The sequence below is a fragment of the Carica papaya genome, chromosome 2 (genome assembly GCF_054855325.1).
Source record: "Carica papaya isolate Zhongbai chromosome 2, ASM5485532v1, whole genome shotgun sequence".
Classification (NCBI taxonomy): Eukaryota; Viridiplantae; Streptophyta; class Magnoliopsida; order Brassicales; family Caricaceae; genus Carica; species Carica papaya.
In genome coordinates, this window is record NC_142310.1 from 12,811,018 (window position 1) to 12,883,106 (window position 72,089).

The window sequence follows — 72,089 nt, forward strand, 5'->3', positions numbered from 1 at the left end:
AATCTCAAAGCCCACCTATCGAATGAGTTATGTTGAGTTTGCAGAATTAGAAAATTAGCTTTCTGAACTAATTACCCAGAAGTTTATCTGCCCTAATCATTCTCCTTGGTGCACTCCCGTATTGTTCATGAAAAAGAAGGATGGTTCCCTCAGACTCTACATGGATTATCAAGAACTCAACTGAGTAACAGTTAAAAATAAGTATCCCTTACCTCGGATTGACAACCTCTTTAATCAATTGCAAGGAGCCACGATCTTCTATAAGATTGACCTCAGGACGGGATATCACCAGCTAAGAGTCAAAGAAGAAGATTATTTTAAAGACTACTTTCTGGTACAGGTACAATTTGTACAAGTTTAGAGTAATGTCGTTCGGGTTAACCAATGTCCCTGTAGCCTTCATGGACCTCATGAATAGAGTTTTCTGGCACGCACTAGATCAGTACATCATTGTATTTATTGATGACATCTTAGTGTACTACAAGAGCCTGGAGGAACATACAATACACTTGACTGAAGTGTTGGAGACCCTTTGTCGGAACCAACTATATGCTAAGCTTAACAAATGGTCCTTCTGGTTGGATCGAGTTTCCTTCCTTGGTCATATAATTTCGAGTAAAGAAGTTTTTGTGGATCCGTTCAAGGTTGGAACATTAGTCAATTGGAATTTCGAGGTATGTAGTTTTCTTGGCTTGGTAGGTTACTATAGGCGATTTATTGACGAATTTGCTAAGATTACTGCTCCATTAACTCGACTACCCAAAAGGGCATACCATTTTTTATGGAATTATGAATGCAATAAAAGCTTCATGGAATTAAAGTGTCATCTTACCTCTGCTCTTGTGTTGATCCTCCTTGACACTATTGGAAGATTTTAGTCTACTGCGATGCATCTTATATTGGCTTGGGGTGTGTCTTAATGCAGTATGGTAGAGTAGTCGCTTACGGGTACCAACAGTTGAAACCTTATGAACGAAACTATCCTACCCACGATCTAGAGTTGGCGGATATAATATTTACCTTAAAGATATGGCATCATTATCTGTTTGGTTAGACTTTTGAGATTTACACTAACCACATGAGTTTGAAGTATATTTTTTCGTAGAAGGAGTTAAATATGAGACAGAGACGCTGGATGGATTTCCTGAAGGACTATGATTGCAAAATCTTCTATCACCCTAGTAGATAATATGTAGTCACCGATGCACTAAGCCAAAATAATTTCACAGTGTTGGCCCAAACCATGGCCTTCAGTTGAAAATTGATGGATACTATGCAAACACTCTACCTTAGCTACTATGGCAAAGGTACCTATCTCGCTCAGATCCGAGTCCTGCTGGATCTCTTCATAAAAATTTGGGAAGCTCAGTCTATGGACCCAGAACTCACCAAAAATCTAGGTAAGTTCTCTTATGATGAATTTTTTGATTTCAAGATTTCAGATGATGGACTGTTTAGGATTTCAGAACTGAATTTGGGTCCCCATCGCTGTAAGGGCAGATGTTCTCAAGACCGCCCATACTTCTAAGCTATCCATCAATCTCTGGAGTACCAAGATGTATCGGGGCTAGAAGCATCAATACTGGTGGTCGGGTATGAAGGACATAGTCAACTACGTCTCCCAATGCCTTACTTGCCAGAGAATTAAAGCAAAATATTTGAGATCCGATGGTTTACTACAAGGCCTCCCAATTCAAGAATTGAAGTGGGAGCATGTAATTATGGATTTTGTCACAAAATTGCCCATGACCTATTCTGGTTGGAATTCTAGTTGGGTCATTGTTAATAGACTAACCAAGACTACTCATTTCTTGCCCATCAAGACCACTGACTCCACTAGAAAATTAGCCCATCTTTGTGTTGATGAGATTGTTCAACTTCATGATGTTCCCACATCTATTGTGTCCAATTGAGATTTTTAATTTACCTCCCATTTTTGGGATAGCTTTCGGGAAGCTTTGGGGTATGGATTCTATTTTAGCACCGCTTATCAACCCCAATGGTTAGTCAGAACGTACTATCCAAATATTGGAAGACATGTTGCATGATTGCGTCCTTGACTTTAGTGATAATTGCTATGAGTATCTTCCCTTATGTGAATTTACTTATAATAACAGTTATCATTCTAGCATCAGCATGGCTCCATATGAAGCATTGTACGATATGCCTTGTCGTTCTCCCACTTGTTGGAGTGAAGTCAAAAACTAGCATCATTTGGGACCGGACTTCATCCAATGGACTATTGAGAAGGTCGTGACCATTTGCAAGAACTTGGCTACTACCCAGAGCCGTTAGAAGATTTATCTCGATAATTGTAGGTGACTCTTAGAATTCGCCGTTGGAGACTAAGTTTTCCTTAAAGTTTTTTGCTACAAGGGAAAGATGCAGTTTGGGAAAAGAGGGAAGTTAAGCCCTCGTTATGTGGGACCTTTTTTGATCATTGAGTCTATTAGCCCATGGTGTACCACCTTACTCTACCTCGAGAGTTTATAGGTTTACATGATGTGTTCCACGTCTCGATGCTCAAAAGGTACCACCCTAACCCTTCTCATATCATTCCTCATAATGAAGCATAGATACAAGCTGATATGAAGTATGAAGAAATTCTCATGGAGATTATTGGATGGACTGACAAGGTCTTACGCAACAAGATGATTCCCATAGTGAAGGTGCAGTGGCAACATCATACCCCGAAAGAAGCAACGTGGGAATTGGAAAGTGAGATGAGGGAGAAGTATTCGGACCTATTCGAGACAAATTTAGCGATCAAATTTTTCTAAGGTGGGGGGGTGTAACACTCCACCCATTGTTGTGTTTAATTAATTTAGAAAACCCTATTTATTCGGGCCTTTATACCGCACTAAACTCATTTAATTTATTATGTAAATTATTATCGTAATTCAAGAATTTTACTGATTTTCATTTATTTTGGATTTTATTTAATTTTAGTTAATTTTAGTTAATTTTATTTTATTTAGTCTAATTATTAATTTTTTTAAACAAAAGATGAATTTCTAAAAAACAGGAAAATAGGAGAAAATCCCGTGAAAAACTTCGCGAAATAAGGTAACCTGCTCTGGCGTCCGCACACTGTAAGCGCGCACACACGCACAGCAGGCACGGGACGTGCGCACAATACGCACGTCCCATCTACGGGTGTAGTACGCGGTCAACCTTGTGCATGTCTTGTCATGCGCAAGCAGGCCATCTGCACGTCACCTCGCGCGCGGACAGGTGTCGCACACTGTGCGTACGTCGTCCACGCAGCAGGCCTGCACAGATAGGCCTCTATGTGCCAGAATCCTGCGCGCAGCGCGCCAGGCGGGCCACTACCACCTCAAGCGGTGCGCTGCCGCCGCCAGTGTGGGAGACCTTCCCTCCTTCATTTTTTGTGCTGAACATCTTTTCCTCTCTCTTCACCAGATTTTATCACTTAGCATAAATCCAACGGCTCCAAATTTCTATAAATAGGGGTCCTTCCTTCCCATTTTTCCCGCATTTCCATTCTTTCACCTTTCAAGAATTAAAAAGAAAGAGAGAGAGAGATAGTGATCTAGAGAGAGAAGGAAGGGAAAAAAAGCATAACTGTGTAGAAGGAATTATCAAGGTTTCGATAAGGAGTTTAGTATTTCTTTAAATGTCTTAAGGGGTATTTTTAGACAAAAAAAAAGAGATTAAATTGATAATCTGTAATTTTTCCTGTTTTGCATGCTTTTGTGTTTATATGTTTAATAAGTTAAATTGTTCTTGATTTCAAACATGCTATATAATTAAAATAATGTAAAACCAGTAAGGTTACCTAGAAAATAAAAGAAACAAAAAAAAAAGAGAAATGTGGAATAAAACATGAATGGTCCGACTATGTATCTGTTTGACATGCATAATGTATCAAGTTTCTCGTTAGGCTTTTTATCTCTGAGGGGTATCTGTTTTCCCCTCCCCCATCTAGTCTGGAAAGATGTAAGAGGACCGCTCCCTGTGAATGACAGTGTACCCTCTGACGAGAGTGGTGATGTGAATATCTGTTAGAGGTCACATTTGGCTAAGTACTATCGTGACTATAGAATATCTGATAGGACTACTATGGTTGGTACGATCGTGGTCATAGATCATACCATGGTTTGACAAGCCAAAAATGTGCCTGAGCAAATTGTTGTTATCTGTATTTGATCTGGTCATTCCACATGAGTAGTTGAAAATCTTTATCTACCTTTAGAGATGGAAGTTGTAACGACTTTGCGAAGCTTGACATAAAAATCTGAGCATTTCAAGATTTAGTTGATTTTTTCTATTTCGATTATGATGTGTGTTTGTTTTGATTATACTAACGTAACGTTTTTCCTAATAAATAAATTATTTTCATAAGGTAACATAGGTCTATAAAGTAATCAAATGGTAAGTATGTATGTTAGAATAATTCACCTTTTAAACCTTATGATGTTAATTAAATACTGTTTTCCTTACTGAGCATATGGAACTCACCCTTTCCATGCCCCCCCCCAGATGAGAAAAAAAAGGAGGAACTGCTAGCTTACCTACCCATTGAAATTTATGAGGATCCCGTGGATCCACAAAATTTGAGTGCATGATCATTCTCGCACTCTAATGAGTCTAATAGCTTAGTGAAAGAAGTAGCCCTTTTTTGTATTTTGCAGCCATTTCTAGCCTCATTTATATGTATGTAATTGAAAATCATATATTTGTAAGGAATTTGTATTAATTTTCTCCGTTGCATGTAATTTTTATCATGCACTCGTTATTCTGTTTCTTTATCTGACACCCACATGCCTTGGTTAACATTTGGGATGTCACAATATTAGTCGGGTTTTTGAGTTTAATTTGTAGTTTCTAGGTTGTTTTACCCGTAATGATTCAATTTAAATTCAAGTTAGAACCTAAATAAAATAATCTAAACCTAGAAATTAAAGAAATAACCAAAAGGAAAAAGTAAGTAAGGAAGATTAGCATTCTTACTTAAACAGTCTAGATCGACACTGTTATGGTTGCAGAATGTGCTTCGGTTAAAGCTGGAAGGAAGATTTTTATGTTTGGGTGAAAAAGGAATGAGCGAATTAATGCAAGAGAGAGCAAATCTACTTGAAACATAAGGAGATGCTTACCTGAGATGACAAGAGATCGTCTTTTCCTCTGGACAGCACACGTACACACTCACACTCTATTTTCTGCACTCTTCTCTAAATTTTTACTCTTTTTCTCTCACTATATTCCCTCTAAATTTGACTCTCTCTCTCTCTTGTTTTTTTTGCTCAAATGAATGAGGAATTGAAGAATAAAGCATAAAGGAGGCATCATTTTATACCCTAGATTGCAGCATCCTTGACCCTCTAATGACATGTAATGCATCCAAGCCATTAGATGTTATGGGTGGCTGATAGGACTGGAGGGGAAAGCTGGTTAGCTAACACCTGGCGATGGAAGGAAGGAACTCACTTGTAGGACTTTGGGCGCTAGTGTGAGTGGTGTCCCATCAACAGAATAGTCATGACAAGTGACTCACATGCCCGCAGGGATGCCCCCGAATGAAAAATCCTACGAGGTTGGGGAGCTCGCAGCTTGGGGAATTTTGACAAGTATGCCTATGCGAAATCCTTGCTCAAGGGTGAAGAAAAAAAATATCTCGCGGTTATGCCTTGCCGCGGCTTAGGGTAAAGAAAGAATCTGCGTGTATGTGTGAGATGTATTTTGTGATTTCTCTTGAAATTTTAAATTTTAAAACATAAAAAAATTGCAAACTTAAAAGAAAACCATTCCTGAAATACCTTGATGCATTATATAACAAAATTATATATTACAGTAGGTTGAATATTACACATTTTTAGTTTCTATTAGAAACATATATGTATTTTATGTTGTAAAATATGAAGCCAATTTAAAGATATTTTGAATGGTCTTTTAAAATTTATTATTTTAGTAACATTTGTAATATTTTTAGAGTAAGTTAAAAAATTGAAACAATTATGTTTTTTACACTAGTCACTATCAGTTAATAATATACCCAAAAAATGGCAAGCTCTACATCGTTAGTTAAGTTCAAAATTATCAATTTGATTCATCTTTATGTGATTTTGATAATAATCTACCATAAAAATCCTTATTTTGTATACATTTTTACCTTATCGCCATACTTTGTTTAATGTTTTTAAACGTTATGTTATTTTATGATCATTGATTTTTTTGTTAGAAAACTTAGTTTCCTGTTCCTTAATCCAAATAACATCTCATGATCATCTAGGTTTAAAAAGATAGGGATGTGATGCAATTTGTTTCTAGTCCAAGCATTGAAAATCTCATGATCATGAAAAATCTCTCATCAAAATTATATGATGAGAAAATCAATATTTTGGTTTTCTTTCCCTCTAGTTCTTGGACACAATCCACAAAGCCATTGTAGCTTCAAACCTAAAAATGTTCATCCAATCTTTTCTTAAAAGAGCATTGAGTACGTGTTTAACATAGAACTGGTTTAATGTGTAAGTTAATTATAATTTAACATTCCAATTGACTTTCATTTCAATAATGTGAAGTGGACCATTCCCTATTAATTAATTTTAAATGTGAAGTATGACCTACATTCGTTATTTTCTAACATTCTTCAATAAAAGTTTTGTATTTTGGACATAAATTATCCAACCTTACCTAATGGTGTGTTACCCTTCCCACTATATATTATTTATCGAATCCATTTTCTCTAGATTAACAAAGTTAATTTTTGGTGATTAATTATAAATATCATCTTCAACCTTCAAATTTTTTTTTTTCTCATTTCAACTCAAAAGCTCACCCAAATTTTGTTATATTTGTTTCCCTCTTATTTCTTAACTAAATAATTAATAAACTATATATATAAAGTTTACTTATATTCATCTAACATTGTAAATTTACATTTTGGTACCCATAACACAAAAATCCTAGAATATCCAAGGAAACAACACAAAAAAATATTTTAATATTTATTTTTAGCAAGAATCATCAACCTACTGCATCGATATCACTACAATAAAACTAAACATAGCGAAATGTCTTCAATTTTATCTCTTATATATGTTTCTTTGATGAAAGCTTAAGATCTTGTTGCTCTTTCTCTCCCACAACAAAGAACCAAAAATGTCCTAGATCACAATTACGATTATAGATGGAGAAGTTTCTTTATTTATAGCTAAAAGAGCAATATCTTGTTTTCTACATTATCGAACTTAAATATTTTCTTTATGGACAAAATGAGAAACTTTTAATTTTTTTCTTTCTAACACATACATAAAAAATAAAAAGTTAAACCCAATGAACTATATCAAATTAAGGATGGGGTCATTGTCACTAGAATGGATCTATATTTAATTGTAATATTATGTTGCCTTATTTGTTAATATTATTCTTGGAAATAATTAGCTTAATTATAGGCATAGGTTTTACTAAATAGTGGACTTACTAAATTAGCATAATTAGCTTAATTAGAGACATGTATTCAGAAAATCTATTTTTATTTAAGAGAGAAAATAATCCCAAAGAGGGGGATTCAGTGCAAACAACGTAGTTGTCATGGTATCAGAGCCTAAAATTCAAATTAGGTTCATCTTGTCTAGAATTTAGCTTTTTAAATTTTCTGTGGTAGTTGGGTCTTGTCTTATATTAGAAGGTTGATCCTTCTCTTTGAGTTCTTTTTGGCGGTGCTTTTATGTGGTTATTCTCTACATGGGTATTTTTTTTGTTATAATTACTCTTCTCTTTTTGGTAATCTTTTTGGATTCACTGTCTCGTGTAGTATATCTACTGTCAATTCTTCATACATCTTTGGAGTGTGATTTACTGGTAAGGACTATTATGCTTAGGAATTTCAATTTCACCTATTTGTTAAGATTTGTGGGGTCATATTGATGGTAGTTCTCTAGCACCTATAGATGCTAAAGAACTAGCTTAATGGGTTATAAAACATGCATGTGTAATAGCATGGATCTTAAGTTCTATTGATCATATTATTGTGCTTAATTTAAGGCCCTATAAACCTGCCAAAAGAATAGGGAATATTTGAAGAAAGTCTATAATCAAAACAGCACTATACATCATTTCCAATTGGAGTCTGAGATTGCTAGTTATAATCAAGGAAATCAATCTATTCAGGAGTACTTTTTAGGTTTTCAGAATTTATGGGGAGAGCTCTCCAACATGATTTATGCAACCATGCGACCAACATTTCTATCAGTTGTTTAAAAGGTTCATGTGTTGGAAATAAATTGAAGATAAGAGGTTGTTATTGATGCACAAATATAAAATTGAAGATAACTAGAGAGATGTATTTAAAAGAGAAAATATATTATATTCAATATGAATAGAATGTTACAAAGCAATACATAGCCTACATATAGGCAACAAAATCACCTATTAATTTCTCTATATGTAACCGCCTATTTATTTTATTTAATCACTACTAAATTTTTACTATTTAATTTTGTTTTAATATTTTCATAACTACTAATTTATAATTTTTAATAGTAACAGATAATTTATATTTGTAACATCACGAACCACAATGTTAGTGGGTACGGACGTTAGCACAACACTTCTAACTAATAGAACAGAAAAATATTAAATATGCAGCGAAACTATACTTTAATGCACATTCCATATGACAGGATAATTATTTGTTTACAAATAATTAAGACATCTAAATTAATTTATAAATTTAAAATAGAAACTAACAAGGTTTTCTTCGCCATCTTCTATTGATCTTAGACTTGTTTCTCATCTTCCCTCACCTGAATGGGGCTGAATTGGGGTGAGTTTTACGAGCTTAGTAAGAAAATAGATTCTATAACGAAAACTTACGTACATACATTCATGCAATATATAAAATATAATAATTTTTATCATTAAAGAAAATGTCAAACAAGCATCACAATCAAAATATACAACAAAACAAATCATCACACATAACATATTCTAATCCTCACTCTTCTAACCTAATTCTTGTTCTTCTTTCAAATCACACTCATAGATTCACAAATTTCTCAAACCAAAACGGATTTACTCACACACACATATCACTCCATTCGGATTTATAATTTCACATTATTTAGTCTATTAAAGCTTAATTAGGTTATTATTGCACGATTCCTGTTATATCGTTATCGAGAAGAGGTGAAATGGATCTCCCCCATCGCATGGATAACACACACACAAAATCTCACATTAGCCACAACGTCTGGACTAGGTTTCAAACTTTATCCTTGTGCAGGTTCACCATACCTACTGAACTTCAGCCACACACGCACCAGCCCCTCCTCAATTTACGACTAACGAATTAAGTGTCTTATTTATTCTTCAAAGCTTTTGTATGATTGCATTCCTAGTGGCTTATTCAGTCTATTTCTCTAACTAACTTATACTTCTCAATTTATTTGGTGTTTGTTTTCTAGATCTATTTAACTTATTTAGTTTCTTATTTAAAAATCTAAAATCTATATTAATTAAAGGTCCTAACTTTTACACACAATTAAATACAAACATACACACAATATACGATATCATCACGCACATCAAAACTATACATTTCAAAATACTTTCTGAATCATCCTGTACCAAATCACACAGCCAGCACAGGATACTCAGATTTCTCTTGCAACTATACCAGATCACACAGCAGGTACAATGTACCGTACATCTGCACCAGATCACACAGCCAGTGCAGTGTACCCAAATTTCACATGTATACACATTGGTTATATATTTCACATACATAACATATGTACACAAATTTAATACATACACATATATTATAATACAGACATGTATCATCACTACATGTCTCACACACAATATATATTTATATTCACACACACGTACACAATCTCTACTGATATATACACGCATATTCATGCTTAAACACGTATACACACTCACACACAACATACCATATATATATTTATTCACATATTTGTTCTTATCAGTTTTGTTCTTTTCAATTCTGTTCTTATCAATTCGTATCTCATTTATCATATATTTTTATATATATACACACACATGCATAACAACGTATATATATATACACTACATAAATGCAAACAAATATAAATTAGACATACTAATTACATATATTACATTACACATACATTTAAACATTCATACATAATGTACTATATATATACACATTTACATGAACATATAATTTATGTCTCCGTACGGAATACACATAATTCTTACATATGGTGTAATCGGAAAAGCTTTGGGAATTCTTTCTAGCTTAATCTATGGTCCTCTCAGAAATTCGAATACCATTTGGATAATTTTCCTCGTTTATAATAAAAAACACATATATTAAATTATGAATAATTTTAAAAACTATATTATGTGAAATGAGGAACGGATTTTACCTTGGGACACACAGTCTCGGTCGTCAATGTCACCACGTGCCATCATACACATGTCAGCAAAAATACCAGGAGTTGATGATCGAATTAGCACGCGTTGTCGGATGCGGCGCACCAACATCATATTGGTCGCCACACTTCCATTTTTCTTTCTTAATTTAATTATTTTTTTTCTCTTTTTTCTTTTTTTTTTCTTTTCTTTCATCATTTTTTTTCTTTTATTCCTTTTTTTTCTTTTTTTTTCTTTTCTTTTCTTTCTCTTTTCTTTGTTTTCTTTTTTCTTCTTCCTTTTTCCTTCCTTCTTCTTCTTCCTCTTTTCCCATAGCTTCCTTTTTTTTCTTTCTTCTTCCTTTTCTCTTCCATTATTTTGTTTTTATTTTCTTCTTCTCTTATTCTTCTTCTTCTTCTTCTTTCTCTTTCTATTTCTCTCTCTCTCTTTCTCTCTCTTCTTGTCCTTCTTATTCTCTTCCTTTTTTTTTTCTTCTTCTTATTTCTTCTTCTTCTCTCTTTCTCTCTCTCCTTCCCACAATGTCTCCCCTTCCGCCACGTCTCACCTTCGCGACTACCGCTCACTCCTCCTCATCACGCAGCCAAGGCTCCTGCCCTTACTCTGCTCTCTCGGCCCTGATCCTCACTCAGCTCGACCTCCTCTCTCACCCATTCGAACTTAGCTCTTTTCCTCTTTTTCTTTTTTTTTCTGCTCTTTCATTACATATATATTTACATATTTATTTTTGGTTTGTTCTCTTTTTCTCTACATTTTTCCTTTTTTTCTTTATTATTTTTTAAAAAAATTATATATATACATACATATATATGTATTTATATAATTGCCACCTAGTTTCCTTGTGCTCCTAGAGGTGTAAACCTTTGGGCTCTTTTATTTTATTTTGTTTTTCTTTTCTTTATCTTTTTTTTTAATTGATTATATATATATTCTTTTAATTTTTCTTTTCTCTTTTTGTTTGTGCCAACTGGGTACCAGCTGGATATTACAATAATTTTCATAAATTAATTCTAACATAATTTTGAATCATTTATTCAACACTCTCCCTTGATTGAAAATTACATACACTAAGTATCAATCTGAAGTAGACATGTTTCTTATATGAAGTGCTGCTTTATTATCTCCAAACTTGAATGTCTTTACTATCTCCAAACTTGACTAATATTTTTTCTATCTCATCAACCTCATTAAATATTGTCTTCATGTTTTTTTTTCATTAGTTGTCTTTGCATAATTAATTTGTTTCTCCTTATACTAGCAATCTAATTTAACATGTCTGTACTTCTTACGCGGATAATATTGGACTTCTTTTATTGCCTCTTTTGCCTCTCCTTCTACCACGGTTCTTTGCACATCTGTACTGACCTCTTCCTGCAGCTGTCTTATAAAGTTCTATTGAATTTAATGCCTCCCACTTCACTTGAACTGCTTTCTCTATTTGTAGTGCCACTTCTAAAGTATACTTTATTTGCAGAGGAAAATTTTTTAACTTCTCCATGTCAATTTTTACTAGTAAATGATCGTTGTTTCTTCGATAAAAATTTTTCAACCTCCATCTTTGAAATAAACTACATAACCATTTTGTATAAGTTGTCTTATACTCAACAAGTTTTGCTTTAAATTTGACACTAATGGCACATCTCGAATAAATTTATGTCTCATCTTAATTTGTATAACAACACTGCCTTTGCCTTTAGCTTGAACCAACTCACCATTTCCCATGTGTACCTGGGTCTTATATGACAAATTTAGATCTTTGAACATGGGAAAAGAAGAATTCTATGACCAATTGAAGTCCAAAAAGAAGATTAAAGCACATTGGAAAAACAGCCTTCTCCAAGTAATATTTTATTAGATGTAAATTATTATTTTATTGTTAATTTTATCGTTTAAAATATATAATTATTATTTTAGGATTAAATTAAGATAAGGCTAGATTTTCGGTAGAGTTTTAATTAAATTCTAGCATTTGTATTTAATTAGAACTACTCCAATGAAAGTCTATATAAAGGCCTCATCGTTAGACTGTAAACAATTCAATTTAGTTGATCAATAAAATTTAAGTTTTGCTTATATTTTAGTTTTGCTAATTTTGAGTGAGAGTTCTTCAAGGAAGGTTGAAGCAACCATCTTGTTGAGTTGAAAAATCTTGAATCGACTTATCGGGTAAGATGTGGTATCTTTTCAATTCTTTTTTATTTTTCTAATAACCTTGATAGCATTCACTTTATTGATTGTGATTCAAGTAAGGAAGGTTTAATTTAGGGAATTAAATTTCTATATTTTAAGCAAAGTGGGTTCACGATCAATATGTTTTTTTACCCTGGAGTTCCCTGCATCACGCTGACTTTTATTTCATGCATGTAAAGTGGACCTATCCTTATGAATTTGTTTTAAATAGGAAGTATGACCTATATTCATCATTTTCTAGCATTTTTTATTTTAAACAAAGATAATATTTTTTTAAGTCAACTGTTTCGAATATAAATTATCTTACACTATATAATGGTGCACTGTCTTTTCGACTGTATGTTATTTTACCCATTTTCTCTAGATTACCATATCCATTTTCTCTAGATTAACAACACTATATACATCATCTTCAACCTTCATATTTTTCTCATTTTCGACTTAAAAGCTCACCCAAATTTTGTTATATTTGTTTCCCTCTTGTTTCCTAACTAAATAATTAAGAAAAACTATATATTTAAAGTTTACGTTTATTCATCTAACTTTTACAATTTTATATGGATAAAACATAAAACTCCTAGAATATCCATGAAAGCGGCACAAAAAAATATTGTAATATTCATTTTTAACAAGAATAATCAACCTAATGCTTCGATATCAAAACAGCAAAACTAATCAAAGTGAAATGTCTTCAAGTTTATCTCTTATATATGTATCTTTGATGAAAGCTTAAGATCTTGTTGCTATCTCTCTCACTCACAACAAACAACCAAATATGTCCTAGATCACGATTATTATAATCGTTGGAGAAGTTGTCTTGATCTACAACTAAAAGAGTAATATATTATTTTTTATATATCGAATTAAAATATTTTTCTTTTGGACTAAAGGAGGGATTTTCAATTTTTTTCTTTATTCAAATATCCATCTTACATTTAAAAAAATGCACAAATATACATACACAAATAATAGAGAAAGTTAAACCCAAGGAAGTATATCAAATGAAGAACGGGGTCATGTCTCACCAATTTTCGATGATCCAACCCACATCAACATCAACTAAGAATCAAACATGTTAACCGTACAAAACAAATTAATCAAGATCCTTCTTATATTCAGAACTCTAAAACATACAAAAATATAAACAAAATTAATGTTCCATGCAAAAGAAACCCACTTTTGGCTTTCTCAAATAGTACAAACAATATTTTACTGAACAACTTTCAATCTTCAAGTATCCTTGAGGATGATTTTTCCTGAACCTATTTAGGATCTTTCTCTGTGCTTGCTTTTTGATAACACAAAAATTATTAATAGAAATAAATCTAATACTTTACTAATGATATAATTGTGTGCATGAATATTTATGTAAGCATATATTTTTTTATTAAAAATAATAATAAATTAACTCATGTCCAAGACTAAAAAATAATAATTAAATACTACCTCGATAATTGTAGTTATCTTTTGCTGCAGGATATCAAATTCATCCATCATTTTTTCCAATGTGGTCAAACACCTAAATGCACAAAGAAAAAAGAGAATTTAATATTAATACAAAAATATTTAGTTTAATTTGATTAGCACTTCATATATGGTATGCATTTAAACTCAGACTTAAATGAAAATGTGAGATACAAAGTGTTTACACTTGTATGTATTAGGATTAGGTTTTACAATGAGAAAAACGCATTAATGAGGCATATATATTAATATTAGACAAAAAATAAGAGAAGTTAGTAAAAAATATTATTTTTTTATGGATAATCTCTATTTTTTAGTGAGTTTTAAAAATTTTACTTCATTAAAGTTAATATATAATATATATCTTTTTTGGGTTTTCCATTTTCCACTAACTAAAGAGTTTTTGTCATTGAATTTTACTTTCCTAAATTTTACTTCACTATTGATAATTGAAGCTTCTCTAAATATTATCGATAAATATACATCACTATTTCCACACATATTTACACATTAAGCATAAACATAATGAAAATGCAGAAAAAAGAAATTGAGAAACTATCTTATATACCATCACATAAAAATAAGCAAAGTCCTATAAAGTGAACAAGTGCAAAATTGTTTTGGGTCTTGTAAGATTTTTTCCAGCATAAGTCTTCTCCAAAGATTTCTCTTTTGAACATCATGACTCAAGATTAGGCTTTTAGAAATATTTACACAAACATCTAGATTTTGTCTTTGTACCTGAAGATAAAGAAGCATGAAAAAGAATTAGTTTTTTTTTTCTCGTTGATGGTCATTCATTGCCTACCCTTTATTTTATACTATGAATCAATAAATCTTTTACTTAAATGAAGAATCTATGACTATTTAGTACGTATTTTTTTAATGAAATCTTTAAACTTAAATAAAGAATCCATAGTAATTTGAAATATGATTTTATAATACTTATGGATATCTTAATTTATACAAAATAACGATAAAGATTAATTTGATTAATTATGTAATCGCCAATTGTATTAAAATTAACTTTTGAATTTTAATGTATTTGCATGAAAAACTTATTAGCCATTTGTAATATTATTTATATTATCTTCATTTTAGTTAAATTATTAAACATAAGGAAATGCAATTTAAATTGGAGACATTGTTCTTATCAATTCCTTTATGTTCCATAAGAAATAAACTACAAGCTGAATCTTGAAGAAATTATAATTGATGAATAAATTGATTTTTACGTCCATATTTTTTTTTTTGTAAATTTTGAGAATACATTTCAAAGAATAAATCAATATCATTTAAAGATTTATTCCTAAAATTTTTTCCTCATATGTTTTAAAAAGATTAAACATTATAAAAGACTTAATTTATAGGAAGTATATTATCTAAACTATTCGTACACTAATAAGTATTAAACTCTTTAGAGAAATCGGTATGGGGTAAACTTGAACTACAGGAGTCTTTCGGCTTCTAATGAATTAAATGTATTTTCTTTAAAAACATAGAAATAATGGAATCAAGTAATACAAAATTATCAGTTATTAGTGCTAATAACTAGCAAGGACTATTGAGCTGTGGTTGAAAGTGACTCAACTATGGGTATATCTTGGGTTATAGAAAGTACAATCCCATGCTGTTGGAAACATATGGCAAATACTAATAGGGAAAGTAGTTGCATTGTTGATTCCATAGCTAGAGTTAGGGAGAGGAGAGAACTGGAAATGATTGGATATATGTAGCATGTACTCTAAAAATGTTAAGGAACTGTAAATAACTCATGGTTTGCTTATTTATTGTAGTTTTGTTTCTCATGCTAGTGCAGATGATCTTTTTAAATTGCATTAGCAATTTTTACTCTTTTCGCATGCTCTGAGGGGCCCTATTACATTAAGTTTGCATGTGTGGGATATTGTAAACAAAAGCTTTACTCCACCCAAAAATGAAGCATCCTTAATGCAAAATGAGAATGATGTTTTAAAAAAATAAGAAGGATCAACAAGTCCTTGCACTCATCTATCAAGGTTGGATGAATCTATATTTTAAACGTGGTCGATGCTACCAATGCAAAGCAAGCTTGGGAAATTTTGAAGAATTCCCTTAGAGGAGTTGACAAGGTTAAGATAGTCTGACTCTAAACTTTACAAGGCGAATTTAAAGCTTTGTAAATGAAGGATATTGAATCTATTTCGAATTTTTTGTCAAGGGTAAATTTTATAGTAAGCCAAATGAGGAGACATGGTGAGGTGATGAAATATGCTCATGTGGTGCAGAAAATTATTCAATTCGATATTTGCCACCAAAATTCGACTATGTGTTGTGTGCCATTGAAGAGTAAAATAATTTAGACACTTAGATTTTAGAGCAATTAGAGGGATTATTACAAGGTTATGATGTAATGGCCCCGGAAATTTAAATGGAATATATGTATCAAAAATCTCAAATGCGGAAGCGTAATAAAAATTTTGATTAACATCCCTTACACAATAACCAAAATGTGCTCAAAACGTGAAGGAACAAACTAACTAAAAGAGATACTCGAAATAAAAACTATAAATATAACTATAAAGTCTTTAGGCGTCCCCTTCGCCTTCTTCCTGCGGAACGGGCTCGGGAACAACGTCTTCCTTATCTGAAATGGTTAAATAAGGGATGAGCTACACCAGCCCTATAAAGACATCACACTATCTCACCGCCACAGAAGTAAAGGTGGGTAAAAAACACAAAAATGACCAATGGAGCATAATTTATAACAAACTCGTTTATTAACATAAAAGCCTTTACTGTCCACTTACCTCGGTGAGATCCATGAAAACAACATATAAAAGCAATAACATTATCATCATCATGAAATCATATAGACTTTATAACATAACACTTACCAAGCCTTTGCATATCAATCATTAAACAACATATTTTCCTCTTTCACCAGCCTACTAGTATCCATGGGGATCCATAAGGGTCCCGCTACCCGTGAACCCTTAACATTTATAACCTGATTATAGGGCCGTCCCCATACCCCGTCCGGTATGGGCGCCAAAACACATAAGGTCTCCATACCCCGTCCGGTATGAGAGATCACGTTCCCGGTAGGGTTCCCTACGGACCCGGTCCGTCCACCATCTCCCAAGATATCTAGTCAGGCTGTCCACATTATTCATTTATCAATTTACATTGCACCCATTTTTTTGCAGATGATTCTTTCGACGTTATGCACGACTTAAATTATGGTCCGCAGGTTTATTCGCAAATGTGAGTCACAGCGCCATGGCATTTTACATGATATTTGAACGAGAACGGGAGTTGCAGTGCGCACACACAAGGAAACAAATGACGGGAGGGGGAAACAAAGAGAAGGAGTTTATTTATTTGCAGCGCGAAATTAAACAGGAACGATCATACCAGCACTAATGCACCGGATCCCATCAGAACTCCGCAGGTAAGTTTGCTTGGGCGAGAGTAGTACTCGGATGGGTGACCTCTTGGGAAGTTCTAGTATCGCACCAATTTTTTTTCAGACGAGTCGTTCGATGTTACGCGCGACTGGAACTATGGTTCGGTAGTTTAAACGCAAATGTGAGTCAAGAAGAAGGAGCATTTTAATCGATTATAGAACGAGAAGGAGAGATGCAGTGTGAATGCACAAGGAAACAAATGATGGGAGGGGGGAGGGAAGGAGAAGGAGTGTATGTATTTTCAGCACGAAATTAAACAGGTGCGATCATACCAGCACTATTCAACGGATTCTATCAGAACTCCGCAGGTAAGGGTGCTTGGGCGAGAGTAGTACTAGGATGGGTTACCTCCTACGAAGTCCTTATATTTCACCCATTTTCTTGTGAAGTCCTCGTATTGCACCCATTTTTTTGCAGATTATTCTTTCGACGTTACGCGCGACTTTAATTATGGTCCGCAGGTTTGTTCGCAAATGTGAGTCACGACGCCGTGGCATTTTACTTGATATTAGAACGAGAACGGGAGGTGCATTGTGCACGCACAGAAAAATAAATGACGGGAGGGGGAAGAAAGGAGAAGGAGTGTATGTATTTGCAGCGTTAAATTAAATAGTTGCGTTCATACAGCACTAATGCACCTGATCCCATCAAAACTCCACAGTTAAGTGTGCTTGGGCGAGAGTAGTACTCGGATGGGTGACCTCCTGCGAAGTCCTCGTGTCGCGCTAATTTTTTTTCAGACGGGTCGTTCGATGTTACGCGCGATTGGAACTATGGTCAGCTGGTTTATACGCAAATGTGAGTCAAGAAGCAGGGCCATTTAAATCGATATTAGAACGAGAAGATGAGGTGCAGTGTGAACGCACAAGGAAACAAATGATGGGAGGGGGGAGGGAAGAAGAAGGAGTGTATGTATTTTCAGCACGAAATGAAACAGGTGCGATCATACCAGCACAATTTCATCGGATCCCATCAGAACTCCGCAGTTAAGTGTGCTTTGGCGAAAGTAGTACAAGGATGGGTTACCTCCTGGGAAGTTCTCATGTTGCACCCTTTTTTTTTCAGATGGGTCGTTCAATGTTACGCACGACTGGAACTATGGTCCGCTGGTTTATACGCAAATGTGAGTCAAGACGCATGGGCATTTTAATCAATACTAGAACGAGAAGGAGAGGTGAAGTGTGAACGCACCAGGAAACAAATGACGGGAGGGGGAAGAAAGGAGAAGGAGTGTATGTATTTGCAGCGCGAAAATAAACAGGTGCGATCATACCAGCACTAATGCACCAGATCTGAACTCCGCAGTTAAGTGTGCTTGGGCGAGAGTAGTACTGGGATGGGTGACCTCCTGGGAAGTCCTTATATTTCACTCTTTTTTTTTTTGATGGGTCGTTCGACGTTACGCGCGAATAGAATAATGAACTGCTGGTTTATTCGCAAAGGTGAGTCACGGTGCCGGAGCATTTTACTTGATATTAGAACGAGAAGGAGAGATGCAGAGTGCACGTACAAGGAAACAAATGACGGGAGGGGGGATGGAAGGAGAAAGAGTGTATACATTTGCAGCACAGAATGAAACATGAGCGATCATAGCGGCCAAATCATGAACAAAATGGAATCAAATATCAATATGCTTTGTTCTATTATGAAAAAAATGGATTCTTTGTCATGAAAATTGTTGCTTTGTTATCACAAAATATATCAATTGCTCCTTATTGCTTTTATTGTAATTCTACTAGCATTCTCCTTAACTAAATGGCTTGACAAGCTGCTGAAGTGGCTGTTATATACTAAGCTTATGAGGAAGAAAGTGTTGTTGTGACTTGCTTCTTTGGGCTCTAGGTAATTACTCCTGACCCAAGAGTAAAAACATTTGCTGAATACTTCTCTTATCCTCCAATGAACTAGCCCAATCAGTATCTATGAACACACATGAACTGAAATTATAAGCCTTTGAGTACCAAATGCCATAATCCATAGTTCCAGCAACATAATGCAAGACTCGCTTAGCTGCTCCAAAATGAAACTTTGATGGATTTTGCATAAACTTAGAAATTAAGCCAATAGAATATGTAATATCGGGTTGATTGTAAGATAAATTAATCCTTTAACCAAGCTTCCAAAGCTTTTAACATCACCCATTTCTCCCCCTATCTTCACTCTGTAATTTTTCATTGACATTTATGGGTGTAGCTTCATACTCGCAATTAATCATGCCAAATTTCTTAAGAAGATCATTAGCATATTTTTTTTAAAAATAAAAATTCCATCTTCAACCCATTGAACTTCAAGGCCAAATAAATAACGTAGCAAACCCATATCCAACATTTCAAACTCATGCATCATATGTGATTTAAATTCAGTCACAAGAGAACTAGAGGAGCTTGTATAGATGATATTATCAACATGATGAAATCTTTTTTACCTTCCTTCTTCAAATAGAGAGTAGGTTTATTCTCACTCCTTAAGAACCAATTTTGTTAAAAATATATATCAATTTTACTATGCCGTACACGTGATGTTTGCTTCAAACCATATAATGCCTTCCTCAACTTGTACACTTTTTTCTCTTTACCTTCAATTATGAAACTTTGTGGTTGGGTTACATAAACCTCTTCTTATAAATCATTATTCAAAAATGATGATTTAACATCAAATTAATAAATAGGCCATTGTAATTGTGCAACCAATGCTAAGACAATTCTTACAATTTCAAAGTAAGCTGCTGGAGAAAACATTTCTTCAAAATCAACATGTTGTTTTGCATAACCTTTCCCCATGAGCTGAGCTCTATGCTTTTCTATATTTCCATCAGCAAAAAATTATGTTTTAAACACCCACTTCAAACCGGGGTCGCATGCTTTGGTACATTTTGGTGCTTCCTGGATGCATGGCAAACTTCGAGCCATGGGACTCTGTCATGATGTCCTTTTTAACTCACTGTCATCTGGGACACACACCCTGTCTTGGAAACAAAGTAGTCCATCGGCAGATATTCGGAATTCTGAGCTCCCTCCCTGTTTTGCATCCTTCTTGCGGGCTACCAGGGCGGGATCAACTGTCTGGGCTTCCCTTATTCTCTGAATTAACTCGGGCTGGACTGTCAAGCGGCCCAAACATGTGACTCTCTTCAGATCATGAAGTCGAACCTGTTGTGTGGTCCCAATTGGTCTGCATTCTGAAACCATCAAATGGGCTAAGATACCTGCACTTTTCCTGCTGAGGGCATCTGCTACCACGTTGCCCTCACCCAGATGGTATAAGATGTCACAATCATAGTCCTTAAGGAGTTCCATCCACCTTCTCTGACGCATGTTGAGATCCTTCTGAGTGAATATGTGTTTCAAACTCTTGTGATCGGTATAGATCTGAAAGGTCTCTCCGTACAAATAATGGCGCCAGGTTTTCAAGGCATGAATGATTGCGGCAAGTTCCAAGTCATGGGTGGGATAGTTCTTCTCATGATTATTTAACTGTCTGGACCCGTATGCTATAACCTTTCCATGTTGCATCAGGACACAACCCAGGCCCAGATAGGAGGCATCACTATAAACTGTATATCCTCCTGATCCACTCGATAAGGCTAGCACAGGTGCAGTGGTCAGCCGCTTCTTTAATTCTAAAAAACTTCTTTCGCAGTCTTCATTCCACTCGAACTTGGCATTCTTCTTTGTGAGTCGGGTTAGAGGAGCTGCTAGACTGGAGAATCCTTCAACGAACCTGCGGTAATAACCTGCCATTCCCAGGAAGCTACGGATTTCCTTAACTGATGTCAGTTTCTCCCAACCAAGTACCGCTTCAACCATTTTAGGATTCACTGATACCCCTTCCTTCGATATGATGTGTCCTAGGAAGGCAGTCTGCTCAAGTCAGAATTCACACTTACTCAACTTCGCATATAGCCTCTTGTTTCTAAGGACCTGCAAAATTTGGGCCAGATGGTGAGCATGCTCTTCTCTGCTTTTTGATTAGACTAAGATATCATCGATGAACACGATGACAAACTGATCCAAGAACTCTCTGAAAACTCTGTTCATCAGATCCATAAAGATTGCCGGGGCATTGGTTAGCTCGAATGGCATGACCAGTAACTCATAGTGTCCGTACCTGGTTCGGAAGGCCGTCTTGGGGATGTCTTCTGTTCTTATCTTTACCTGATGGTAACCTGATCGTAGATCTATTTTAGAAAAGACATGTGCACCCTGTAACTGATCGAAAAGGTCATCAATCCGGGGAAGGGTAACTTATTTTTGATCGTGACCTTGTTCAATCCTCTGTAATCAATGCACAGTCTCAACGTTCCATCTCCCTTCCTTGCAAAAGTGACTCCGGCACCCCAAGGGGACACACTGTGTATAATAAAACTGCTTTCTTGTAATTCAGTGATCTGTTTCCTTAGCTCATCTATCTCAATGCGGCTCATGTAGTAAGGAGCAACTGAAATGGGCTGGGTACCTGGCTGTAGGTCTATAGTGAACTTGACTTCTCTATCCACTGGCAGACCGGGGAGTTCGTCCGGAAACACATCTGGAAAGTCTCGGACTACAGGAATCTCTTGAGTACAAATTTCCCTCTTGGGCTTGCCTAGTCAGAGAAAACAACAAGATTAAGGCAATAGAAGTTAAGAAAACTTGCCATCAAGGAATACGTGCTGAATAATTTTATTAATTTGTAAATGGCTCCTCGTTAGGAGGATTAAATACAACTTTCTTGTTGAAGCAATCTATGGTGGCGTGATACGCCGCTAGCCAATCCATTCATAAGATTACATCAAAATCCCCCGTGTCTAACCCTATCAGGTCTACACTCAGCTTCCTATTTGCTATCTCCACGGCACAAGCCCTATAGATAGCCTCCCCTAGTAGTGTTTCACCCCCGGCAGTAGACACAAACAACAGTGATTCAAGTTTATTAGGTGATACATTAATTTTAAAAGCAAAAGCATGTGAAACAAAAGAGTGCGATGCACCAGTATCAAATAAAACATGAGCCATACGGTCACAGATAGTATACATACATTGTACCACATCCGGGTCAGCGTCGGCATCCTGCTGGGTAAGGTTGTATGCTCTGCCCTGGATAGGAGGCCTCCCTTGATTCTGGTTCCTCGGGCACTCTCTGGCATAATGCTGGGCACTGCCACAAATACGACAAGTGTTGTTAAGGCGGTAGCAATGCCTCAAACTACGAGGCAGGTTTTCCTTATTTGGGAAGGCTGATTGGACTCGTCAGCAAGTTAAGTGCGAAGTTTGTTATGGGACCTAGAATTTACAATAGTGCTAAAATTCAGTATGTACTAAAATGTTATTATTAGATTGAGTTAAATAGATCAATAAGAATATATTAGTTTGATTTATTTTTCAATTTGTAATTGGAGGTCCTAAAAATTTTTATTGATTCCTTCCAGACAAAACGGACTGAGATTTTAAGATACGTATATTCTTAGATTATCGTTTTGTTTTGTTAATTCCGTATATTACATATTAAGTGAATAAGTATGGTTTACGAAATTTATTATTTAGTTTTGTTCTTATTAGGTTTATCTATTTATTTTAATTAAAAACATCATGTGAGGAAAAAAAAAAATACAATTTAATTTGAGCTGAACCGAATAAATTTAGATAGCGTTAGCGTTTTTTCTTTTTTTTTTTTTTCTGGCCCTATTCGGACTGATTGTCTCCTTTTTAATATCAACAAACACCCATGAAATGCCATACATAACTTACTGTTTGAGTGTTAATTTTCTAATGATATTTTCTCCATGAATTCATAAAAAAAAATTTTAACCCTGTCCATTTGATAAAATTAAATTATTTTGCGACATATAACTTTTCAAATATTCTGATAAAACAATATATCAAGGATATATCAGTGTGCAACTTTGTAGATACATATATACCTTGCTTAAAGCTCTATACTTTATATGCTTGAAATTAAAATCATTATTAATAGTCCAGAAAAATGGACAAATACAGGAGAAATTATAAACTACAATTAATGTATTATAACTCATTTGTCAAGAGAGATCGGAGCATGGGCTTCCTTCCCGTAATTCGTTATGCAATAGTTCCATACTTCCTTGCTTTTGCTGTGGGCTACAGGTTCATATGCCTCTAACTGTCTCATTGACAAAACGACATCCACCAAAATATGGTGACAATCTATCCCGGACTCTATTATTTTCAAACAACAATCTCGACTCACGCTGAGCTGATTTTTGGGAGCTAAAAGGTATCCCAGCACTTCAATGCTGCATCTCCCGTTAACTTTCTGGACGCAAGTTTGAAAGAATTCCTCATCGACTATATGATGCTCGGACTTGGGTGACGGGGCTATATCCTCTGAAAGTGCCGGTACAAAAAGCAGTCCTGTGGCGAAAAATAGTGCCAGAAAAGTGATGGAACAATCCAATTTCGCCATACTGGGAGCAAGGAAAAGTTTTCAAAATAGCTTGTGTACAATGGTTCTTCAATTTTAGAGATGAATTATATAGATGTTTTTTTTATAACGCTCACTATAACATATTAATTTAACATCTACACCCTCCTCCGTTAATTACATCCATTAATTAAGTTATTAATTTAAGATAGAAATTCAAATTTTAATAGTTAAACGAACTAATATTGACATACATATTACCTTATAAAAAATTAATTTCATATTTATTGGCTTTGAGATATTTTACGTTCGATCCACAAGATTAAAATATTTGTCCAACCTTTCTCAAAGAGAAAAACAAAAGAACATATTTCTCCAATGCCTCAAACTACGAGGCAGGTTTTCCTTATTTGGGAAGGCTGATTGGACTCGTCAGCAAGTTAAGTGCGAAGTTTGTTATGGGACCTATAATTTACAATAGTGCTAAAATTCAGTATGTACTAAAATGTTATTATTAGATTGAGTTAAATAGATCAATAAGAATATAGTAGTTTGATTTATTTTTCAATTTGTAATTGGAGGTCTCAAAAATTTTTATTGATTCCTTCCAGACAAAACGGACTGAGATTTTAAGATACGTATATTCTTAGATTATCGTTTGTTTTGTTAATTCCGTATATTACATATTAAGTGAATAAGTATGGTTTACGAAATTTATTATTTAGTTTTGTTCTTATTAGGTTTATCCATTTATTTTAATTAAAAACATCATGTGAGGAAAAAAAAATATACAATTTAATTTGAGCTGAACCGAATAAATTTAGATAGCGTTAGTGTTTTTTCTTTTTTTTTTTTTTTTTTCTGGCCCTATTCGGACTGATTGTCTCCTTTTTAATATCAACAAACACCCATGAAATGCCATACATAACTTACTGTTTGAGTGTTAATTTTCTAATGATATTTTCTCCATGAATTCATAAAAAAAAATTTTAACCCTGTCCATTTGATAAAATTAAATTATTTTGCGACATATAACTTTTCAAATATTCTGATAAAACAATATATCAAGGATATATCAGTGTGCAACTTTGTAGATACATATATACCTTGCTTAAAGCTCTATACTTTATATGCTTGAAATTAAAATCATTATTAATAGTCCAGAAAAATGGACAAATACAGGAGAAATTATAAACTACAATTAATGTATTATAACTCATTTGTCAAGAGAGATCGGAGCATGGGCTTCCTTCCCGTAATTCGTTATGCAATAGTTCCATACTTCCTTGCTTTTGCTGTGGGCTACAGGTTCATATGCCTCTAACTGTCTCATTGACAAAACGACATCCACCAAAATATGGTGACAATCTATCCCGGACTCTATTATTTTCAAACAACAATCTCGACTCACGCTGAGCTGATTTTTGGGAGCTAAAAGGTATCCCAGCACTTCAATGCTGCATCTCCCGTTAACTTTCTGGACGCAAGTTTGAAAGAATTCCTCATCGACTATATGATGCTCGGACTTGGGTGACGGGGCTATATCCTCTGAAAGTGCCGGTACAAAAAGCAGTCCTGTGGCGAAAAATAGTGCCAGAAAAGTGATGGAACAATCCAATTTCGCCATACTGGGAGCAAGGAAAAGTTTTCAAAATAGCTTGTGTACAATGGTTCTTCAATTTTAGAGATGAATTATATAGATGTTTTTTTTATAACGCTCACTATAACATATTAATTTAACATCTACACCCTCCTCCGTTAATTACATCCATTAATTAAGTTATTAATTTAAGATAGAAATTCAAATTTTAATAGTTAAACGAACTAATATTGACATACATATTACCTTATAAAAAATTAATTTCATATTTATTGGCTTTGAGATATTTTACGTTCGATCCACAAGATTAAAATATTTGTCCAACCTTTCTCAAAGAGAAAAACAAAAGAACATATTTCTCCAATGCCTCAAACTACGAGGCAGGTTTTCCTTATTTGGGAAGGCTGATTGGACTCGTCAGCAAGTTAAGTGCGAAGTTTGTTATGGGACCTATAATTTACAATAGTGCTAAAATTCAGTATGTACTAAAATGTTATTATTAGATTGAGTTAAATAGATCAATAAGAATATAGTAGTTTGATTTATTTTTCAATTTGTAATTGGAGGTCTCAAAAATTTTTATTGATTCCTTCCAGACAAAACGGACTGAGATTTTAAGATACGTATATTCTTAGATTATCGTTTGTTTTGTTAATTCCGTATATTACATATTAAGTGAATAAGTATGGTTTACGAAATTTATTATTTAGTTTTGTTCTTATTAGGTTTATCCATTTATTTTAATTAAAAACATCATGTGAGGAAAAAAAAATATACAATTTAATTTGAGCTGAACCGAATAAATTTAGATAGCGTTAGTGTTTTTTCTTTTTTTTTTTTTTTTTTCTGGCCCTATTCGGACTGATTGTCTCCTTTTTAATATCAACAAACACCCATGAAATGCCATACATAACTTACTGTTTGAGTGTTAATTTTCTAATGATATTTTCTCCATGAATTCATAAAAAAAAATTTTAACCCTGTCCATTTGATAAAATTAAATTATTTTGCGACATATAACTTTTCAAATATTCTGATAAAACAATATATCAAGGATATATCAGTGTGCAACTTTGTAGATACATATATACCTTGCTTAAAGCTCTATACTTTATATGCTTGAAATTAAAATCATTATTAATAGTCCAGAAAAATGGACAAATACAGGAGAAATTATAAACTACAATTAATGTATTATAACTCATTTGTCAAGAGAGATCGGAGCATGGGCTTCCTTCCCGTAATTCGTTATGCAATAGTTCCATACTTCCTTGCTTTTGCTGTGGGCTACAGGTTCATATGCCTCTAACTGTCTCATTGACAAAACGACATCCACCAAAATATGGTGACAATCTATCCCGGACTCTATTATTTTCAAACAACAATCTCGACTCACGCTGAGCTGATTTTTGGGAGCTAAAAGGTATCCCAGCACTTCAATGCTGCATCTCCCGTTAACTTTCTGGACGCAAGTTTGAAAGAATTCCTCATCGACTATATGATGCTCGGACTTGGGTGACGGGGCTATATCCTCTGAAAGTGCCGGTACAAAAAGCAGTCCTGTGGCGAAAAATAGTGCCAGAAAAGTGATGGAACAATCCAATTTCGCCATACTGGGAGCAAGGAAAAGTTTTCAAAATAGCTTGTGTACAATGGTTCTTCAATTTTAGAGATGAATTATATAGATGTTTTTTTTATAACGCTCACTATAACATATTAATTTAACATCTACACCCTCCTCCGTTAATTACATCCATTAATTAAGTTATTAATTTAAGATAGAAATTCAAATTTTAATAGTTAAACGAACTAATATTGACATACATATTACCTTATAAAAAATTAATTTCATATTTATTGGCTTTGAGATATTTTACGTTCGATCCACAAGATTAAAATATTTGTCCAACCTTTCTCAAAGAGAAAAACAAAAGAACATATTTCTCCAATGCCTCAAACTACGAGGCAGGTTTTCCTTATTTGGGAAGGCTGATTGGACTCGTCAGCAAGTTAAGTGCGAAGTTTGTTATGGGACCTATAATTTACAATAGTGCTAAAATTCAGTATGTACTAAAATGTTATTATTAGATTGAGTTAAATAGATCAATAAGAATATAGTAGTTTGATTTATTTTTCAATTTGTAATTGGAGGTCTCAAAAATTTTTATTGATTCCTTCCAGACAAAACGGACTGAGATTTTAAGATACGTATATTCTTAGATTATCGTTTGTTTTGTTAATTCCGTATATTACATATTAAGTGAATAAGTATGGTTTACGAAATTTATTATTTAGTTTTGTTCTTATTAGGTTTATCCATTTATTTTAATTAAAAACATCATGTGAGGAAAAAAAAATATACAATTTAATTTGAGCTGAACCGAATAAATTTAGATAGCGTTAGTGTTTTTTCTTTTTTTTTTTTTTTTTTCTGGCCCTATTCGGACTGATTGTCTCCTTTTTAATATCAACAAACACCCATGAAATGCCATACATAACTTACTGTTTGAGTGTTAATTTTCTAATGATATTTTCTCCATGAATTCATAAAAAAAAATTTTAACCCTGTCCATTTGATAAAATTAAATTATTTTGCGACATATAACTTTTCAAATATTCTGATAAAACAATATATCAAGGATATATCAGTGTGCAACTTTGTAGATACATATATACCTTGCTTAAAGCTCTATACTTTATATGCTTGAAATTAAAATCATTATTAATAGTCCAGAAAAATGGACAAATACAGGAGAAATTATAAACTACAATTAATGTATTATAACTCATTTGTCAAGAGAGATCGGAGCATGGGCTTCCTTCCCGTAATTCGTTATGCAATAGTTCCATACTTCCTTGCTTTTGCTGTGGGCTACAGGTTCATATGCCTCTAACTGTCTCATTGACAAAACGACATCCACCAAAATATGGTGACAATCTATCCCGGACTCTATTATTTTCAAACAACAATCTCGACTCACGCTGAGCTGATTTTTGGGAGCTAAAAGGTATCCCAGCACTTCAATGTTGCATCTCCCGTTAACTTTCTGGACGCAAGTTTGAAAGAATTCCTCATCGACTATATGATGCTCGGACTTGGGTGACGGGGCTATATCCTCTGAAAGTGCCGGTACAAAAAGCAGTCCTGTGGCGAAAAATAGTGCCAGAAAAGTGATGGAACAATCCAATTTCGCCATACTGGGAGCAAGGAAAAGTTTTCAAAATAGCTTGTGTACAATGGTTCTTCAATTTTAGAGATGAATTATATAGATGTTTTTTTTATAACGCTCACTATAACATATTAATTTAACATCTACACCCTCCTCCGTTAATTACATCCATTAATTAAGTTATTAATTTAAGATAGAAATTCAAATTTTAATAGTTAAACGAACTAATATTGACATACATATTACCTTATAAAAAATTAATTTCATATTTATTGGCTTTGAGATATTTTACGTTCGATCCACAAGATTAAAATATTTGTCCAACCTTTCTCAAAGAGAAAAACAAAAGAACATATTTCTCCAATGCCTCAAACTACGAGGCAGGTTTTCCTTATTTGGGAAGGCTGATTGGACTCGTCAGCAAGTTAAGTGCGAAGTTTGTTATGGGACCTATAATTTACAATAGTGCTAAAATTCAGTATGTACTAAAATGTTATTATTAGATTGAGTTAAATAGATCAATAAGAATATAGTAGTTTGATTTATTTTTCAATTTGTAATTGGAGGTCTCAAAAATTTTTATTGATTCCTTCCAGACAAAACGGACTGAGATTTTAAGATACGTATATTCTTAGATTATCGTTTGTTTTGTTAATTCCGTATATTACATATTAAGTGAATAAGTATGGTTTACGAAATTTATTATTTAGTTTTGTTCTTATTAGGTTTATCCATTTATTTTAATTAAAAACATCATGTGAGGAAAAAAAAATATACAATTTAATTTGAGCTGAACCGAATAAATTTAGATAGCGTTAGTGTTTTTTCTTTTTTTTTTTTTTTTCTGGCCCTATTCGGACTGATTGTCTCCTTTTTAATATCAACAAACACCCATGAAATGCCATACATAACTTACTGTTTGAGTGTTAATTTTCTAATGATATTTTCTCCATGAATTCATAAAAAAAAATTTTAACCCTGTCCATTTGATAAAATTAAATTATTTTGCGACATATAACTTTTCAAATATTCTGATAAAACAATATATCAAGGATATATCAGTGTGCAACTTTGTAGATACATATATACCTTGCTTAAAGCTCTATACTTTATATGCTTGAAATTAAAATCATTATTAATAGTCCAAAAAAATGGACAAATACAGGAGAAATTATAAACTACAATTAATGTATTATAACTCATTTGTCAAGAGAGATCGGAGCATGGGCTTCCTTCCCGTAATTCGTTATGCAATAGTTCCATACTTCCTTGCTTTTGCTGTGGGCTACAGGTTCATATGCCTCTAACTGTCTCATTGACAAAACGACATCCACCAAAATATGGTGACAATCTATCCCGGACTCTATTATTTTCAAACAACAATCTCGACTCACGCTGAGCTGATTTTTGGGAGCTAAAAGGTATCCCAGCACTTCAATGCTGCATCTCCCGTTAACTTTCTGGACGCAAGTTTGAAAGAATTCCTCATCGACTATATGATGCTCGGACTTGGGTGACGGGGCTATATCCTCTGAAAGTGCCGGTACAAAAAGCAGTCCTGTGGCGAAAAATAGTGCCAGAAAAGTGATGGAACAATCCAATTTCGCCATACTGGGAGCAAGGGAAAGTTTTCAAAATAGCTTGTGTACAATAGTTCAATTTTAGAGATGAATTATATAGATGTTTTTTTTTATAACGCTCACTATAACATATTAATTTAACATCTACACCCTCCTCCGTTAATTACATCCATTAATTAAGTTATTAATTTAAGATAGAAATTCAAATTTTAATAGTTAAACGAACTAATATTGACATACATATTACCTTATAAAAAATTAATTTCATATTTATTGGCTTTGAGGTATTTTATGTTCAATTCACATAATTGAAAATATTTTCCCAATCATTCAAAAAGAGAAAAACAAAAGAAAATGTTTATCCAATCCCTCAAATTATGGGTCAGATTTTCCTTATTTGGGCAGACCATTGGACTCATTAGCAAGTTCAATGCAAAGTTTGTAATAGTACCTAGAGTTTATAATAGTGGTAAAATTCGGCATATACTAAATAATTAATATTAGATGGAATTAAATAGAACGAATTAGAATACAGTAGTTTAATTTAATTTTCAATTTGGAATTAAAGGTCCAGAAAAATTTTATATGATTCCTTTCAGATTAAATGGAATGACATTTTAAGATATATGTATTCTTCGATTATTGTTTTGTTTTATTAATTCTGTAAATTACACATTAAATGAATAATTAATATTTATGAAATTTATTATTTACTTTTTATTTTGATTAGATTTATTAATTATTTTTTAATTAAAAATATCATGTAAGCAAAAAATGTAAAATTTATTTCGAACTGAACCAAATGAATTTCGATAGTCTTTGTGGTTTTTTTTTCGTATTCATTTTGATTCAATCATGTTTTATATTAATAAACATCCAAGAAATATCATACATAACATATTGTTTGAGTATTAATTTCCGAATGATTTTTTTCTTTGTGAATTTTTATAATTTAACCAGGTGTATTCCATAAAATTAAATTATTTAGCAATTTATAACTTTGAAAATATTTTAATAAAACAGTATATGAAGGATATATAAATATATAGCTTTGTAGATATACATTTATATTTACCTTACTAAAAGATCTATACTTTATACGCTTAAAATTATATTTATTATTAATAGTCCAGAAAAATGGACATATACAGGACAAATTATAAACTACAGTTATGTATTATAACTCATTGCTTCCTTCCTATAATTCAATATGCATTAGTTCTATATTTCCTTTTTTTTTTACGAGCTACAAGTTCATATCCCTGTAACTATTTCATTGACAAAGTGACATCTACCAGAAGATGGGGACAATCTATCCTGATGTCTATTATTTTCAAACAACAATATCATCTCATGTTAACCTGAATTTCGTGAGATAAAAAGTATTCTAACACTTCTATGTTGCATCTCCCATTAACTTTATCGATACAAATTTGAAAGAATTGCTCATCAATTATATGATGTTCATACATGGGTGATGAACTTATATCTTGTGAAAGTGTTGGTATAAAAAGTAGCTTGGCGGCAACCAAAAGTGCTAGAAAAGTGATAGAACAATCTAATTTTGCCATATTGAGACTAAGAAAAAGTTTTTAGAATAGCTTGTATACAATAGTTCTTTAGTTTCGGAGATTAATTATATAGATTTTTTTTAACGCTCTCTATACTAGATTAATTTAAAATGTACAACCCCCATTAATTACATCTCTCAATTAAATTATTAATTTATGATAAAAATAAAAATTTTAATTATCAATTAAACTAATATTGTCGTATATATTATGTTATAAAAAATTAATTTCACATTTACTAGCTTTGAGGTATTTTATGTTCAATCCTGAAGATTGAAAATATTAGCTCAATCTTTCTCAAAGAGGATAACAAAAGAAAATATTTCTCTAACCCCCCAAAATTACGGGGCAGATTTCCTTATTTGGGGAGACCATTGGACTCGTTAGCAAGTTCAGTGCAGAGTTTGTTATGTTACCTAGAATTTATAGTAATGGTAAAATTCGGTATATACTTAAAAAATTAATATTAGATGAAATTAAATAGACCCAATTAAATTATAATAGTTTGATTTAATTTCCAATTTGGAATTAGGGTCCTAAAAATTTTTATTTGAATCCATTCATATAAATGGATTGAGATTTTAAGATATATACATATATATTCTAATATTATTATTTTGTCTTGTTAATTCCATAAGTGGCCTAATAAATGAATAGTTATTGTTTATGAAACTTGTTATTTAGTTTAATCTTTATTATATTTATTAATTATTTTTTAATCAAAAAATCATGTAACGAAAAAAAAATATACAATTTAATTTGATCTTAACCGAATGAATTTAAATAGTCTTTGTTGTTCTTTTTTTTTTGTCTATTTGGTCTGATTCAATCTTTTGTCATATTAATAAACACTCATGAAATATCTTTTTTTCAATTTTTTTTAATATATAACTTACTATTTGAATGTTAATTTTCAATTAATTTTTTTGTGAATTTATATAATTTAACTAGGTATTTGTAATGAAATTAAATTATTTTGCAATATAACTTTTCAAATATTTTGACAAAACAATATATGAAGGATATATCAGTACATAACTTTCTAGATATATATATATACCTTGCTAAAAGCTCGATACTTTATACGCTTCAAATTAAAATTATTGTTAATAATCCAAAAAATTGGACATATACATGAAAAATTATAAACTATAATTATGTATTATAACTCATTTATCAAGAGAGATTGGACATGTGCTTCCTTCCCATAATTCAATATGCAATAGTTCCATGTTTCCTTGCTTTTTATGTGAGCTACAAGTTCATATGCTTCCAACTCTTTCCTTGACAAAACGATATCTACCACAACATGGTGACAATTTATCCCAGAATCTATTATTTTCAAACAACAATTTTGACTCACATTAACCTTATTTTTCTAAGAAAAAAAAGAGTCTAACACTTCAATGCTGCATCTCCCATTAACTTTATGGACACAAGTTTGATAGAATTCCTCGTCGATTATATGATGTCCATATTTGGGTGACGGACTTATATCTTGTATAAATATCGGTATAAAAAGTAGTCCTGCGGCGACAAAAAGTGCCAGAAAATTGAAAGAACAATCCACTTTTACCATATTGGGACCAAGAGAAAGTTTGTGGAATAACTTATGTACAGTGGTTCTTTAGTTTCAGTGATTAATTATATAGATACTTTTCTATAGCACTCGCTATAATAGATTAATTTAATATGTACACCCTTCATTAATTACATCTCTTAATGAAATTATTAATTTAATATAGAAATTCAAATTTTAATCATTAAACAAACTAATATTGTCTTATATATTATGTTATAAAAAATTAATTTCATATTTATTGGCTTTGAGGTATTTTATGTTCAATCTAGAAGATTACAAATATTTGCCCAATCTTTCTCAAAGAGAAAAACAAAAGAAAATACTTCTCTAACCCCCAAAATTACAGGGCAGATTTCCTTATTTGGGGAGACCATTGGACTCGTTAGCAAGTTCAGTGCAAAGTTTGTTATGTTACCTAGAATTTATAGTAGTAGTAAAATTCGGTATATACTAAAAAAATTAATGTAACACCCATTAATTTTATCATTATTATTATTATTATTATTAATTTTTAATTTATTTTATTTAGTTTATTTTGTGATTATTGAATTTTAATTGATTTATTTAATTTAATTTAATTTAATTTAATAAAAATAAAAATGATAATAATGATAAAATTGGGTAAAAATATTATTTGGATTTAATTGAAATTGATTTTGGGAAAAAGGGGTGAAAATTTGGATTCTGGGAGTATTTTTGAAAAGAAAATCAGAAACTAGGGGTCAAAACGTAATTTAAAAAAGTTGTGCCCCGTCAGCGCCACGTCAGCAGCCACGTCAGCGGCCCAGTCAGCAGCCCTGGCCAACCAGGACCTGCCGCGTGGCAAGGCCACGCCGACCCGGGAACGGGCCACGTGGGCGATCCGCGTGTGAGCGATCGGACGGCCCAGATGCACGCGCACGGACGGCCCAGATGCAATCAAGTACGGACGACCCAGATTTAATCGCGATGGACGGCCTAGATTTAATCCAAATTAAATCGCGATCGAACGACCCAGATTAAATTAAGATGGACGGCTGTGATTAAAAGGCAAAGGGTATAATAGACCCCCCACACCTGACCACAAAAACCGTAGCCGTCAGCCCTCACCGGAGAAGACGAACCAGACGCCGGAGGAGCCGGCCGCCGCCACCCGCCTCCGCACCGGGGAGTTTTCCGACTGCTGATCGAGGTAAATTTCATACCCCCGACTCATTTTTCAATGCTAAGTTCCCCTGTGGCCAAATCGGAGCCAAACTCCCGGCCAAACGGTCAAAAAATACGACCGAAGCTCAGCGGCACCGCCGCGTCCCTCCTCGATTTTTGCCTCCGATGAGGCCCTTCCCGGCCTCCGTTTGATACAATTTTTATATCACCGTGATCACCATTCTTTTCTCTACAGGTTGATCGGAGTCAAATCACCAAAACACGAATCTCGCTGGAGAGCCGCCGCACCCGAGAGCACCACCACCGGTAAGCTTCAGTTTTTCGTAATTTTTTGGCCCCCCGAGGGCCCTAGGGTTGTTTTATCGCAGGAACCGATGTTAGTGTGGCCGAATTTGGCCAAAAAGGGCCAACCCGAGGTGAATCGCTGCCGCTTGCGGCGGCGCCGTCGTCGAAGCACGGCGGAGCCGCCGTGCCGGAATTGCGATATTGGCTGAAAGGGGCCCCGGGTCTAATTTGGGATTTTTTGGGACATGTGCAGGTACCAGTAGTACGTTTCAGTTCCTCGAAAAAAATTCAGGGAAAATTAGGGACAGCCTGTAGGCACACTGTAGAGCCGTATTCAGACCCCAAAAACAAGTAAGGATTCCTCACCCTATTTCCTATCACGGTATTAAAGTGCAATAAATGATAAAATGGTATTTCATGAATTAATAGCTGTGTGAAATTGTTTAAGGTTGCTAATGGAGCCCGAGTCTAGTGTATTTATCGGTCAGTTGTTGTTTGTTCTATTTTACAGTTTTAAATGCAGTATGATGTCTGATGTTTTTATTTCATAGTTTCGTGTGCATGTATTACTGTTTCATTGATTATGGACTGAATGACTGAGAACCCGATGTTGTGTGTTGTCTTGTTGGCGTGAACTACCGGTTTGCATGTTTGTGTGTGACTTGATGATGGTGACTAAAGAAAAAGAGATAAAAAGTTATGTGAATTGGTAAACGAATAATGTGGGCAACCTGACTAGGTATCCTAGGAGATGGTGGACGGACTGGGTCCGTAGGGAACCCTACCGAGAACGTGGTCTCTCATACCGGACGGGGTATGGAGACCTTATGTGTTTTGGCGCCCATACTGGACGGGGTATGGAGACGGCCCGTTTCACCCTCATACCGGACGGGGTATTGAGGTTCATGGTTTTGGCACCCATACCGGACGGGGTATGGGGACGGCCCTGGAATCAGGTTATAAATGTTAAGGGTTCACGGGTAGCGGGACCCCTATGGATCCCCATGGATACTAGTAGGCTGGTAAAGAGGAATTATGCTGTTTAAAGATTGAAATGCAAACGCGTGATAAATGTTGTATTATAAAGTCTATATGATAACATGATGATGATAATGTGTTGCTTGTGTATTGTTTTATGGATCTCACCAGGTAAATGGAAAGTAAACGTTTTTATGAACAAATGGGTTTATTACAAATTATGCTCCATTGGTCGTTTTTGTTTTCTACCCACCCTTACTCCTGTGGCAGAGAGGTAGAGTGATGTCTTTACTGGGCTAGTGTAGCTCACTCCTTACTTAACCATTTCATATCAGGAAGACGTAGTTCCCGAGCCCGTTCCGCAGGAAGACGGCGAAGGGGACGCCTGAAGACTCCGTAGTTATATTTATAGCTTTTATTTTCGAGTTTCTCTTTTAGTTAGTTTGTTCTTTTATACTTTGAGTACGTTTTTGGTTTTAGTGTAAGGGATGTTAATCAAAATTTTTATTACGCTTCCGCATTTGACCTTTTTAATACACATATTTCATTTTAAAATTCCGGGGCCGTTACAATTAATATTAGATAGAATTAAATAAACCGAGTTAAAATATAATAGTTTGATTTAATTTTCAATTTATGTAGGTTGATGTCTTTAGTTTTGATGTGTTATTTATTGAAAAGAATGTGAATAAGTCTTACAGGTTTGATTGGTATAACAACCACTTTTGAAAACTGGGATTGTTACAGTTGGTATCAGAGCAACTTTTGTTGGCCTCCTTTGATTCATGAGTGTTTGGACTATATGAAGTATACAAACATTAGGAAACATTTTAGAGAAAGTAGGGTTGAGAAGTAAAACATATGGGCATGTAAGAGATAGTGTTAAGGAATAGGAAGTGCAAATAGGAGCGATAAATTCCACCTCAACGTAGGAAGCAAAAATGGGACAAACAAAATTTGAATAGAGACTGTAAGGAGAATTTTTAAATGCACAAATAACATGGAGAAATCTCTAGCAAACTATCTTTTCTAAGTTCTCTAGTGACTAGGAAAAACAATAAACTAAAGAAATATTTGAATGACCAGTTATGCTTTTTGAACCTTTCCTAATATCCAAGGATGTTGGGAGACCTGATACATATCAAGATTTTGATGGATTTTAGAAATTCCTTTTGAATATTCCCTAGGAAGAATGGGTACCGTACTTGTTCGAAAGCTACTAGCAAAGTTCCAAATAGGGATACAATCACGATTTAAAATTATAAGTCATTAAGTAATCATGTGCTTTGAGGAGAATGAATTTGGGAGATTGAATAAATCATATACTTGGTGAATGCAAAGTGATTTTAGTTAGTGAAACAAAGTAAGCCTAACTAGGAATCTTTCTAGATTTGCTACAAACTTGAAAGAAAGCCGTGACACTATGGACATGTTATGACAAATAAATCATTAATAAAATAACGATAAATCCAGCATATAGTTCTCATATACCTGAAGGGAACACAAAGTAGTACAATATACTAATATATTAGGATAGACTCCCAAGTAGATATTATCAGAGTAGCACAGCAGAAGTGTAGTAGACCCATAACCCACCACACATGGAAGATTTCTCTCTGAACCAACAAGGAGAAATCAATAATATGATAAATAAGTAACTCATATCTTAAGGTCATATTTAAGAGTGATCACTTAAAAATTTTGAAAACTCAAAAGTGTAATACCTAATCCTGCAAGAGATAAAACCAAACTTAATCACTCATAAATAAAACTCATAAATGAACCCTTCGCCCAAGTAATTCCTAATGATTCTTGACAATAGCCATGGATTCCATGCTTACCACGTACATTCAAAGGGACTTTAAGAATAAGTTGATCAAGTATTGGGGTATATTAAGAATCATTTAGCCTTGACGGATTTAGAAGAATAGTACGATTCAACTAAAGAAAATTCATGAAGATGCCAATAATTAAAAGAAAAAGGGAAAAAGGATCTTGAAAACTCTAGTATGATAAGGAACCACAAATAACATCTGTTACTTCAAAAACCATCACACCCATTTAGTTTCGTACACACCTATCCTGGAGGATGTGAATATGAAACATAATAGTAAAAGTAAACCGTTGTATTGGTGAACTTTCCTATATGAAAACGAACAGCCACAGTAGATTAAAACCCTAAGCCCTTACGAATGATGTCTATGTTGGTGATACTTAGAGGTTTTATTAAAGATTTAAGATAATATACTCCAAATAATCAAATATTGAATTTCAAAAATTAGGAAACAATAGCTTAAAGTAGACATGGGAAACTTGGGAGACTGCAGATGTACCACAGTGATAAGGTTTCTAGGTAATCAAAAATTGATCCATGTAATGAGAATAGGAAATGATGTTTTCAAAACATGTAGTACAGTAATAACAATTGCATACACTATGATTGGAAAACATTACACGTTAATGAATTTTGAAGATCATTATAGCCCAAGACAGTATTTGACACAGAAAGGCATGGGAAGGATCGAATCTACTCCTGAAACTCACTCAATATATGTAATACCGAAATAATAACCACCTAGAATTAAACTCTTCCCTCTAATTGAATTTACAATCCTAAAGGGAAGTAAAAATAAAGATTAGGGAAATAAATAAAGAAAGAAAAAATGTCACAGACTTAATAAGTTGATCCCTACTCTTTGACTCAACAAGACTTCTAAAGACTCTTACTTCTTGAAGAACTTAAAGAAGCTAATTTTTAGCAAAAATACTAAAAGAAGAAAAGCCAGAACTCTCAAGAATTCTCTCAAATTTATTTTTAAATGTGTGTTTTACATCATAGGAGCAAAGGTCTATTTATAGCCTTTCCCAAACAATCTAGATGAGTACAAAAATCTTCAGATAATTAATAAAATAATATCTAAGATAAAATTCTATCTTAATGTAGGATAAATTCAAAATAAAATAATTATTCTATCTCAAATTAATTAATTAATTAATATTAACGGATAGAGTTATAATTAAAATAATAATTAATTTAAATCCATATTTATCCCATGTGAAATCCTTTTAAAAACCATGTGAAAATTAATTTTAACACATGGATATTATGAAAAGTGGGTCCTAAGCCTTTTAAAAGTTTTAAAATAATAAAATAAATAAGAATTAAGTAATTTAAATATTTTAAAAGGGGGAAAAGAGGGGACGGCTGATTTGGGCTACTCGGATGGGCCGGACCGGCTGGTCCGTGCGGGTTGCGAGGGAGGAGGCCTACAAGAATTGCGGGCTGGGATTGGGTCATTTGGGCTGTTCGTGGGCCCATCCGCGAGGGGTGTGGGTGTTCAGCCGTTTGGGCCTGCGTGCATGCGGAACTGACTTGTGCCATTTGGGCCATCTACGGGCCCGTCCACGCAGGGTACGGGTGTTCGGCCCCTTGGGCCTGCGCGCGCGATCCGTATGGGCATGCATGCATGTTCATGGGTCGTGCGAGCTAGGTCACTTGTTTGGCGCACGTGTGGGCCTCCTCCTTAGGCATGGGCTTTTTTACAATTCTTCAAGTCCATTAATCTTACTTGCACTTTATGTCTTCTAGCTTGGACAAACTTGGCCCATCTCTTGGAATAATCCCAATTAGGAAAGCGTTCAAACATGAAACTACTCTCCTATTCTAGGTGTTCCTCATTGATGTAAGGTTGTATGTTTTGAACTAATTCTAAGTTGTCTGGGATCACATCATCTCCCCTTTCTTTAAAAAGATTCATCCTCGAATCTGAGCCTTCATCACAAGGGAAAAGATTAGGGATTATAGTAGGAAACACGCATACCTCCCTGGCATGTTTGCTTTGTTGTTGATGCACGTCATGACTTCATTCATAATTCCTCTAGGATCTTGATCAAATCTTCGTAGCCCACTTACTATGGTAATTATTTGTAAGAGAAAAACAGTACGACTTTAAAAAGAGTGGTTAAGGTCAAAATGAATCTCCCTGTAGGTAATTACAATTGAATGTCCCTTTTCATAAGAGATATTCCTCAACATTATGTCTCTGTCTTCAGGACACTCCTTTGTTTTCTGTCTTGGTCTTCCTCGCAATGGACCATCTTTAGCTGTCTGTTGGGCATCCTTTATGCTTAATGGGCCATTGACTTTCTCTATGGCCTTCTTTCTCTCTTCTACCCTTCTTGAGTATTCATTAAAGGACTATTTAATTTTGACATGATCTTCATGTGCCTCTTTTGTTGATAAAGATGTAAGGACATGATTCAAACCTTCCTTTCTCAGTGAATATCAATTGGTGCGGCCGTAATGTTGTACCTGTCTATTAAACTACAAGGTCTTCCAAGTATCAGGTGACTAGCATGCATAGGTACGATATCACAACATACCTCGTCGTGATTTTTTTGATGGAGAACGATACTATGACTTGTTTGGTAACTTGAATTTCACCACACTCATTCAACCACTGTAACCGATAAGGATTTGGATGCTTGATGCATGTCAACCTTGCTCTTTTCACGAATAGAGTGCTTGCCACATTAGCACTGCTACCACTATCAATGATCATTCCACATACCTTATCATGGACAAGGCATCGCGTGTGGAATATGTTCTCCCTCTGGTCGTTGTCCTCTCATTGGGCTTATAGGTTCATGACCCTTCGGACAACAATGATACTTTATCGGAATGAAAGCATGTCACTTTATTGAAACATAGTGAATTTTCCTGCAAGGTAAAGGTTAATGAAAGAAAATCTCTCCCTCACCTTCACTCATGTTTACCTTGCAATCTCTCAGTTAACAGCTTTGTCTGTCGAGTTGAGCATTTGAAATCGAAATCACTTGAATCAGGTCTACACGTTAGTCCTTATGACACAAGGAACCCTAAAGGATTCTGATTTCTATTGAAGCTCAGAAACAAGCACACAGAAAAAAAGAATGGTGTGCTCTTTATGCGTTAAACAACTAGTAATAATTAGTCACTTAATTATGTAACAGTCATAAAATAAAGAAAACAAAAATATAGATCACAAAGAATGACAATTTGGACTGATGCGTAAGGATCTGATCAATCTTGATGGATATAATTAGTAGGTGTATCTTCCTATACTACACCCAATTTTTCGGCTACGATCTACGACCGATTAAGTTTCTTTATGCAACATTGATGCAGATTACAGAAATGCAATTTAGAATTAAATGTGGATAGTGTGCAGAAAGAAAATAAAAGTTTTCGCTCACACCAGTTAGGCAACATACTTTGCCTTTGATTTCTCAAATGATTTTCGATCACCAAGTAGGCAGTTATTTTGCTTTTGTGATACAAAATGCGAACATGTGCCAATTGCCTTATAGGGTGCAACTAGGGCATTTTTGGTAATTTTGGATATATAATTTTTCTTTTCAATAATAACACGAACTACTTGAATTGAACGGATAGATATGAATTCAAGCAGGATGCAATATGAATTAATAATCAAATAATTTTGAGTGCTAATTTAAGAACAAAATACTAAATCAAATAAAGATAGATTTAGGTTTCAAGGAGCCAAAGCTCTTACACCAGATGACGCGATAAGGTATGGGGGAGGATCGAATTTACTCTTGAAACTCACTCAGCATATGCAATACCATAAAAATAACCACCTAGAATTAAACTCTTCTCTCTAATTAAATCTATAATCCTAAAGGAAAGTAAAAACAAAGACTAGAGAAATAAACAAGAAAAAAAAAATCACAGAGTTACCTATAAGTTGATCATCGCTCATTAACTCAACAAGACTTCTAAATACTCCTTCCCGAAAAACTTGAAGAAGTTAATTTTTAGCAAAAATGATAAAAGAAAAAAAGTTAAAACTCTCAAGAATTCTCTCAAATTTATTCTCAAATGTGTGTTTTACATCCTAGGGGTAAATGTGTATTTATAGCCTTTCCCGGACAATCTAGATGAGTACAAAAATCTTCAGATAATTAATAAAATAATATCCTAGATAAAATTCTATTTTAATGTAAGATAAATACAAAATAAAATAATTATTATATCCCAAATAAATTAATTAAATAATCCTATAGATTTATAATTAAAATAATAATTAATTTAAATCTGTATTTATCCCATGTGAAATCCATTTAAAAAATATGTGAAAATTAATTTTAACACATGGGTATTTTGAAAAGTAGGTCCCAAGCCTTTTAAAAATTTTTAAAATTATAAAATAAATAAATATTAAGTAATTTAAATATTTTAAAAAGGGAAAAAGAGGGGTCGGCTGGTTTTGGCTACCCGGATGGGCCAGCCCAGTTGTGCTGCGCGGGTTGTGCGGGAGGAGGCCCGCGAGAAGCACAGGCTAGGCTTGGGCCGTTTGGGCCGTCTGTGGGCCTATCCGCATGGGGTGCAAGTGTTTGGCCCCTTGGGCCTACGCGCGTGTGGTTGGTTCCATGCGGGCCTAGAGGGTCGCGTGCATGGGCGCTCCTAGCACTCAAACACACGATTCATGTGGGCACATGTGCATGTTCATGGGCCATATGGGCTGGGCCACTTTTTCGGCGCACGTGTGGGCCTCCTCCTCGAGCGTGGGCTTTCTTACAATTCTTCAAACCCATTAATCTTACTTGGGCCTTAAGCATTCTAGTTTGGACAAACTTGGGCCATCTATTGGAATAATCCCAATTAGGACAGCGTTCAGGGATGAAACTACTCTCCTATTCCGGGCATTCCTCATTGATGCAAGGTTTCATTTTTAGAACTAATTATAGGTTGACTAAGATCACATCAATATTCCTTTTGCTTGATCAAATATTCTAAAGAAATTACAGTGAGACACTAATAACTATAACTGTTAAAATATTTAGAATTAAGAGACCAAATCCTAACAATTATACCTTAGTCATAGAAGTTAAGAAAGAAGTGATTACAAACTAAACAAATCTTTTCAGTAATAACATTATAACGACACCACCAAGTTGAGGAAGAACTTGGAAATGAGTAAATATGTTTTGAACCCCTGCTCGTAAATTTTGAGAACCAAATCGTTTTTTTTAAAAGGAGAGATTTGTAACACCCAGCTAGCACAATGTTTTCTTCAGTCCAATCCAAAAGACCTAAGCCCATAGGCCTAGCCCCAAGCCTGAATGACCTCCCTTTTCTCTTCTCACCTGTAACACAACAAGGGGGGAGGATGAGTTTAGTATAAAGAGAGGAGAGGAAACTTGAGGGAGAATGAGAGTGGTGACCTAGAGAGAAAAAGAGAGAGGGAATAGTGATATCGAAAGAAGTTAAGGGGAGGGTGAACAATAAGTGAACTTACCAGAGCAACATCATTGACGCGGGGGTGTAGGGAGAGGAAGAAGAGACTGTGTTGAATCATCATTATACATATCCGAGAAGCAAGTACCATTTGCTCTTCATTGCTCAAATAGAAATTTACATTATAAGTTTTTTGTGATTTCTTTTTTTTGTGTTTGGGTGGTATAGAACTGATTCAGGAGGAGGATCTAGGAGGCAAAGATAGTTATGTTAAAGTTCCTAATAATAATAGAGAAGAATGAAAAGAGAGACAGAGTAAAAGTTTGTGGGAAGGAGCTCAAAACTGGGAGGTCTTTACTGGATTGGTTTAAAGAGGTTCTGAACTAAGGGAATGGAGAAAATTCTGTGATTAATTAAGCTTGGACAGAGAGAGGAAAAAATGGCTAACCGAACTAATTAAGAGAAGAGAGGGGGAAGAGGAAAATTGAAATGTGTGTCGATTTATATATATATGTATTTTCTTGGTGAATATTTTTTAAAAAATGCATGGTGACCCTCATACGTTTAATGCATGGGGATTTACACATTTACTTTACTGTAGTATATTCATTGTGTTCATGTGCTTGTTGTGCTTGGAATATGCTAAAATTATAATACAGTAGGCCCAGTTATTTGGTTGAGGGGTCGATGCCCTGAGTGTGTGTGATTGGCATTAATATGTTGTTGGTGGGAAATTGTAATATTTACCATTCTGTGATCCAAATTTGAAGGAATATAGGATTCTATTATGGCCTAGTGGTTGGGTCGAGGGTTTGATGCGTCAGGTGTGTGTGATTGGCATTGACATTCAATTGGTGGGCAATTGTAATATTTGCAGTTCTATGATCTGGAGGTGAAGGAATATGGGATTCTATTGTGGCCCAGTGGCTGGGTCGAGGGTTTGATGACCCAGGAACTAATTATTTATCTATATTTTTTTCCTTCTTTCTTCTTCGTTTTAGTTACTTTTCTCTTTTCTCTTATGTTTGCAATCTTGGTACATCTAATGGCTATAACTGTGGAATGGGTGAATATCCAGTGGCTTAAGCACCACAGAAATGTTGTAAATATGTCAAGAGGGAAGCTGGATTGATGGTAATTAGCGTTAGGGGTAGAAATTAGGATAGGGGCTGTGGGAAATAAAATAAATCAGGGGAAGAGGGGGGAAATACGGGCTGAACTGAAGAGAAAAACATAGGGAGTTTGGTGAGGGTGTTCTTAATAATTTGAGAGGCGTTGGTGCTCCATTAGGCAAATTTAAGAAGTTGAGGAGAGGTTTACGGTGGGAGTTAGACTAAGATACTGGGAAAATTATGGTTAAAGGAAAATAGACCTGCTAGGGGTAGACTAAGTTGGGAAGAATTAGGGACAGGCAAATGGAGGTATATGGTTGTGAATAGATGACTTTTTAGGAGGGAAATTAGGAGTAAGCAGAGCAAAAGCTTGTTGTAATGGGTTAGGGTTTGCTATGCTGAATGCAGAGACTACATATATGACTAGTGAGAGAAAGGAAGGGAAATGGTTAAGTTGGATAATGCCCAGTACCGGGAAGTTAGATGTAAATATTTTACTTGTTTTGATGTGAATTTTAAATCTTACTTACTGGGCTATATAGCTCATTACATGTTATATATTACAGAGCAGATAAAACAAGAGTAAGAATCGGATGTACAAGAAGCGTGTGTTCAAACTTTGGAATAAGTAAGGCGTACCATAGAGCAATTATCGTTGACTTAGAGCATGGTATGAGATTGTTTTGATATCATTACACATATACATGTCTCATTTAGATGGAATTACTTATACTTCCATTATTAACACTTGATAATCTAGTTTGGCATTGTAAATGAGGTAAATGAGAATTAGTATACACGAGTATATATATGTATACATGAGTTTCAAATGGAATGAAAATTTATGCAGGTTGATGTCTTGAGATTTGATGTGTTATTTATTAAAAAGAATGTGAATAAATCTTACATGTTTGATTAGTATAACAACCACCTTTGAAAACTGGGGTTGTTACAAACTAGGTCTATGTGATAAAATTAAATTATTTTACAATATATAACTTTTCAAATATTTTGATAAAACAATATATGAAGGATATATATCAATATATAACTTTGTAGATATATATACTTTGCTAAAAGCTCGATATTTTATACGCTTCAAATTAAAATTATTGTTAATAATCCAAAAAAATGGACATATATAGGAAAAATTATAAACTACAATTATGTTTTATAACTCATTTGTCAAGAGAGATGGGAGCATTTACTTCCTTCCCATAATTCAATATGCAATAGTTCCATACCTTCTTGTTTTTTTTGTGAGCTACAAGTTCATATGTCTGCAACTGTTTCATTGACAAAACGATATCCACCACAAGATGGTGACAATCGATCCTAGAATATATTATTTTCAAACAGCAATTTCAACTCACGTTAACCTTATTTTCTTGAGAAAAAAAATATTCTAACACTTCAATGTTGCATCTCCCATTAATTTTATGGACACAAGTTTGATAGAATTTCTCATCAATTATATGGTGTCCAGACTTGGGTGACAAACTTATATTTTGTGAAAATATCGGTATAAAGAGTAGTCCTGCAGTGACAAAAAGTGCCAAAAAATTGAAGGAACAATCCAATTTTACCTTATTGGGACCAAAAGAAAGTTTTTGGAATAGTTTTTGTACAGTGGTTCTTTAGTTTTTGGAATAGCTTGTGTACAATAGTTCTTTAGTTTCAACGACTAATTAGATAGATACTTTTTTGTAATGCTCGCTGTAATAGATTAATTTAATATGTACACCCTTCATTAATTATATCTCTTAATTAAATTATTAATTTAAGATAGAAATTCAAAATTTAATCATTAAGCAAAATGATATTAACAAATATATTATGTTAAAAAAAATTACTATCATATTTATTGGCTTTGAGGTATTTTATATTCAATCCACAAGATTGAAAAATTTGCCCAATCATTCAAAAAGAGAAAAATAAAAGAAAATATTTCTCCAATCCCTCAAATTATGGGTCAAATTTTCCTTATTTGGCCAGATCATTGGACTCATTAGCAAGTTCAGTGCAAAGTTTGTTATGGTACCTAGAGTTTATAGTAGTGGTAAAATTCGGCATATACTAGACAATTAATATTAGATGAAATTAAATAGAACGAATTAGAATACAATAGTTTGATTTAATTTTCAATTTGGAATTAGATGTCCTAAAGAGTTTTATTTCATTCCTTCCAGATTAAATGGACCGAGATTTTAAGGTATATATATTCTTAGATTATTATTTTATCTTATTAATTCCATAAATGATCTATTAAATAAATAATTATTGTTTATGAAATTTATTATTTAGTTTTATTTTTATTAGATCTATTAATTATTTTTCAATTAAAACTCATGTAAGGAAAAATATTTACAATTAATTCGAATTTAACCAAATAAATTTAGATAGTCTGTTCTTTTTTTTTTTGGCCTATTTGATCTAATTCAATCTTCTTTCATATTAATAAAAACTCATGAAATATCATACATAACCTATTATTTGAATGTTAATTTTCAACTGATTTTTTTGTGAATTCATATAATTTAACCAGGTCTATGTGATGAAATTAAATTATTTTACAATATATAACTTTTTAAATATTTTGATAAAATAATATATGAAGGATATATCAATATATAACTTTGTAGGTATACATATACCTTGCTAAAAGCTCGATACTTTATATGCTTCAAATTAAAATTAACATTAATAGCCCAAAAAAATAAATATATGTGGGAGAAATTGTAACGGCCCCGGAAATTTAAAATAAAATATGTGTATTAAAAAGGTCAAATGCGGAAGCGTAATAAAAATTTTGATTAACATCCCTTACACTAAAACCAAAAACGTGCTCAAAGTATAAAAGAACAAACTAACTAAAAGAGAAATTCGAAAGTAAAAGCTATAAATATAACTACGGAGTCTTCAGGCTCCCCTTCGCCGTCTTCCTGCGGAACGGGCTCGGGAACAATGTCTTCCTGATCTGAAATGATTAAATAAGGAATGAGCTACACCAGCCCAGTAAAGACATCACACTATCTCACCGTCACGGAGGTAAAGGTGGGTAGAAAACACAAAAAGACCAATTGAGCATAATTTACAACAAATTCTTTTATCAATAATAAAATCCTTTACTATCCACTTACCTCGGTGAAGTTCATAAAACAACATACAAAAGCAATAACATTATCATCATCATGAAATCATATGAATTGTATAACATAATACTTATCACGCCTTTTGCATTTCAATCATTACATAACATATTTTTCCTCATTTAGCAGCCTACTAGTATCCATGGGGATCCATAGGGGTCCCGCTACTCGTGAACCCTTAACACTTGTAATCATATTCCAGGGCCCTCCCCATACCCCGTCCGGTATGGGCGCCAAAACTATAAACCTCAATACCCCGTCCGGTATGAGGGTGAAACGGGCCGTCCCCATACCTCGTCCGGTATGGGCACCAAAACACATAAGGTCTCCATAGCCCGTTTGGTATGAGAGGCCACAATCCCGGTAGGGTTCCCTACGGACCTGGTCTGTCCACCATCTCCCAGGATATCTAGTCAGGTTGACCACATTATACAATTATCAATTTACATAACCTTTCATTCCCCTTTTCCTCAGTCAGCATCATCAAATCACACACAAACAAGCAAACCAGTGATTCATGCCAAACAAGACAACATACAACATCGGGTTCTCAGTCATTCAACCCATAATCAATAAAACAGTGATATATGCACACGAAACTATGAAATGAAAACATCAGACCTCATACTGCATTTAAAACTGTAAAATAGGCCAAACAACAGCTGACCGACAAACACACCAGACTCGGGCTCCATTAGCGACCTTAAACAATCTCACACATCTATTGATTCATGAAATACCGTTTTAGCATTTATTGAACTTTAATACCGTGATAGGAAATAGGGTGAGGGGTCCTTACTTATTTTTGGGGTCTGAATACGGCTCTACAGTGAGCCTACAGGCTGTCCCTAATTTTCCTTGAATTTTTCTCGGGGAACTGAAACGCACTACTTGTACCTGCACGTGTCCCAAAAAATCCCAAATTAGACCCGGGGCCCCTTTCAGCCAATATCACAATTCCGGCACGGCGGCTCCGCCGACGACACCGCCGCTTGCGGCGGCGATTCACCTCGGGTTGGCCGTTTTCAACCGTTTCTGGCCGAATTTGGCCACACTTGCATCGGTCCCTACGATAAAACAACCCTAGGGTCCTCGGGGGGCCAAAAAATTATGAAACATCGAAGCTTACCGGCGGCGGTGCTCTCGGGTGCGGTGGCTCTTCGGCGTGGTTCGTGTTTTGGTGATTTGGCTTCGATCAACCTGTAGAGAAAAGAATGGTGATCACGGTGATATAAAAATTGTATCAAACGGAGGCCGGGAAGGGCCTCATCGGAGGTAAAAACCGAGGAGGGGCGCGGCAGTGCCGCTGGGTTTCGGCCGTTTGGCCAGGAGTTTGGCTCTGATTTGGCCACAGGGGAACTCAGCATTGAAAAACGAGCCGGGGGTATGAAATTTACCTCGATCGGCGGTCGGAAAACTCCCCGGTGCGGCAGCGGATGACGGCGGCCGGCTCCTCCGGTGTCTGGTTCGTCTTCTCCGGCGAGGGCTGGCGGCTAGGGTTTTTGTGGTCAGGTGTGGGAGGTTTATTTATACCCTTTGCCTTTTAATCACAGCCGTCCATCTTGATTTAATCTGGGCCGTTCGATCGCGATTTAATTTGGATTAAATCTGGGCCATCCGTGCGCGCGGGGACGCATCTGGGCCGTCAGATCGCGCGCACGCGGATCGCCCACGTGGCCCGTTCCCGGGTCTTGGTTGGCCAGGGTTGCTGACTGGGCCGCTGACGTGGCTACTGACGTGGCACTGACGGGGCACAATTTTTTTAAATTGCGTTTTGACCCCCGGTTTCCGATTTTCTTTTCAAAAATACCCCCAGAATCTAAATTTTCACCCCTTTTCCCAAAATCAATTTCAATTAAATCCAAATAATATTTTTACCCAATTTTATCATTATTATTATTATTATTTTTATTAAATTAAATTAAATTAAATTAAATTAATCAATTAAAATTCAAAAATTATAAAATAAACTAAATAAAATAAATTAAAAATTAATAATAATAATAATAAAAATGATAAAATTAATGGGTGTTACAACTCTCCCCCCCTTAAAGAAATTTAGTCCCCCAACTTTGCCTCTTACTCTTGGTCGAACAAATGGGGATACTGGGCTATAAATTCTGATTCCAGTTCCCAAGTAGCCTCCCTGGGCGTGTGGTTCTGCCACACGACCTTTACAAATGATATTTTCCGGTTGCGGAGTACTCTGCTCTCTCGGTTCGTGATACTGACCGGTACTTCTTCATAAGACAAGTCCTCTTGGAGTGGAAGCGGTTCATGAGCCAAGACATGAGAAGGGTCCGGGTTGTACTTACGTAGCATAGATACGTGAAACACGTTGTGAACTCAGGAGAGCTCGGGAGGCAGTGCTAGTCTGTAGGCAGCGGTACCAATCTTGTCTAAGATTTTAAAGGGTCCAATATATCGGTGGTTTAATTTTTCCATCCTGCCGAACCTACTAATTCCCTTGAAAGGAGTGACCTTAAGAAACACACGGTCACCTTTCTCAAACACTAGGTCTCTCCTCCGGATATCTGCATAACTCTTCTGCCTACTCTGAGCTGTCTGAATGTTCTTCTTGATTTTAACTATCTTGGACGTGGTCTCCTCTACCAACTCCGGGCTGAACAATCTTCTATCGCCCACTTCCTCCCAACAAATCGTTGACCTGCACGGGCGCCCATATAGCGCCTCATATGGAGTCATGCCGATACTTGCTTGGTAGCTGTTGTTGTATGCAAACTCTATCAGGGGTAGATGGTCGTCCCAATGGCCCCCGGAGTCAAGGACACAAGCTCGGAGCATATCCTCAAGCGTACGAATTGTCCTCTCTGATTGTCCATCAGTCTGGGGGTGGAAGGCAGTACTAAGAGACAGCTTTGTTCCCATAGCTTGCTGGAAGCTACTCCAAAACCGAGAGGTGAACCTGGGATCCCTGTCGGACACTACTGTTACTGGAACCCCATGCAATATGACTATTTCCTGGATATACATCCTTGCCAACTTGTCCAATGAATAGGTCATCTTGATGGCTAGGAAGTGGGAAGACTTGGTAAGTCGGTCAACGATTACCCATATGGCATTGTGTCCTGAACGCGCCTTCGGTAGCCCCGATACGAAGTCCATGGTGATATGTTCCCACTTCCATTCCGGGATCGGTAAAGGCTGAAGTAACCCACCTGGGCACTGATGCTCTGCCTTGACCTGCTGACATACCAAACATTTAGATACAAAGTCGGCTATGTCTTTCTTCATCCCATGCCACCAAAATCGGGGTCGCATGCTTTGGTACATTTTGGTGCTTCCTGGATGCATGGCAAACTTCAAGCCATGGGACTCTGTCATGATGTCCCTTTTTAACTCACTGTCATCTGGGACACACACCCTGTCTTGGAAACGAAGTAGTCCATCGGCAGATATTCGGAATTCTGAGCTCCCTCCCTGTTCTGCATCCTTCTTGCGGGCTACCAGGGCAGGGTCAACTGTTTGGGCTTCCCTTATCCTCTGAATTAACTCGGGCTAGACTGTCAGGCGGCCCAAACATGTGACTCTCTTCAGATCATGAAGTCGAACCTGTTGTGTGGCCCCAGTTGGTCTGCATTCTGAAACCATCAAATGGGCTAAGATACCTGCACTTTTCCTGCTTAGGGCATCTGCTACCACGTTGCCCTTACCCGGATGGTATAAGATGTCACAATCATAGTCTTTAAGGAGTTCCATCCACCTTCTCTGACGCATGTTGAGATCCTTCTGAGTGAATATGTGTTTCAAACTCTTGTGATCGGTATAGATCTGAAAGGTCTCTCCGTATAAATAATGGCGCCAAGTTTTCAAGGCATGAATGATTGCGGCAAGTTCCAAGTCATGGGTAGGATAGTTCTTCTCATGATTCTTTAACTGTCTGGACCCGTATGCTATAACCTTTTCATGCTGCATTAGGACACAACCCAGGCCCAGATAGGAGGCATCACTATAAACTGTATATCCTCCCGATCCACTCGGTAAGGCTAGCACGGGTGCAGTGGTCAGCAGCTTCTTTAATTCTGAAAAACTTCTTTCGCAGTCTTCATTCCACTCGAACTTGGCATTCTTCTTTGTTAGTCGGGTTAGAGGAGCTGCTAGACTGGAGAATCCTTCAACGAACCTGCGGTAATAACCCGTCATTCCCAAGAAGCTACAGATTTCCTTAACTGATGTCAGTTTCTCCCAACCAAGTACTGCTTCAACCTTTTCAGGATTCACTGATACCCCTTCCTTCGATATGATGTGTCCTAGGAAGGCAGTCTGCTCAAGCCAGAATCCACACTTACTCAACTTCACATATAGCCTCTTGTTTCTAAGGACCTGCAAAACTTGGGCCAGATGGTGAGCATGCTCTTCTCTGCTTTTTGAGTAGACTAAGATATCAGCGATGAACACGATGACAAACTGATCCAAGAACTCTCTGAAAACTCTGTTCATCAGATCCATAAAGATTGCCGGGGCATTGGTTAGCCCAAATGGCATGACCAGGAACTCATAGTGTCCGTACCTGGTTCGGAAGGCCGTCTTGGGGATGTCTTCTGTTCTTATCTTTACCTGATGGTAACCTGATCATAGATTTATTTTAGAAAAGACCTGTGCACCCTGCAACTGATCGAAAAGGTCATCAATCCGAGGAAGATGATATTTGTTCTTAATTGTTACCTTGTTTATCCCTCTGTAATCAATGCACAGTCTCAACGTTCCATCTCCCTTCCTTGCAAAAGTAACTCCGGCACCCCAAGGGGAAACGCTGTGTCTAATGAAACCACTGTCTTATAACTCAGTGATCTGTTTCCTTAGTTCTTTCATCTCAATGCGGCTCATTCGGTAAGGAGCAACCGAGATGGGCTGGGTACCTGGCTGTAAGTCTATGGTGAACTTGACCTCTCTATCCACTGGTAGACCGAGCAGTTCATTCGAAAATACGTCTGGAAAGTCTCAGACTACTGGAATCTCTTGGATACAAACTTCCTTCTTGGGCTTACTTAGTTAGAGAAAATACAAGATTAAGGCACTGGGAATTAAGAAAACTTGCCATCAGGGAATATCAGTACTGAATGATTTTATTAACTTGTAAATGGCTCCTCGTTGGGAGGATTAAATACAACCTTTTTGTTAAAGCAGTCTATGGTGGCGTGATACGCCGCTAGCCAATCCATTCCTAGGATTACATCAGAATCCCCCGTGTCTAACCCTATCAGGTCTACCTTCAGTTTCCTATCTGCTATCTCCACGGCATATGTCCTGTAGATAACCTCTCCTAGCAATGTCTCCCCCCCAGCGGTAGATACAAGCAACAATGAATCAAGTCTATCAGGTGATACACAAATTTTGGAAGCAAGAACATGTGAAACAAAAGAATGTGATGCACCAGTGTCAAACAAAACATGAGTAATGTGGCCAGATATAGTATACATACCATGTACCACGTCCGGGTCTGCGTCGGCATCCTTCTGGGTAAGGTTGTAAACTCTGCCCTGGATTAGAGGCCTTCTTTGATTCTGGTTCCTCGGGCATTCCCTTGCATAGTGCTGGGCACTGCCGCATATGCGACAGGTGTTGCTGAGGCGGTAGCAGGGTTGGTCCCCGTGATCCCTGCCGCAGTGCTGGCAGATCTTCCCACGTGCTGCCCCCGTAGCCTGAGGAGGGGCCTGGATAGCGGGTTTGGGCCTCTTACTGGGTTAGACAGGCGCGGTAGGTGCTGGCCTGCGGAGCGAGGCTGAGGGTCGGGAACTCCCCGCTAGCTGAGGGTGGGTGTCGAAACTCCTTTCTATGATCTGCGGCTTTGTTAGGATCGCTGAATATGTCTCAAGCTCCATTACCAGTAAGTGCTGTCTGATCTCCGGGCGGAGACCCCACTGGAATTTCCTGGCCTTTCGGCCCTCATCCATCAATGTCTCTGGGGCATATCGGCCCAACTCCAGGAACTTACGGGCATACTCCGACACCGTCATGTTTCCCTGGACCAATTGAGCAAACTCCATTTCCTTTAGGTGTCGGATGTATTTAGGGAGATACTCCGCGTGGAAGGCCGCTAAGAACTGCTCCCAAGTAGCTGGTGTAGGCAGGGTGGTCTGCTTGAGCTCCCACCAGCGTACTGCTTCCCCTACCAGCATGTAGGAGGCAATGGCAGCCCTCTGCTCAGGAACTACTCCCAAGGTCTCGAAAGCTCTCTCAGTCTCTGCCAGCCAGTATTGGGCCTCTTCAAAAGAGGATCCCCCTTGCAAAAGTAGAAGGGTTCAGTCTTCTGTACCTCTCTATGAAGCCGGGGTCGATCAAAGAAGGAGCGGGGTCCCGAGGCAGAGGGACTGGAGCCGGCTGAGGGTGAACTGGGGGGCCCGGTGGTGGCACCTACTGATGTGGTGGGGGTACTGGAATGTGCTGTGGCGGTGCCTGGTGGTACCGTGGTTGTGGTACCGGGTCGTACCGCGGCTGTGGTGCCGGGTGGTACTGTGGAGGAGCAGGCTCCTGCCGGGGTGGCTCGGGATCAGCCTGCTGTAGCGGGGGCTCAACCTGCAATAGCAGAGGAGGTCCGGGTAACTCCCTTCTCTCCTCTCGCCTTTGCTGGGCAGCTACGAGAGCTTCCACCATCTCAAATAGTCTGTCTAAATCCTCCCGAAGCGAATTATCTTGGGCCGCTCGGTTTAGTGGGGGCCTTCCTCTCCTCATTTCCGTGTACTTGCATTCACAAGGAATGGTTGAGTAACGATCTATCGGTGAGTACTTCTCTAAGGCACTATTGTGTAAGGGATGGGTCCGAGGAAACGCGGCTCTGATACCACAAGCCTCTTTCCATATCTGCCCTTTTTTTTTTTTTTTCAGAAGCGGCTTCTATAATGGGCTGCTATAGATTTGGGCTTGGACTTCTATGGTATGGGGTTTCGTCTACTTCTTCTTCTCTTTTTCTCTTTTCAACTTCCTTTTCCTCTTTACTTTAATAATTCAATCTACATAAAAATTGAACTCATTAATTAGTTGTTAACTCAAAATTCATTTAAAGTATATTATAAATTTAGTAATAAGGGTATTAAAATTAAGATAAAAATAAGACACATCATCTACCTATTCCTCGTCCTCTTTGCCTTAAACTATCGTTCAAAGAAACCTTTGATTTAAGAATTTGCTCCAAAGACTCTTCTTGTCTTCTTTTATTTTGTCTTCATATGTAACACCCAAGTAAAATGAAATTTTATTTTATTATTTTTATTTTTTATTTATTTGATTTTTTATTTAATTTAATTTAATTTAATTTAATTTAACGAAAATAAAAATAATAATAATGATAAAATTAGGTAAAAAATTATTTGAATTTAATTGAAATTGATTTTGGGAAAAATGGGTGAAAATTTAGATTATGGAGGTGTTTTTGAAAAGAAAATCGGAAACTGGAGGTCAAAACGTAATTTAGGAAAATTGCACCATGTTAGCACCCACCTTAGCAGCCACGTCAGCGGCCCGGTCAGCAGCCCCGGCCAACCAGGACCCTTCACGTGGCAAGGCAACGCTGACCAGGGAACGGGCCACGTGGGCGATCCGTGTGCGCGCGATCGGACGACCCAGATCCGTTCCCATGCGCACGGACGACCCAGATCAAACATGCGCACGGACGGCCCAGATTGCATCGCGATGGACGATCCAGATTTAATCCCAATTAAATCGCGATCGAACGGTCCAGATTTAATCTTGATGGACGGCTGTGATTAAAAGGCAAAGGGTATAAATAACCCCACCCACACCTGACCACAAAAACCCTAGCTGCCAGTGCCTCACCGGGGAAGAAGAACCAGACGCCGGAGGAGCCGGCCGCTGCCACTCGCCGCCACCCGCCACCACACCGGGGAAGTTTTCGACTGCTGATCGAGGTAAATTTTCTCCCCCTTGCTCGTTTTTCGATGCTGAGTCCGCCTATGGCCAAACCGGAGCCAAACTATCGGTCAAATGGCCAAAAAACCCAACCGAAGCCCAACGGCGCCGCTGCGCCCCTCCTTGGTTTTTGCCTCCGATGAGGCCCTTCCCGGCCTTCGTTCGATGTAAATTTTATACCACTGTGATCACCGTTCTTTTCTCTACAGGTTGATTGGAGCCAAACATCAAAACACAACTCACGCCGGAGGAGCCGCCGCACCCGATAGCATCGCCGCCGGTAAGTTTCTCGTGATTTTTTGGCCCACCGAGGGCCCTAGGGTTGTTTTATCGTAGGGACCGATGCAAGTGTGGCCGAATTCGGCTGAAAACGGCCAACACGAGGCAAATTGCCACCGCAAGCGGCGGCGCCGTCGCCGGAGCACGGCAGAGCCGCCGTGCCGGAATTGTGATATTGGCCGAAATGGGGCCCTAGGTCTGATTTGGGATTTTTTTTTGTATACGTGCAGGTACCGGTGGTGTGTTTCAATTTTTCGAGAAAATTCAGAGAAATTAGGGACAACCTGTAGGCGCACTGTAGAATCGAATTCAGATCCCGAAACAGGTAGGGACCCCTCACCCTATTTTCTATCACGGTATTAATTCCATAAAGCTTTCACTACATTTATAATCCTAGATAAAAGGTATGTCCTTTCGAGTGAATCGAGTTAATGGAGCAGTAATCTTAGAAAATTCGTTGATGAATCATCGGTAGTAACCTGCCAAGCCATGAAAATTATATAACTCAGCTACATTGGTGGGCGGGTTCCAGTTAATCACCATTTCAACCTTGGTTAGATCCACAAAAATTCATTCACTTGAAATCACATGACAGAGAAAGAAAATTCGATCCAACTAAAAAGAGCATTTGTTAAGTTTATCAAACAACTAGTTCTGATGAAGTGTCCCTAGCACTTTAGACAAGTGGACTGCATGGTCCTTTGGGCTGTTGGAGTACACTAGAGTGTCATCAATGAATATAATTACGTACTGATCCATTGCATGCCAACCTTGTTCATGAGATCCATGAAGGCAGTAGGGGCATTAGTTAACCGAAACGACATTACCTTAAACTCATACAGGCATATCTACACCGGAAAGCGATCTTCAAAATATCTTTTTCTTTGACTCTCAACTAGTAGTTTCCCGATCTGAGATTGATCTTGGAGAAGACTATGGCTCCTTACAATTGGTCAAAAAGATCGTCGATTTGAGGTAGGGGATATTTCCTCTTTATTGTTACTTGGTTGAGTTTCTCAGTAGTCTACGTATAGTCTGAGGGAGCCATCCTTTTTTTTTCACAAATAACACCAGAGCACCCCAAGGGGAGTGACTAGAGCAAATAAACTTCTGGCCAATAAGCTCAAAAAGCTATTTTTCCAGTTCTACGAGCTCAGCACAACTCATGCGATAGGCAAGTTTCAAAATTAGTTGGGTTCTAGGAATTAGTTTGATAGAAAACTCTATCTCTCACGGGGGAGGTAGACCAGGTAATTCGACAGGAAAAACTTTTAAAAAGTTGCAAACAATAGGAATAAAATACACAGTAGGATCAACATCCATATTCTTGTTTATTCAATTGTTAGGGAGAAAAATAAATTTTATTGCTTTTTCAGAGTTTGTAAGGTTACAACTTTACTTTCACAATCAATAATTGCCCTATATTTTTCTAACCAATCCATTCCTATAATAACATCAAACCTTGAGAAATCTAAGAGTACTAAGTCTATAAATACGTCTATTTCTGAAGCTTTTATCTTATAATTTTCATACACGCAGTGAGTTTTTACTAATCTCCTAAAGGGAGTCTCTATAGCTAATATTTCTTTTAAATGTTCAGGCTTAACATCTAATTTACAAGCAAATGCACAAGAGATAAAAGAGTGGGTAACACCAGTATAGATCAAAGACTTTGCAAAGGTATCATGAATAGAAAGCATACCCTGGATAAGAACAGGAGTAGGGAGAGTATTAGGTTCATCTAGGTGGTACACACGACCCTGGGCCACAGATCTGGCCATATCCTTCAGTCACTAAGGGCAGTCCTTTATAAGATATTGGGTGCTTCCGCACTGATAGCATGCACGATTGATATGCCAATAGGGTAGATCGCCATGTGAGCGACCATAATATTGACATGGTTGGGAAAGTCAAGTAGGCTATCCAACATATGGGGATAAAACAAGGGAAAGGGAAACTTAGATTCGTTTATTGGGGTGGCTACTTATTGGGTCGGACAATCTTCTTCTGGGTTATTAGGGTTGTCGTTGTTGGGTATGGACTCAGGTAATGCATTTGTGCTTAGTCGAGATGAGATCTTCGGCTAACTGAGCACGTTCTAGCACCTCAGCATATGAGCTAGGTCTTAACATCGCAATTTGATCATAGATATCGCCATGAAGGCCTTTTAAAAATTTCCTAACTTTATGACTTTCGGGGGATGACCATTAGAGGAGTAAACCTAAATAGTTAGATAAATCAGGCTGTATATTAGGCAACCGTCAAATTTTCTTGACGGAGGTTCTAAAATTCCTCCTCCTTCTCTCGGATATATTTTAGGAAAAAGTTGTTAAAGAATGCATCTATGAAAACTTCCCAAGTGATAAGGGTAGGCAAGATTTCTTTCTTAAGTTGCCACTAGTGTTCTACTTCACCGATCAGTATAAAAGCTGCTAAGGGAACCTTCTGTTCCTCGGTTAGGTCTAGGATAGAGAAAAGCTTCTCTATCTGTAGGATCCAAGCTTCAGCTAATAAGGGGTCAGAGCCACCTTTAAAGTGTGGTGGGTTAAGCTTCCTAAACACTGTTATGTTGTGAGAGATAGACCTCTCAACTATTCAGTCTCTTGGGGCAGGGTGTTGACAAGGGTTGGCTTGGTTCTATCCTATGGTTGTGGTCAATCCCTGAATAGCTCAAAAGAGTTCAGTAAACTCAGCCCTGGTAAAATGGTCTTGGGCCTTAGATATTTTAATACATTCTATGAAAGGTCTCTCTTACGTCATTCCTATAAAAGAAAGGAAGACACGAGTTGGTGGTCTAGTTTTGGAAAAGATATCTGTATTTCCCTAGATATCCTAAGGGTCTTTCTACCTACAGCCTCAGTTGTAAGGGATTTTAATGTGAGCATGGACATGGGTCAAGTTGGTGGAGAGAATATTTCAATGCTAAGTGTGCCCATTACAAGGGGGAGAGCTAAAAGATTACAATAAGTCTTCCAACTTTTTATCCAAACATGGATCAATGAGAAAGATGGCATTGGACCCATCAAAGAAGCCCAAGAAAAGATGACAACATGGCCATTAACCCAATGATGTAATAGTATATTATATTCACCCCAAGTGTAAGAGGGACATAAATAAGAAAAGGAAAAAAAATTCTACGAGACATGAAAAGGAAAAATTCTCATGAAATTTTATCTTCTAATCATAAGAGAAATCTTCACAATTAAAGATCAGCCAAGAAGGGAAATTTCTCATAAATTGCAAGCTATCTTGAGAAAGAGGAAAGCTCCTTAAATGCCAAATCTCACAGAAAAGGAAAATACTTGAGAAAGAGAAAAATATTTTGGCAGAATCTCTTCCCCTAAATTAGCCAAAATTAATTAAGATATTCCCTATTTACAAGGTCTCCATCATAGGAAAATCATATCTATGCTACATTAGTTGTAATTTTTTTAATTCTTACTAGTTTTCCATTCTTGTGTAGATTTAATTTCCTATGTAATTTCTACTGTTAATTAGGAGATTATTGTTCTCTTATTATTCGTATAGTATATACTATAAATAGAAATTCAATTTAGAGTTATAATTCAATTCAGAATATTCAGCTTATTAATAAAATTAAGGTATTATTGTTTTAAGCTTTCAAGCTTGCAAGAGTGAGTGAGTGGGTTTTCGATCGATTTATTGTGCTAGGAATTGGGATCACTTATCGAGATAAGTCTTGTGGCGTCTTTTTAATTCTAGTCCTTTATTTCTTTCCTAGTTACCTTGGTTTTCACTCCCCTGTTGAATGCGGGTCAAGTAGGGAGGGTTTGCTTAGGGTTTTGAGTTTCTGATTGCTGATGTATATGCGGGGTTTTGGACTCCATTGTTGATCCCGGGTTCCGTATCAGATTTGGTCTACGTAACTACTCTGGTACCATATGTGACATTCCAAATGCTAATTAAGGCATAAGGTTGATGAATACAGAAATAGATTATGAGTGCATGATAAAAATTATATGTAGCATAGCAAATTATTACAAATCCATTACCAAAATATATGAGTTCTAATTACACATATAACTGAGGACAGAAGTGACAACAAAATACAAAATATCAAAATATAGAAGGGCCACTTCTTTCACTATACGATTGGACTCATCAGAGTGCAGGACAAGTCATGCACTCAAGGTTTGTGGATCAACATGATCCTCATAAACTTTAAGGGGTAGGTCAGCGATCAATTTCTCACTATCTTCCTCATTTAGGGGGACATGGAAAGGGTGAGTTCTATATATTCATAAGAAAAAAAGTATTTAAATAATATCATAAGATTTTAAAAGTGAATAATTATGTCATTAATACTTACTAACATGTCACGTCGGGGGATTTTCTTATTTTACAAAAATAATTTATTTATTAAAGAAAAACATCATATCATAGTCACAATAATCAAATTAAAATTATATTCAACAATAGAGAAAATCAAATAAATCATGAAATGCTCAGATTTTCGTGTCAGGCTTCACGAAGTCGTTTTAACTTCCATTTTTGAGGGCAGATACAAATTTTTGACTACCCATATGGAATGACCAGATCAGATATAAAATGGCAATTTGCTTAGGCATCTTTCCGGCTTGCCAAACCATGGTACGATTTATGACCACGACCATACCAACCACAATGGTTCTATCAGATACTCTATAGCTACTATAATACTTAGTCAAAGGTGACCCCTAACAGATATGCGCATCACCGCTCTCGTCAGAGGTTATGCCGTCATCCACAGGGAGCAGTCCTCTCACGTCTTTCCAAACTAGATGGGGGAGGGGGAAACAAATACTCCTCAGAGATAAAAAGCCTAACGAGACACTTGATGTGTTATATATGTCAATACTGGTACATATATTTTTCAGACCATTCAGGCTCATTCCTCTTTTCTTTCTTTCTTTTTCTTTTTTTTAAAAAATATTCAGAAAATTAACATTGGATTCATATTATATAATTTATATACAAATCATCAAGTGCCTTTAAAATCATATAACATGCTTGAAATCAAGAACAAATCATTTATTAAACATAAAACATGAAAAACACAAGACACAAAACATAAAATTCATAATTTAATTATCTAGAAATGCTCCTTCAGATGTTTAAGGAAATACTAAATTCCTTACCGAAACCTCAAAGTTTTCCTACACCTTTCTTCTTCTTCTTTCTTCCTTTTCTTTCTAGATCACTCCCTCTCTCTCTATGCTCTTGAAAGATTGAAGAATGAAGCGGAAGTGATGAGGAAAAAAAATGGAAAAAGGGGTCCTTATTTATAGAAAATGGGGGCCATTGAATTTGCACTAAGTTGTGAAATCCAGTGAGGAGAGAGAGAGTTGAATGGAAGAGGAATGATTTGACGCGATGCGATGACAACACAAAAAAATAGAGGAAGAATTCCTCCACCTATGGCAGCTATCCACCCAAAGTGCCAGCACACTGCCCAAGGCATCATGGTTCCTTAGGGGTGGTGGCTAAGTGCCTGAGTTGGCAGTGCTCCTCACCTAGGCTGGTCACGCTCAGCAGGCATAGATTGCAGGTGCCGGCTTACCCCACTATGCGTAAGAGCTAGCTTGTACGCGCGCAGGCCTAATGCATGGATGGCGTGGGCACAGGGTTCAGTGTTGGGCACTACCTGCGCGTGGACTGGTCCGTCTGCGCATGAAGCGACGCACACACAGACCGGTCTCGCATCCCGCGCAGGTGGGATATGCGCATAGTGTGCACGTCTTGTGCCTGGTCACGCAGGCATGCCTACACACAATGTGTTGCACCCCTAAAAGCGAACTAAATGCCTGCAGGATTTCGCTCCAATTTTTCATTGTCTTGAAATTTTTTTTAATAAAATAATAATAATATATATATAATAAAAATAAAATAAGATAAAATAACAAAATCTGAATAATTTAAAATTACGAATTCAAATTACAAATTACGATATAAAGCTATGGTATAAATTTAAATGAGTTCAAGTGGCCTTAAGCCCCCAATAAATAGAGGTTTACATATACAAATTTAGTGTAGTGGTGAGTGGGGTGTTACAAATTGCATTTCAATTTCGTTCATGAAATAACAAAGTAAGCCTTTACAAAATACATGTATAATTAAAACAACATTATAATTAATAACTCATCACACCCTCAAAATCATGCCACAAATCATGCAATAAAATCAATATTCACTTATACATTTTTCTAGAAATGCCTCTTAGAATGTGGAAAAAAATACTGAATTCCTTACCAATTACTGACGACTCTTTGCTAGATAGTCCCTTTTTCTTATCTTTTACTTTCTTTCTCTCTCTAACTTTATCTCTCTAAATTTATGTCTTAAGAGTGAAAACGGGTGAGGAAAGTGGTGGAGGAGGTCTTTTTTATAAAAGAAGAGAACCGTTGGATTTGCAATAAGTGTCGTAAATCCGTGGGGAGAGAGAAATGATGAGCCATCATGACATCATCAGTGTCAGCTAGCCAAAGAGGAGTGACGCGGGAGGCTATGGGGAGGATCAAATCAACTCCTGAAACCCACTCAATATATGTAATACTAAAACTATAACTTCCTAGAATTAAACTCCTCCCTCTAATTGAATCTGCAATCATAAAATGAAAGCAAAAACAAAGACTAGGAAAAATAAACAAGGAAAGAAAAAATGTCACAAACTTACTGATAAGTTGATCTCCGCTCCTTGACTCAACAAGACTTCTGAAGATTCCTGCTTCTTGAAGAACTTGAAGAAGCTAATTTTAGAAAAAATACTAAAAAAAGAAAAGTTGAAGCTTTCAAGAATACTCTCAAATTTATTATCAAAGGTTATTGTTTGCATCTTAGAGGCAAAGTTCTATTTATAGCATTTCCTGGACAATCTAGATAAGTACAAAAATCTTGAGATAATTAATAAAATAATAACCTATATAAAATTATATTTTAATATAGGATAATTACATAATAAAATAATTATTCTATCCCAAATAAATTAATTAATTAATCTTAAAGGATAGACTTACATTAAAATAATAATTAATTTAAATCTATATTTATCCCATGTGAAATCCATTTAAAACACGGGTGGAAATTAATTTTAACACATAGATATTTTGAAAAGTGGGTCCAAAGCCTTCTTAAAAGATTTTAAAATATTAAAATAAATGAATATTAAATAATTTAAAAAGAGAAAAAGGGGCCGGCCGGTTTTGGCTACCCGGATGGGCCGGGCTGATCGGTTCATGTAGGTTGCACAGGAGAAGTCCCACGAGAGTTGCAGGCTAGGCTTGGGCTGTTTGGGTCGTCTGCAGGCCAATCCGTGCGGGATACACGCATTTAGCCCTTGGGCCTACACACGCATGGTTGGTTTCGCGTGGGTCTAGAGGGTCGCGTGTGTGGGTACTCACGGGCCCTCATGTGTGTGGTATGTATGGGCACGCGTGTGTGTTCATGGGCCATGTGGGCTGGGCCGCATATTTGTGGGCTATGTGGGCTAGGCTGCAGGTTCGGTGCACAAGTGGGCCTCCTTACTCAGGCATGGGCTTTCTTACAATTCTTAAAGCCCATTAATCGTACTTGGGCCTTAAGCCTTCTAGCTTGGACAAACTTGGCCCATCTTGGAATAATCCCAATTAGGAAAGTGTTCAGAGATGAAATTACTTTTCTATTCTCGGCGTCCCTCATTGACATAAGAATATATCTTTGGAACTAATTCTAGGCTGTCTAGGATCACATCAATACTCATCGAGATAAAAACCAACTTGGTCACTACATTCATATTAATATTAATCCCTAGACCCATTTGAATAAGATATTACAGACCCACCATCACTAGCTCATAATACTCTTATAAAATAACAAATTTTATATTTGAACTCGTAATATTTTAATTTCAAAATGCAAAGATTTTAACTATTATACTATTAAATTAGTGTTCACAACTTTTTAAACTACTTTATATATATTTCCAGCTTCTTTGTTGCAATGTACTTCCTGGTATCTATCTTTTTTTTTTTGTTTTGCTGTGTGTTTTTATAATTGTGTACTATGTTATCGTGCTCTTTTTTACAAATTTTATAAGTCCTAGGAAAGGTCTTCTTATTACAACTTGTTTGTAGGACATAAAAACCTTTTTGGGTCTCAAATTATTTGTTTTTGTTCGATCTAGTCTCTCTCATGACTTTATGTCAAATTAGCTCATATATTTTTTTTAAAAATTGAATTATTCCCTCTCTATTAGAGGTCACAAATATTGTTAATGCATGTGTTACGTATCACAAGTTTGGACATGTTATATTATCCATAAAGAATTTGAAGTCGTGTTTGGCATCTTAAAAGTTTCTATGATTATGCAACTTTTGAATAATAAATTTGTAACATCCCAGATACTTAAAGTGTAAAAAGGAGCCATCTACCAAGTAATTACGAGTGCTAATAATAAGTTTTTCATTTAAGCAGAAAATAGAAATCCCTTACAAAATAATTTAGGATTAATATTTACATCAAAAGCCATAAATTGGCAACCCTAGATATCAGAATATAAAATGGGGTTCTTACAAAATAACTAAATTAGAGTGCAAATTTAACTATTGCACTCGAATTATATACTAGAAATTTACCAAGGATCCGTGAATGGTTCCAAACAAGCTTTTGGAGACAATTTAGGGAACAACTCCTCAACTTCTACATCATCTGGGGGGATGGATTAGGGGTGAGTTCCATGTAAACTCAGTAAAAGAAATAGTATTTAAACAACACAACTAAGGTTTAAAAAGTAAATCACCTGAACAATATTTTCATATTAATCTTTTACCTTAGAGGGCCGCCGCAGGATGTGTACATTTAAATATTTAGAAACTCATTTTTGCCTTTCTTAAGAAAATCTAGTGAACAGATTACAGACCAAGTAGAGAAGACATGATGTGATCTTAGATAGCCTAGAATTAGTTCTAAAGATGCAACCTTGCATTAGTGAGGAATGCTCGTAACAAGAGAGTAATTTCATCCCTGAACGCTTTCCTGATTGGGATTATTCCAAGAGATGGGCCAAGTTTGTGAAAGCCAGAAGGCTTAAAGCCCAAGTAAGATTAATGGGCTTGAAGAATTGTAAGAAAGCCCACGCCCGAGAAGGAAACCCACACGTGCTGAACAAACGACCCAGCTTGCACTGCTCACGAACATACATGGGTGATCACACGGACTGCATGCACAAGTGCTCGATAGCGCCCACGCACATGACCCTTTAGGCCTGCATAGAGCCGACAGCATTTGCACAAGCCCAAGGGGTCGAACGCACACACTTCGTATTGATGAGACCGCAAATGGTCCAGCCAATGCTAGCCCACCAGCTCACGATTCTTGCAGGTCTTTTCCTGCACAGGCCTCATGGACTGGCTGTCCTGGCCCATCCAGATACCCAAACTCGGTCGACCCTTTCCCCTTTTTACTATTTAATATTTATTTTATTATTTTAAAATTTAAAAGGCTTTTGGGACTCACTTTTTAGTTACCCATGTTTTAAATTAAAAATGCCATGTGTCTGAAATAATATCCATATGTCTAAATTAATATCCACGTGTTTTATATAGAATTCACGTGGGATAAATTTTAGAATATTTTATTGTAATTCTATCTCTTAGGATTATTTAATTAATTAATTTAGAATAAAATAATTATTTTATTATGTATTTATCCTATATTAAGATATAATTTTATCTAGGGTATTCTTTTATCTTAAGATTTTGTACTCATCTAGATTGCTCAAAAAAGCCTATAAATAGACCTTTGTCCCTAAGATATAAAGACCCCATGTTAGAATAAATTTGAAAGAATTCTATAGAGCTTCGACTTTTTTTCTTTTAGCATTTTTACTAAAATTAGCTTCTTCAAGTTCTTCGGAAAGTAGGAGTCTTCAGAAGTCTTGTTGAGTCAAGAAGTGGGGGATCAACTTATCAGTAAGTTCGTGGTATTTTTTTTTCCTTACTTATTTTTCCTAATCTTTGTTTTTACTTTCCTTTTAGGATTATAGATTTAATTAGAGGGAGGGGTTTAATTCTAAGTAGTTGTAGTTTCGGTATTGCATACGTTGAGTGGGTTTCAGGAGTTGATTTGATCCTCTCTATACCCTCCTGCATCATCTGGTATCAGAGCTTTGGCTCTTAGAAACCCAAATCCATCCTTATTTGCTTTGAACATTTTTTTCTTAAATTACCATTCAAATTTATTTGATTGTTAATTCATATTGCATCTTGCTTGAATTCATATCTATCTGTGCAATTCAAGTAGTTCGTGTTATTATTTTTAAAAAATCATATATATCAAAAATACTAAAAATACCCAGTTGCACCCCATAAGGCAATTGGTACATTGTTTTCATTTTGTATCACAAAAGCAAAATAGGTGCCTAATTGGTAACCAAAAATCCTAAGAAATCAAAGGGAAAGTACGTTGCTTAACTCGTGTGAGCGAAAACTTTTGTTTTCATTCCGCACACTATCCACGTTTAATTTTTGAATTGTATTTCTATAATCTGTATCAACGTTGCATAAAGAAATTTGATTGGTCATAGAGTGTAGCCAAAAAATTTGGGGTAGTATAGGAAGATACACTTGCCAATTATATCCATCGGGATTCATTGGATTCCTATGCATTAGTCTGAATTGTCATTCTTTATGATCTGCATTTCTGTTTTCATTCTTTTATGTTTGTTCCATTACATAATTAAGCAACTAATTGTTACTAGTTTCTTAACACAGAAAGGGCACACGATTCCTTTTTCTATGTGCTTATTTCTGAACTTCCGTAGAAATCAGATCCTTTTAGGGTTCTTTGTTGTGTTGTAAGGACTAACATACAGACCCAAGTCAAAATAATTATGTCAATTGAGGGATTGTGAGGTAAACACGAGGGAAGGTGAGGGAGAGAATGTATTCTTTTCACTAACCATTCTTGTAGGTAACTACACTATGTCTCAATCCATCGAAGAAGCTCCACTTGGGAGTAATGTCTTTGTTGTCTGAAAAGCTCTCAACGTGCAAGTTAGGAATAAAGACAACGAGCAGAGGGAGAACATTTTCTACACGCGATGTCTTGTCAATGGTAAGGTATGTGGATTGGTCATTGATGGTGGTAGCTATGCTAATGTGGCAAACACTCTATTTGTAGAAAGAGCAGGGTTTATATACATCAAGTATCTAGCTCCCTACTGGTTACGGTGGTTGAATGAGTGTGGCAAATTCCAAGTTACCGAACAAGTCATAATATCATTCTACATCAGAAAATATCACGACGAGGTATATTGTGGTATTATACCTATGCATGCTGGTCACCTAATACTTGGGAGACCTTGGTAGTTTGATAGACAGGTACAACATTACGGCTGCACCAATTGATATTCATTGTGAAAGGATGGTCTGAATAATGTCCTTACACCTTCATCACCAAAAGAGGCACATGATGATCAGGTCAAAATTAAATAGTCCTTTGATGAATCCTCAAGAAGGGTAGAAGAGAGAAGGAAGGCCACAGAGAAAGTCAATGGCCCATTGAGCATAAAGGTTACCCAGCTGATAGCTAAAGATGGTCCATTACGAGAAAAACAAAGAGAGAAAATAAGGGAGTGTCCTGATGATAGGGACAAAATGTTAAGGGATATCTCTTGTAAAAAAGGAAGTTTGATTATACTTACCTACAGGGAGATTCATTTTGACTTTAAACACTCTTTGTATAGTCGTACTATTTTCCTCTCACAAATAATTACCATGAAAAGTGGGCTACGAAGATTTGATCCAGATCACAAAGGAATTATGAATCAAGTCGTGACATGCATCCACAACAAAGCAAAGTGGCTAGGGAGGTATGATGTGTTTCCTACTGTAATAACTAATCTTTTCCCTTATGATGAATGCCCAGATTCGAGGACGAATCTTTTTGAAGAAGGGGGGGGGGATGATGTGATCCTAGACAGCGTAGATTAGTTCCAAAGATACAGCCTTGCATTAGTGAAGAACGCTCAGAACAGGAGAGTAATTTCATCTTTGAACGCTTTCCCAATTAGGATTATTGCAAGATATGGGCCAAGTTTTTCCAAGCTAGAAGGCTTAAGGACCAAGTAAGATTAATGAGCTTGAAGAGATGTAAGAAAGCCTGCACTTAAGGAGGAAGCCCACACGTGCACTGAACAAGCAACCTAGCCAACATGGCCCTCGAACATGCATGGGTGTTCGTACAAACCGCGCGCATGAGTGCCCGAGAGGGCCCGTGTGGAACCGACCGCCCACACACAAGCCCAGGGGGCAGAATGTGTGCAACCCACACAGACGGGCTCACGGACAACCCAGCCAGCCCAAGCCCACTAGCTCGTAACTCCTGCGGGCCTTTTCTCGTGTAGACCGGCCAGCTTGGCCCATCCCAAGGACACAAACCCAGCCGATCCTTTCCCCTTTTTGTATTTAATATTTATTTTATTATTTTAAAATTTTAAAGGCTTTTAGGACCCACTTTTTAATTACCCATGTTTTAAATTAAAAATCCCACATGTCTAAATTAATTTTCACATGTGTTTTACATGGAATTCACATGGGATAAATTTTAGATTATTTTATTTATTATTTTATTGTAATTCTACATCTTTAGATTATTTAATTAATTTATTTAGGATAGAATAATTATTTTATTATGTATTTATCCTAGATGAAGATAGAATTTTATCTAGGGTATTATTTAATCTCAAAATTTTGTACTTATCTAGATTGCCCCAAAAATGCTATAAATAGACCTTTACCCCAAGGATATAAACACACCCTTTGATAATAAATTTGAGAGAATTCTTGAGAGCTTCAACTTTTTTTCTTTTAGTATTTTTTGCTAAAATTAGCTTTTTAAAGTTCTTCGGGAAACAGGAGTCTTCAGAAATCTTATTGAGCCAAGGAGTGGGGATCAACTAATCGATAAGTCCATAGCATTTTTTCTTTTCTTGTTTATTTTCCTTAGTCTTTCTTTTTACTTTCCTTTTAGGATTGCAGATTCAATTAGAGAAAGGAGTTTTATTCTAGGTGGTTATAGTTTCGGTATTGCATACATTAAGTGGGTTTTAGGAATTGATTCGATCCTCCCCATACCCTCCCGCGTCAAGACAAATAGTCAATGTCATAAGTAGGCATATTAAATCACATCATGCATAACAGAACATATCAGGTATTTAACAAAAACTAAATAAATAGAATATTCAATACTCTTATAATAAAAAAAAGAACCGTCATATGAAATTATCCTAGAATACCTATTAAGCATCATGGCCGTGTTTTATTTAAATATTTTACTAACCTTCACACAAAGTAGCTCAAAACATATATCTACTGAGGGTAGAACGAGCCTTGACTAACACTGTGAATGACAATCAATTTCTATTTTATATCGGTATAAACTAACTACCACGGTTGTATGTTGTCAATGTGGCCCTATATATTATCATGAATCCACTCTAATAAGAGGGAATGTCAATTCCATTTCTATATCCACTTTAGATATAATCTAATTACCATGGCAATACGTCACCATTTTCGCTCTTACATGTGCAATAGCAAATCCACTCTTGTTAGAGGAAATGCCATCTTTCACAAGGAGCATGTAACACCCCACTCACCACGGTACTTAATTTATATTTGGAAAACTCTATTTATTTGGGCCTTACAGCCACATTGAACTTATTTATTCTATTTCGTAATTTATTTATGTGATTCGTAAATTTTTCCGATTTTTATTTTATTTTATCTAATATTATTTTGATTTAATTATATAATTGTCATTCTTTTTTACAAAAAAATAAATAATTTTCAGGAAAAACGGAAAAAAAATTGAGAAAAATCCCGCGAGAAGCAGCTGCCTGCACAGGAGCCTGTGTTGTGCGAGCATGCAGCGGGCGCAGGATGTGGGCACAGTGTGCACTTCCCATCTGCGCAAGTGGACAGGCGCTGCACATTATGCACACAACATCTGTGCAACAAGCTTGCGCGTATAGGCACCTGCATTCCTGGGGTGCGTGACAGGGTGGCCTATATTCCTGTAGGCTAGCCTTACAGCGCGGCCGGTGAGTGAGGCCACTGCCGCCTTTGCCATTTGGTGTAAGATAGGTCTATAAAGTAACCAAATGGTAAGTATTTATGTTATAATAATTCACCTTTAAAACCTTACGATATTATTTAAATACTATTTTCTTTACTAAGCATATAGAACTCACTCGTCCATGTCTCCCCCCTAGATGAGGAAGAGAATGGGGAACCGCCAGCTGACCTACCCATTGAAGTTTATAAGGGTTCCTTGGATCTGCAAAACTTGAGTGCATGATTATCCCTGTAGTTTGATGAGTTAAATAGTATAATGATAGAAGTGATCTTCTTTGTATTTTAACAATGTATTTTGCAGCCACTTTTAGCCTCAATTATATATATGTGTAATTGGAACACATATATTTGTAAGGGATTTGTATTAAATTACTCTGTTGCATAAAAGTTTATAATGAACTCGTAATCTATTTTTGTATCTGATACCCATATACCTTAATTAGCATTTGGGATGTCATAGAGTCGTTCACCATTCTTTTCAGATCACAGAGTAGGGAGAGATAGACACCCCTCAAAGATAACAGTCAAATGGATTTTCATTCTTTTCACTTGTTTATTCAGTATTCATATCGATCATATATTCCGAACCAGGTGGGGTTCAATGACATATCTGGCCCAAGGCTCACACTCACAATTACATATCCAGAACCCAGTGGGGGTCCATTAACATATTTGACACAAGGCCCATGTACTCGAACTTGACCATTGGGATATTCCTTAAAGCTAGGCCTCCTAGAATAACCCTCTCCACCATTCCAAACGGTAAGACGAAGGGTCAACTTGCATGCATTTCCAATCCTCATGTCTTTCATGCATCATGCTCAACATTTCATATTTTATCTTCAAAAGAACAATAACTAATCAACGGAAAGGCTTATGCATCTAAAATCATCATGTTCACTAATTCTATAACTGAAGATATAAATCAATTGATGCAACAAGATATCATTCAATGTTTAAATTATTCTTTCTAAAAAATGCACTTAGAAGCGTACGAAAAAATACCGAGAGGATCCCTCACTGAAACTGAAGTTAAGTACGTCTTTAGAGAAAGGAAAAAAGGACTTCTAAAAACTCTTGGAAAAAGCTCTTAAAATTTTAACTTTTTTGTCTTTTTTTTGCCTTTTCTTTCTTACTCAAAATAATCTAGAAATGCGAGAATAAAATGATGGAAAAAAGGGAAGAATTGAGTGGGTGAGCAAATGAGGAGAAGAGAGAGTTTAAATAGATTTAGGGAGACTTACTGATGTGTGACAAGTGGCAAGCATCCTAGAAAATGAGTGACAGAGTGGTTGGAGTCGGTGGCTGGTGTGGGACCCACACAACATGGTCGAGCATGCCTGATGGGATGTGATAACCACTGTCATATCAGTAGATGGCTAACAATGCGTAGCTATGCGCTGCACACGCATAGTGCCCGCTCGCAGTTTTGTCAGTGCGAGATGACCACACGCAATGTCGCGGTCATTTCTATGGGATTTTGGGGATTCGCCACCCCCCCCCCTTTTCCACTTTTTTTCCTTTCCTTTTTTTCTTCTATTTATGAAAATGATAGAAAGATTATTAAAAAAATTTTATTCAACAAATTATAAATTAAAATTAGAATATAAGAAAACTTAAAATGCGAAAAAGCCATTAATTAAAATATCAAGAAATAAATCTGTGATTTAAAAATGGAGTTTAATTGTACATTAAAGTGCAAAGGTTCAGGGTGTTACAAAATTCCATTTTCATCGGATGAGATATTGAATAATTATGTCTTTGAAATCTTATTTGTTTATTAAGCAGTACTTGGTTCGTTTATATATGTATACATTCAACTCTTTTTCTAGTATTATTTATATTACTTGGAGTTTCAGCCTAATGACTTTGCCTTTACTTTTGTCAAATGGTTATTTTGTTTAATTTTTTTTTTTTTTTTTTTGCAAAAAGAATCTATTAGTATCTTTAATACTAATAATATAAAATAAGCCATTAAGATTGATATTGACAATAAATATTAAAGATCATCTTGGCTTTTCTCCTTTTTTATAATATAAGGTGAGCTTAAGTAGTGCCATAGAGGTGATGAAGCAACTCCAACTTGTTGCAAGGTTATAAAAATATAACCAAGTAAATGATGATTTGGTAGGCCTAATTGGCCAGTTAATTAGCACAAATATTGCCTTCTTTACGGATAAGGGAGATATTTATAGTCTAATCCCCTTTAAAAAATCCTCAAAATCTTTTGCTCCTCGTTTGTGATTAGAATTCCATTGTTGACCCTACTCAAAACCCAATATATAAGGTAGAGGAAATTAACCTCAAGAACAAGATTATTGATCCCAGCATCTCGTATATGATGATTGTGACTTTGTCTGTTTTGTATGCTTTTATGTTTATAGTTCAAATAAGTCGAATTGTTCTTATTTTCAAGCATGTTATGTGAATTATAGACACTTGATGATTTGCATGTAATAAAATATAAAATGAAGCCGGTATTGTTATCTGAAAAAATAAAAGAAATAAAGAAAAAGAGAAAAGTGGAAT

At 35.9% G+C, this 72,089-nt stretch overlaps 5 protein-coding genes and 3 pseudogenes across 5 annotated transcripts; 3 read left to right on the forward strand and 5 right to left on the reverse strand.

Moving 5' to 3' along the window:
- Nucleotides 1-17,425: 17,425 nt before the first annotated feature.
- On the forward strand, nt 17,426-17,544 carry LOC148268770 (5S ribosomal RNA; annotated as a pseudogene).
- Nucleotides 17,545-18,427: 883 nt separating this feature from the next.
- On the forward strand, nt 18,428-18,546 carry LOC148268771 (5S ribosomal RNA; annotated as a pseudogene).
- Nucleotides 18,547-18,751: 205 nt separating this feature from the next.
- Nucleotides 18,752-18,865, forward strand: LOC148268772 (5S ribosomal RNA; annotated as a pseudogene).
- A 4,636-nt stretch (nt 18,866-23,501) lies between these two features.
- LOC110825107 (protein DOWN-REGULATED IN DIF1 11-like) lies at nt 23,502-23,912 on the reverse strand. The gene has a single exon (XM_022055569.2). The coding sequence runs from the start codon at nt 23,910-23,912 to the stop codon at nt 23,502-23,504; it is 411 nt and encodes a 136-aa protein (XP_021911261.2).
- Nucleotides 23,913-25,086: 1,174 nt separating this feature from the next.
- Nucleotides 25,087-25,497, reverse strand: LOC148268773 (protein DOWN-REGULATED IN DIF1 11-like). The gene has a single exon (XM_088212023.1). The coding sequence runs from the start codon at nt 25,495-25,497 to the stop codon at nt 25,087-25,089; it is 411 nt and encodes a 136-aa protein (XP_088068149.1).
- Nucleotides 25,498-26,671: 1,174 nt separating this feature from the next.
- Nucleotides 26,672-27,082, reverse strand: LOC148268774 (protein DOWN-REGULATED IN DIF1 11-like). Its single transcript, XM_088212035.1, has one exon. The coding sequence runs from the start codon at nt 27,080-27,082 to the stop codon at nt 26,672-26,674; it is 411 nt and encodes a 136-aa protein (XP_088068161.1).
- Nucleotides 27,083-28,256: 1,174 nt separating this feature from the next.
- Nucleotides 28,257-28,667, reverse strand: LOC148268775 (protein DOWN-REGULATED IN DIF1 11-like). Its single transcript, XM_088212041.1, has one exon. It carries the CDS (start codon nt 28,665-28,667, stop codon nt 28,257-28,259), a length of 411 nt encoding a protein of 136 aa, XP_088068167.1.
- Nucleotides 28,668-29,839: 1,172 nt separating this feature from the next.
- Nucleotides 29,840-30,250, reverse strand: LOC148268776 (protein DOWN-REGULATED IN DIF1 11-like). Its single transcript, XM_088212051.1, has one exon. The coding sequence runs from the start codon at nt 30,248-30,250 to the stop codon at nt 29,840-29,842; it is 411 nt and encodes a 136-aa protein (XP_088068177.1).
- Nucleotides 30,251-72,089: the final 41,839 nt, after the last annotated feature.

Coding starts and splice junctions, on each gene's coding strand:
- LOC110825107 (XM_022055569.2), bottom strand. CDS start 23,912: ATGGCGAAATTGGATTGTTCCATCACTTTTCTGGCACTATTTTTCGCC.
- LOC148268773 (XM_088212023.1), bottom strand. CDS start 25,497: ATGGCGAAATTGGATTGTTCCATCACTTTTCTGGCACTATTTTTCGCC.
- LOC148268774 (XM_088212035.1), bottom strand. CDS start 27,082: ATGGCGAAATTGGATTGTTCCATCACTTTTCTGGCACTATTTTTCGCC.
- LOC148268775 (XM_088212041.1), bottom strand. CDS start 28,667: ATGGCGAAATTGGATTGTTCCATCACTTTTCTGGCACTATTTTTCGCC.
- LOC148268776 (XM_088212051.1), bottom strand. CDS start 30,250: ATGGCGAAATTGGATTGTTCCATCACTTTTCTGGCACTATTTTTCGCC.